At 39.3% G+C, this 52650-nt stretch overlaps 6 protein-coding genes and 1 long non-coding RNA gene across 8 annotated transcripts; 5 read left to right on the top strand and 2 right to left on the bottom strand.

Moving 5' to 3' along the window:
• Positions 1–9059: 9059 nt before the first annotated feature.
• On the top strand, positions 9060–11986 carry LOC133740760 (monooxygenase 3-like). The gene is made up of 6 exons (XM_062168713.1): positions 9060–9329; positions 9415–9561; positions 10021–10089; positions 10354–10519; positions 10774–11002; positions 11296–11986. Exons 1-6 carry the CDS (start codon positions 9256–9258, stop codon positions 11850–11852), a joined length of 1242 nt encoding a protein of 413 aa, XP_062024697.1. The 5' UTR covers positions 9060–9255; the 3' UTR covers positions 11853–11986.
• Positions 11987–13683: 1697 nt separating this feature from the next.
• On the top strand, positions 13684–15547 carry LOC133737605 (monooxygenase 3-like). Its single transcript, XM_062165132.1, has 6 exons — positions 13684–13687; positions 14122–14266; positions 14436–14504; positions 14724–14892; positions 15026–15218; positions 15306–15547. The coding sequence occupies exons 1-6, from the start codon at positions 13684–13686 to the stop codon at positions 15545–15547; spliced, it is 822 nt and encodes a 273-aa protein (XP_062021116.1).
• Positions 15548–21392: 5845 nt separating this feature from the next.
• Positions 21393–29810, top strand: LOC133735535 (monooxygenase 2-like). Its single transcript, XM_062162938.1, has 7 exons — positions 21393–21546; positions 21674–21820; positions 22034–22102; positions 22397–22562; positions 22861–23089; positions 23369–23593; positions 29276–29810. The coding sequence occupies exons 1-7, from the start codon at positions 21473–21475 to the stop codon at positions 29602–29604; spliced, it is 1239 nt and encodes a 412-aa protein (XP_062018922.1). The 5' UTR covers positions 21393–21472; the 3' UTR covers positions 29605–29810.
• On the bottom strand, positions 24696–27463 carry LOC133735536 (uncharacterized). 2 transcript variants are annotated; one of them, XR_009859091.1, is made up of 4 exons: positions 26911–27463; positions 25782–25868; positions 25548–25598; positions 24696–25076 (listed from the first exon to the last, which is right to left on the bottom strand). It is a non-coding gene; the product is annotated as an uncharacterized LOC133735536 (long non-coding RNA). The 2 variants fall into 2 exon arrangements; XR_009859090.1 differs by having other exon boundaries at positions 25548–25868.
• A 10089-nt stretch (positions 29811–39899) lies between the features above and the next one.
• LOC133738633 (probable 26S proteasome non-ATPase regulatory subunit 3) lies at positions 39900–43702 on the top strand. Its single transcript, XM_062166207.1, has 9 exons — positions 39900–40049; positions 40153–40241; positions 40393–40583; positions 40676–40813; positions 40913–41049; positions 41177–41231; positions 41312–41422; positions 42314–42553; positions 42903–43702. Exons 2-9 carry the CDS (start codon positions 40163–40165, stop codon positions 43413–43415), a joined length of 1464 nt encoding a protein of 487 aa, XP_062022191.1. The 5' UTR covers positions 39900–40049; positions 40153–40162; the 3' UTR covers positions 43416–43702.
• Positions 43703–44143: 441 nt separating this feature from the next.
• On the bottom strand, positions 44144–46402 carry LOC133738825 (uncharacterized). The gene is made up of 5 exons (XM_062166479.1): positions 46255–46402; positions 46060–46156; positions 45723–45801; positions 45553–45634; positions 44144–44558 (listed from the first exon to the last, which is right to left on the bottom strand). The coding sequence occupies exons 1-5, from the start codon at positions 46396–46398 to the stop codon at positions 44418–44420; spliced, it is 543 nt and encodes a 180-aa protein (XP_062022463.1). The 5' UTR covers positions 46399–46402; the 3' UTR covers positions 44144–44417.
• Positions 46403–46655: 253 nt separating this feature from the next.
• LOC133737604 (uncharacterized mitochondrial protein AtMg00810-like) lies at positions 46656–47785 on the top strand. Its single transcript, XM_062165131.1, has 2 exons — positions 46656–46664; positions 46751–47785. The coding sequence occupies exons 1-2, from the start codon at positions 46656–46658 to the stop codon at positions 47783–47785; spliced, it is 1044 nt and encodes a 347-aa protein (XP_062021115.1).
• The last annotated feature ends 4865 nt before the right edge of the window (positions 47786–52650 follow it).

The raw sequence follows: 52650 nt of genomic DNA, 5'->3' as shown, positions 1-52650 counted from the left end.
TTCCAAGTCGGTTCCGGCAAAAAAAGTAACAACACCGAACCGGAAAAATATTGTCGGTTCCGGTTCCAACAAAAATGTCCAAAAATAGAACCGATCCCAGCCCTAGGCTAAATTATTACCTGATTATTACATAAACATTATGCCATAAGCATTTGCCCAATTTATTTATATGAAATGCTAGAAGCATTAATGGGATTTGAACCCATTTCCTTAGGTACATAACCGCTGCATTAATTTATTTATGTTACGATTTAATAACATATATTGAATTTGGTTATGTTATAATTGTGAATATTAATAGAGGCTGAGTCAGAAACTCAAATCAAGCCCAAAGTCACAACAACAAATTCGAGTCAGAAGCTCAGGCCCAAGTTGCAAGGCCAGAACAGAAGCTCACCACATGTTGCCATGACAAAAGTTATGAATCTTCTCAAACTAGGCTCATCCAGTTGGATGCGATGTCTAGGCAAGGTTCAAATGAGGACGTGTACTTAAGTGAGCCTCGCTCCACCTAAACCTCATCCTTCCTTACCTGGTCGTATTCAATTGGAGTTACCTAAAGAGTTGAGTAATAACTTCTTACTTGGCAGACCAGCCTGAGCCCAGCAGGCCCACTCTCTCTGTGCAGGACCTAGCAGCCCAGCAGGCCTCACATACTCTTTAACTAGTGCATGAAAGCCTAGGTCACGAGCTCGCAGACTAAGCCCCGTAGGCTTCACTATCAAGCCCACTCCTTTGGTCCAGCAGAATCAAATAAAAGGAAAAATGATTTGATATTGTAAATAGATTCACCATATTTAATATGTGTAATTAATTGCAAGAAGCATTTATTAACATAATTGTGTGATAATTAATATGTTATATTACTAGCATGCAATTAATATCTCAATTGATTTGTGATTTCCATTTATCCAATTTGTGAGATATTATTTTAATTTTCCCTATTCAATATTATTGTGTTACTTGTCTAAATTTTCGCACTAGAATATATGTGTAGAAAATGCAAGTACCCAATGAACTAGAAGTTCATAAATGAACCAGCAGTTCATACATAAATCGAACTTGTAGTTTCGATAATGTCATTTAAGAAACTTGAAGTTTCCTTCATAAATTCACCACACATGATAAAACCAGTAGATTTTACATGTTTAATCTGATTTGTCATACCATGTTATAAGAACTCGAAGTTCCCATTTGTTGCTCATGGATTTTTACAAAAAGCACTTACCACGATTATTTGTTCTTTAATTAATATCAAATTTTAGCAATTGAAAGTTTATGGAAGAAATTATCTAAAGTTGACATGTTTTCTTGCCTAAAGCAAAACATGATTAGCAAGATATTGAACAAGCCCATCTACCCAAAACAATACAAGGAGAGGCACTTTACTAATTCTCAGAATTGATCACTATCTTGTTGCTCACTGAAATGAACAACAACCTCCTGTTGAGGAATGATCAAGCCAAGCCCATCGGTACCTGAGCAGCACTTTTGCTTGAAGCAAATGATTTTGCTCATCGCCCAAAACATGATTAGCAAGATATTGAACAAGCCCATTTGCCCAAAACAATACAAGGAGATGCACTTTTACTAATTCTCAGAATTGATCACTATCTTGTTGCTCACTAAAATGAACAACAACCTCCTGTTGAGGAATGATCAAGCCAAGCCCATCGGTACCCGAGTAGCACTTTTGCTTGAAGCAAATGATGTTGCTCATCGCAAACCTAATCCCAAAAGGAGAAATTATGGTCGTGGATGGAACAAAAAAAGTATGATCTTTCGAGACAAGGAAAGAGAGGTGGGCCCATAAATGGCCCATATAACCGGCCCAAAACATGGCCCCATGTTATAGTGCCCCTGCCCAACAAGCCAAAGTGGAAAAGAACATTGGTTCGGCCCGCTGCCACCAAAATCAGCATGATCTTTGTTATCGATGTGGAGGAATTAACTGCTGGTCCCGCACCTGTTGTGCGATAGCCGAAGCAGTAGATGAGTATTACGCCAGTCGCGGAACTCGAAATACCAACTTTATTGAAAGGTCATTTTCTATCGATTCCACACTAGAGATCATGGATTTTCAGGCAGTTATTGAACATCCCAAGGATTAGAACTTGAAGACATGGGTATAATTGGCCCCTTGTGCCATATCTATTTCATCTTAATGAATGAAACATCTTCGGATTTTGGTGATTTATGTTTTCAATTATTTTGGATTATGGAAATGTGGTTATGTTCGAATATATTTAATTCAATAAACTCATTTATACATGTGATATCCATTGAATTAAATAAATGAATAGGCATATTCTGTGGGGAAGTTTGTTATCTGGTTAAAAGTGCTATTACGCACACCATACTCCCAGATCGGAGATATTTTTCAAACTTATTGTCTATTCATACCTCTGTGACAATCGTATCAGGCCAATCGATCCAACCTGATAGAGGGTTATGGCAAAACCCACTATATGTTGTCCAATGGTACTGAACCTACCATCAATGAGGTCTTATATTCTCCACGTTCCAGAAGAACGTTATTGCGTATTAAGGATATTCGAACCAATGATTACCACGTTGAAACCACTGAGAAAAATGAGTGGAATATCTTTGCATAACCTCCGAGTGTGCGGCTAGAAGCGTACATTGGAGAAATTAAAATCTGTTAGCTAGAAGCTAACTAATTCAAGCAATTACTTGCTATGGCATGACCGTTTGGGACACCCAGGTCAAAGTATGATGCACTGTATCCTCAACTCATCACATGTGCATCCCCTTCTGAATAAGGGTCTTGTATATAATGACACACTATGTCATACTCATTAAGAATATTTAATACTAGACCATCATATGCAAAGACTAGTACATACACCACCATTTTTCTGCACATAATGCAATGGAAATTTGTGGACATATATATCCAACCACCATGTGGACCAGTTAATGGTTTTAGTTGATGTATCGACAAAGTGATCACATGTTACACTATTGTCCACAAGAAAAACGCTGCTTTTGCTAAACTCTCACCCAGATCATGAAATTGAGGGTTCACCACTCGGATTATCCCATAAAGTCTATAAGACTTGATAATACCGGAGAGTTTACATCGAAATCTTTCGATGATTATTGCATATCCCTTGGGATTGATGCTGAACATATAGTTCCCTATGTTCACACCCAAGATGGTCTCGCAAATAGAATCTTGGTAATGCGCACCAAGCTTCTAGTTTTTGCGTGGGGCTAGGCAATCTTGCATGCAGCTATGTTGGTCCTGTTAAGGCCCACTGCTACCAACCTTACTCCGCGTTACAGCTAGTGACTGGGTACGAACTTGATGTTTCGCACTTACGCGCATTTGGGTATGCAGTCCTTGTGCCAATTGTGCCGTCACAACGTACAAAATTGGGTCCTCAACAAAGGATGGGCATACATGTCGATTATGAGTCCCATCCATTATGTGCTCTTTAGAGCCCTTGACAGGCGATCTCTTTACCGCTTAATTTGCGGATTGTCACTTTGATGAGACAGTCTGCCCGCCGTTAGGGGGAGATAAGAACGTCACCGTTCCTGATGAACGACTTGAATTAACATGGAATGTCCCCACAATGTCTCATCTTGATCCCCAAACCGCACGAAAATAGTGAAGTGCGGACAATTCTAGATCTATGGAGTATAGAATACAATATGCCAGACACTTTCTTTGATCTAGCTAAAGTGACGAGATCATATATACCTGCTGCAAATGTGCCTGCAAGGATAGAAGTCCCTGTAGGATGTATCGTCCCAGATGGACGAGGTACGACCATGGCGGCTAACCAGTCATATGTCCCTACCCAGAAGTGAGGTAGACCATTAGGTTCGAAGGATTCTTATCCCCGGAAGAGGATAAACTTGGCACAAATGAATCCTTTTGACATCGCAATCTCAAACCGATTCATCTCATGAGATAAATCCGGATTATGGGTCTGTCCTAGAAGAGACGATGTTGGGGGATGCTCCAACATTTGATCCCACTCCCGAGAATAGAGAAATCTCGGTAAATTTAGTGAAATTTGAAATCAGAATGAGATTATCATCGATGATATGTTTATATTTGCGGTGGCCATCAAAACTATAAAGCGATGACCTTGAACCTTGTTTTGTTGATCAATATCAACGAAGAGACGACTGACCAAAAAGGAAATAAGCAATCCAGGTCGAATTAGATTCCTTGATAAAGAGAAAGGTGTTTGGACCTGTTGTCCCTACACCTCCCCATGTTAAACCCGTAGAATTTAAATGGGTATTTGTAAGGAAGTGTAATGAGAAAAATGAGATTGTGATACACAAGGCTCGTCTAGTGGCGCAAGGATTTTCTCAAACGCCCTGTGATTGATTACGAGGAGACGTATTCTCCCGTAATGGACATCATAACGTTCCACTACCTTTTCAGTTTGGTAGTTTCTGAAAAACTGAATATGCAGCTTATGAATGTGGTCACAACTTATCTCTATGGGAATCATAATACAGAGATATACATGAAAATTCCTGAAGGACTTATGATACCCGATGCAAATAGTTCTAGACCACGGAACACGCTCTCCATTAGTTTTGAGGCGTTCACTTCATGGATTGAAACAATGTAGACGGAGGTGGTATAACCGTCTAAGTGAATATTTGATCGGGATGGGATATGTGAATAATAAACTATGCTCATGCGTGTTTATCAAGGAAATAAGTTCCGGGTTTGCAATTATGGCGGTCTATGTCAAAGACATGAATTTGATTGATATTCCTGAATAGATCAAGGAAACCGCAAAGCACCTGAAGTCAGAATTTGAGATGAAAGGCCTTGGGAGAACAAATTATTGTCTTGACCTGGAGCTCGAGCACAGTGCAGATGAAAAATTTGGTCCATCAACCAAATTACATCCAGAAGATGGTAAGACTCTTTAATGAGGATAAAAGCAAGCACACCCATGGTCGTCCGAAGTCTAGAAAGAACCGTATTGTCCTGCAGATGTTAACGAAGAGATATTGGCGCCAGAAGTCCCATATCTAAGTGCAATAAGTGCATTATTGTACTTGGCTCAATGCCCTAGACAGGACATCTCATTCGATGTGAACTTGTTAGCTAGATATAGCTCTGCTCCAACACGCTTCCACTAGAATGGCATAAAAGACATTTTTTGCTACCTTAGAGGTACGGCAGACATGGGCTTATTCTATCCCTACACATCATGGAATAGATCAAACCCCCTTGATCCTCGGAATGATGCTCGCCTTGTTGGATATGCTTATACAAACTATCTATCAGACCCGCACAAGGCCCGTTCCCAAACTGGTTATGTCTTTACCATTGGGCATACTGCAATTTCTTGGAGGTCTACGAAATAGACACTTGTTGCTACCTCTTTGAATCATGCTAAGATACTAGCTCTTCACGAAGCAATATGTGAATGTACATGGCTAAGAGCCATTACAAAGTATGTTCGAAGCACATGTGGACTGTATTCCACCACTGATGAACCGACCATTATCTACGAGGATAATGTTGCTTACATAAAGCAGATAAAGACGAGTTTCATCAAAGGAGACAACACCAAACATATTGCACCGAAGTTCTCCTTCAATCAGCAACAACAAAAGCATCAGAATATTGAAGTTAAGCAGATTTGATCTGAAGACAATCGTGCAGACCTCTTCACCAAGTCACTACCAAAGTCTACATTGCACAAGCATGTCCAAGGTATTGGTCTACGTAAATTATCTGAATTACCTAACATGTAATTTTCAGGCGGAGTATCTCGAAGCATACCCATTTGACCATCGTGTACTCTTTTTGTCCTTCGTCCAGGGTTATTTTGTCCCACTGGGTTTTGTTACCTGGCAAGGTTTTGACGAGGCACATCTTTAGCATGGTCACCCCACTTACTGCATCTAGAAGATGCTTTGATTCGACATATATATGCATTTGCTCATCTTTTCCCTTTGACCACGGGTTTCTCCCACTGGGTTTACCAGGCAATGTTTTGGTGTAGCAACTCTAATGCATCCCTCTCATAGACATACTACCTACTTATAGTGCTGATAAGAAGACTTCACCTATCTCTAAAGTTGTGATACTGCTACTCCACACTCAAGCATGTTGTGCTCTTTTTCTCCTTCGACCAAGGTTGTTTTTTTTTCCCACATGGTTTTTATTACTTGGCAAGGTTTTTGACGAGGCAACTTAGAAGCGCACAGCCTAGGCAACACTATTGACATGGAATATCCAAGGGGGAGTGTTGTACATATTTGTGGATAATCATGTAAATAGATGTTGAATAATAGGTGCTTATCCCTATAGATTGGTGATTGATAGGTTGTAATTGTAGGAGTGATTGAATTGTAATTGAGCATTACCTTTTTGTGTACACCATGTAGTCCTATATAAGGCTCCTCATGGTCATGAGATGAATAACGACACACATTCTATTCCCTATGTCTAAACTCTCTCTCTCTCTCTCTCAAACTCTCTTACCTTTTATTTTACAACAGTTAGTTGTATCTGCTATAGAGGTGAAAGCTCTTTCTCTTAATTGGAGCCTTTACTGAGTATATAAGACGCATGTTCAGAACCTTGCCTTCTTGCGAGTTTCAATCTAATCTTACTAGAGGTGGTACTGAGTAATGGACACTGTCCTGATTTAGATGGCTTCATTTTAGGCCGCGAATTTGAAGCTTAGTGTTGGAAACATCGAATAGATTGAGCAGTATTGGATTTGGATTGACAACATGACTAATGCCGGGAAAGCCTTAGATGCCATTGATGTTGCTGATGCACTTCGGCTTAATGGATAATTACTACTCTGGCATATCACCCTTTTCTTTCTTTTTCTTTTTGCATATTTCACACCTACTCTAGCTTATCTAGCTTAGCACTTGCTAGTGTTATGAATTTTTGTTTACTGTATAATGTTATGTGGTCAGAATGTCAATCCAAGTTATTCCGACTTTTGAATGCAGGATTATCAGTTACTCAACAATTTTTGGGCTTCCAGATTTTGAGATGTTACTCAGGGCCAGAGAAGAAAAGCAAGTTTAACATTAGACTAGCTAGTCCAAGTTCATCTGTAGCTTGTATTCTTCTAACTTCTCTACTGAGTCTATATAGTTTACAATTGTTTGTACAGAAAATATTCTCAAGGCCCTAATTTACTTTTTTTAATCACGATGAAGGCCCTAATTTAATAAGTAATGCATAATGTTAGACTAGTATTGGAAACCATCCATATTGATTAGCATTCAAACAATCAAGCATGCCAAGCAAAAGACCACATGCTTCAGCTTCAAGCACTTCCCCATTGCTAATGAAAGCACCAGAATAGACTCGAATTGCACCACCAGCTCCAATTTTGCCACTTTGTAAACTCTTGGCTCCATCAACATTAAGTTTATACCATCCAGGGCAAGGTTTGGACCATTAGAAAGGAATGAGGAAACTTTCTCAACATACTAGAACCCTGAGCATTATACCAAGTTGTGGAACTGTCATTAGTTATGATCTTACTTACTTGGCTGGGCAGGGTATTGGAAATTTTCATAAAAAATGGAACAATTCTTCCACTTCCACAAATTACCAGCAAGTAAAGAGAAAAATAGTGATCCATTGCAAGCCATCATAACAGCTCTCTTTACTATATGCATTTGCACAGAACCATCTATTGAGAATCGGTCAATACGTGAAGTCGAAAACACAAATAAACACAGCACACCAAGAGAAACAACCACAAAGATACGAGCACAAGAACACAAATTTAAGGTGGTTCAGCAAAACTTTTGCCTACGTCCACCGGGCAGAAAAAACGATCTTCCACTATATTTATAATGGGTACAACCAGAAAGAATAAGAAAACAAGGACTCTCTCTTCTCTTCCTATCTCTCCCTTCTTTGCCCTCTCTCACTCTCTAACTCCGAGAATGGAATACACTTTGCTCTCTGTCTTTGTGATGCAAAACCTAGAGCAGAACCCCTCTTATATAACCATAAGGATATCAACTTTCTTCACCAATTAGGAAACCTATTCCTATTAGTGGTAGGCAATTATGCCTTCTCCTTCTCTGTAATCAACAAGGATTACAGGTAATCCTACATCAATAAGGATTTTCCTTCCTCATTGGAACTCCATTCATCAGTAGGAATCCAAAACCTACTGGGTAAACAATTCTCATACTCTAAGACAATTGTCTTAGGAAATACTCATGGGCTGGAACCCAACACCATCCACTTTAATCTAAATTAGTGGTCCTATAGATAGAGGTAGAGCACATGATCTGCTTCCAAGTAGATAAAGCTCGGGGACAATCATTCAAAAGATGTAGAAATGTCTCATTCTATTGCATGCAAGTAGGACAAAGAGCATTAGAAGTGAGTCTTCTCTTAACCCTTTCCATGTTTGTGTGAATGTTTGTGAGAGAATTAGCTCCCATGAGAAATAAGCCAGGTAAAAGTTTTGAGCTTTGGTGGAATATGTAATTTCCATAGCACCTTCCCCAGATCAGCTTGTCACTCCCACCACCAAACAATATCCTCAGACTCAGACAAGATGCTCAGCAGTAAAAAAGAAAAACTTGTGAAAGTATGTTAAATAGCCACATAAAACGCATTTGAAAATTCTATTGGGGATGCTCTAAAAATAGAGTACAACGCATAGCAAATGTCGGATTTCTACCTTAGAGTTGCTGGCATGGGCAATAACAAGTACGTGTTGGACTCTGACTAGAGATTAGGTAGGCAATTTTATGTCAAGCGTTGGGTTCTTAGCTTTTACTATTCAGATTACTACACTCCAACTGATAACTCGTGAAGATTTAAATGAGTAGGAAAAGTAATCGGAGTTGGTGTTTAGGAATTTCTAGTAGCTAGGAATCCCACAAGAATCCACTTCCACAAAAAAAGGCTGATGAGGTAAGAATGGCTAGTTGCTACTAAGTACAAAGCAGTTGGTGGCATTATGCCCAATTTGGGATTGCCCCCTCCAGTGTCCAAAGCAGACAGCTTATCTATTTTGAGTATAAGTATGAATTAAGAAAAGAAAGTTCACTCAAACACTTGGTGTCTGCTATCCAACCTCTCCATAGTAGTTTCTCCATCATCCTCATCAAGTCATTGTCATCTTATTGTCATCACAAGATAATGAATTCCTAGTTCTTGGATATATATCCTAGTATTAATTGTGCTTCACTGCTTCGCATTCCACTAACAAGAGTAAAAACTTCAGAGAATAATAAGAAACCATGGAAGTAGTAGAAGATGTTGTGATTGTGGGAGCTGGAATTTCTGGCCTTACAACCTCCTTGGGACTTCACAGGTACACATAGTCAAGCACACACAGGGTGAAATGCTGATACATGTTGATATATTATTGTGTAAGAAAAGTTGCAATTTTGGTGCAGGCTGGGCATTAGAAGCTTAGTGCTGGAATCATTTGATAGTTTGAGGATAACAGGGTTTGGATTGTCATTATGGACAAATGCATGGAGGGCTTTAGATGCCATTGGTATTGGCGATTGTCTTCGGCCGCAACATGTGACTCTTCTCGGGTAAGCTTGACTGATCATATTATGCTGTCAAAGTTTAAAAATGAGCTAGTTATCAGATGAATCATTGTTTCTATTTGTGATCTTGAGCAACAAAATTGGGAATGAGTTATACGCTTTTGTTAGATATACTTGTAAAATTACTGAGACGCACTTTTTCTTTTTTGGGAAAAGTATCTGGTTACGTTAATTGTTCATAGGCCTTGATATATAATTTTACAGCTGGAAAACCTGTAATAAATCCATATGCATCAATGACCTCCCCAACAAAGAATTGAGATCGAGTTTCTGTGTTCTACTAAAGTATAAAACTACGAACATTTCCCTCTGATACTCTAGCTAGTACTCTTACCAATATTTTTACTAGACAATAGAGTGAATAGACAGTGACTTATAATTTGTGAGATTTGTTTTCACTCAATTTTCAGGCATGCATTAAACTGATTGCATAGTTTTGAACAGGAGTGTGCTTTTCTCAAGAATTTCGGGGCTTCAGATGTCTGAGAGGTCATACAGGGACAAAGGAAAACAGTAAGTCGACCAGTAGTCTAAGAGCCTCACTATGTAGCTGATATTCCTCTATTAGTGTGTATACTATATACTGCATCTCATTATGCTTACTTTTCAACCCCAAATATATCTCTTTCGACCTTTAGTGGTCCCTAGTACTGTGAATGGATTGTTCGCTAGATTGTATCAATTTGTTTCTGTATGATTGATTTTGTTCGTATCCATTGTTGTAAACATTCAATTCACCTCAGATGATATAGAGTGTGAACACTACATGATTTGCAGAGGAGACCAAGAAGTTCGATGTGTGAAAAGGAATTTGTTGTTGGAAGCCCTTGCAAGTGAACTCCCCAGCGGTACCATTAGGTTCTCATCGAAGGTTGTTTCCATTGAGGAATCAGGGTACCTTAAGCTTGTGCACCTTGCAGATGGAACCATCCTCAAAGCCAAGGTACACAAGTTAGTATTTCCTTATACCACTATTTTTCCATTATTAGAAGTTAAAATGACTAGTGTCATAGACACATTGTGCTCAAATCCCAACTCTATTGTCCTGTCCCCTTCCCAATGTGACATCTGCTATTGAGGTTCTCGCATTTGACCATTGTAGTTTTGCATTCCAATCATAGCAGAGAACCAGAATCATATATGCATTTTGTGACTGAAACATCCACCACTTATAATGTGAACACTGTGATTGAATAGGTTTTGGTTGGGTGTGATGGAGTGAACTCAGTGGTGGCAAAATGGCTGGGCTTCAAGAAGCCAGTCTTTTCAGAGAGATCCGTGGTTAGAGGTTGTGCTAACTTCAAGAGCAGTCATGGTTTTGAACCCATTACCATGCAGCACTTTGGCAATGGTGTTAGATCTGGTGCTGCTCCTTGTGATGATAAAAGTGTTTATTGGTTCTTTGGCTGGTCTCCCTCCAGCCAAGGTAAGCATTTTACACCAGTTTTGGGGCATCTTTGCTTCAATGTCATATCCTGGTGATTTTAGTATAGTAACCTTAGAGGCCTTTTCTTCCATGCTTTGAAAATGGTGTTTTGCTCTCAATGTCATAACAGATGGCAAACGACAATGATAAATTGTTGGAAATTGTTTTTGACAGTATTTTACTTAGGCAACTCGAAAATGTGCCTTTTTAATTCAATTCAGAAACCTTTATGAATATGAACCCTAAAGTAGTATATGCTGGTCTCATTTCTTGTCTATACTTCATGTCTACAGAGAAAGAGCTAGAGAAGAACCCTGCTCAGTTGAAAAAATATATCTTACCCAAGCTCGGAAAGGTACAAGATGAAATAAGGGCTGTTATAGAAAACACTGAATTGGATGCTTTTGTATCCTCTCCAGTGAGATATAGGCACCCTTGGGAACTGCTTTGGGGAAATATTAGCAAAGGTGGTGTATGTGTTGCTGGAGACGCACTCCACCCCATGACCCCAGACATCGGCCAAGGTGGTTGTGCTGCATTAGAAGACGGTGTTGTATTAGCAAGATGTCTCGGTGAGGCTTTGTTGAAGAACTGGAGGCAAGAAATTAGAGATAAAGATGAAGAACGAAAAGAGGAATGTAAGAGGATTGAAATGGGGTTGAGGAATTATGCCAGTGAGAGGAAATGGAGAAGCATTGATCTGATTATTACATCTTATGTGTTTTATTTAATACAGGAGATTGATGGAAAAATAATTTCTTTCTTGAGGAACAAGTTTTTTTCTCCAATCCTACCCGGGTTGCTGTTGAAGAAGGCTGATTTTGATTGTGGGAAGCTGAAAAGCCCTTAAATGCAATGATACAGAGAACGTATCTAGTAATTTGTAATTTGTAACTACCAAGGATAAGCTATTGGAGTGTTATGTCAAAACCAAAACTTGTATTATCTCCTATTAAGTGGAAGTTAATTAAGAGTTTACGAATATTAAAGGGAAAATGCTCATTTACCCAATTTTAGCTTAAAATGTGCCCACTTGCCCGACTAAGAGTTTTTAAACCCCATTTACCCAAAACACTCTAAGGGATTATTTCCCCTTTACCCAATTAATTCTTTTTATTAATTTTTGGGACTTTTTTGCCCTCTCCTTCAATCTCTCTACTCTCAGTTTCTCTCTCTCTCTCTCTCTCCCCCTCACCGATTTCTCTCTCCTCCCCCCTCACCGATTTCTCTATCTCTCTCTCTCTCTCTCTCTCTCTCTCTCTCTCTCTCTCTCTCTCTCTCTCTCTCTCTCTCTCTCTCTCTCTCTCTCTCTCTCTCTCTCTCTCTCTCTCTCTCTCTCCAGAAGACGTCGGATCTCTCTCTCCCTCCCTCCATCGCTCCGGCAGGTCGCCCACGACGCCTGCTCTAGCCATCGCCGCGCCGAAACTCGTCGTCGTGCTCTCCGCTGCCAGGCTCGACGCCAAGCCGACGGTCCTCGTCGCTGAGAAGCTCGGCGAGGCCGGGGTTGACCTTCTGAAGGAATCGACGACGGACTGAAAATGGCTATCTGCTATTGTGCAGTCATAACCATAAAAGTTGTAACATTAGTGCCCCCCAGTAGACTTTGTATTGGGGGCCAATGATGACTGCTTTATTTATTGACGGACTGAAAACTGCTATTCCAAAGTAAATGTAGTGTTAAATTGCAGTAGTTGATAAATGAAAAAAATTGTGTTGTTTGTGTCAGTCTAGTGGGGGGCAGTAGACAGAATATTGACCCTCATAATGTGGGTTTTTAGACATTATCTGTTGTTTTGAGTGTGAATAACTTGTATAATCTGCGAAACATAGGAAGCGGTGTAATGTTTGATGGTCTATTGGGGGGCAGTAGACACATTAGTGCCACCCAATAATGTCTTTCTTAGGAGACAGTAATCATCTCTTGTTGATTTGTTTGTGATAAAGTGCAATACACTGTGAATCCTTGAAACTGGTGCAAGTTTTAATGGTTTAGTGGGGGGCAGTAGACACATTACTACCCCCAAATAATGTCTTCATACGAAGTCAGAACCCTTCACTTAACTGGTGCAAGTTTTAATGGTTTAGTGGGGGGCAGTAGACACATTACTGCCCCCAAATAATGTCTTCATACGAAGTCAGAACCCTTCACAAAACTGGGGCAAGTTTTAATGGTTTAGTGGGGGGGCAGTAATAATGGTTTAGTGGGGGGCAGTAGACACATTACTGCCCCCAAATAATGTCTTCGTGTTAAGTTTAGGGTTTAGGGGCAGCGTTAGGGGCAGTAGACACATTGCCGATGAACTGCGACGAGGACGTTGGAGTGGCTGGATCGCCGATCAATCGAACGGCGACGAGAACGTTGGATCGCCGACTGGAGCTTCATCGTCGTGTTCAGATTTGGACTGCATCTCCGGCGCGGCGATCAGAGAGAGAGAGACAGACCGGAGGTGGAGATCATGGGGAGAGAGAGAGAGAGAGAGAGAGAGAGAGAGAGAGAGAGAGAGAGAGAGAGAGAGAGAGAGAGAGAGAGTGGAGGTGGAGATCGGGGGGAGAGAGAGACTGATAAGAGATGGATGAGTTTTAATTTAATTAACAGGGGCTAAAATGTCAATAGATGTAAGATTGGGTAAATGGGGTTAAAAAACTCTTGGTGGAGTAAGTGGGCATTTTTTGGGCTAAAAATGGGTAACTGGTCACAGCCCCAATATTAAAACTCATTGGCAATGGTTCACCACTTAAAAGTTAAAACAGGTGTAGTTGCCGACCTCATTTGCTTAATCTCTGCTATAGAAGCAGTTCCTATTCTTACATGAAGCCTTTAATTGACATATAAGCCACATGTTCACAAGCTTTGTCTTGCTACAGGGTAAGGGATAATGTCCTAATACCCAAAGATGGCGGGTTTTAAGTAGAAAAAGAAGAGGAAAAAAAAAAACATAGCTGTTTTGCTAATAATGGAAAGCATTGGTTGCATTATTGAACAGTATTATTGCAGTCACCTAACAGGAAACCTGGGCTGCTATTGAAGAGTGGCTCTTCTCGCTTGGCAGTAGTGTGCTTGTCATCCTTATCTGTGATTATTCTGAACAAAACTAGTTGAGATTAAATTTTTGGATCAGGCTGGGGATTTGAAGTAGTGTTGGAATCATGGGATAGTTTGAGGACTACAGGGTTTGTTTTGAATACACGGACAAATGCCTGGAAAGCCTTAGAAGCCATTGGTGTTGCTGATGCTCTTCGGCTAATAAATTACAGATTTCGTGGGTAATTAACTAATTAATTACAACTCTGGAATATATCACCATTTTTTTTTCCTTTTTCACATCTCACACTTACACTAGCTTAGCTTAGCACTAGCACTTGCTACCGTCAATGAAATGTTGTTTTACTTGTTGAAATGCCATTCTGAGTCATTCAGAAGTTTTGAATACAGGAGTGTTGCTTACTCAACCATTTCTGGGCTTCCAGTTTTTGGAATTTCATTTAAGGCCAAAGGAAAAGAGTAGGTTTTATCACTAGCTGGACTAGTTTAAGTTCATCTGTAGTTTGTATTGTTCTTGCTTCTCTACTGAGTCTATAATATTTTATAATTTTAGTACAGAAACTATTTCTTGTGGTTAATTTAGTAATGCCTATTGTTAAGCTGGTATTGGAAGCATCCATATTGTTTGCTAGATTACCATTCAATCAATCAAGACTGTAAACATTACATGATTTGCAGAGGAGACCATGAAGCTCGTTGTGTGCAAAGGAGGCTGTTGTTGGAATCCCTTGCAAATGAACTTCCTAGTGGCACAACCAGGTTCTCATCAAAAGTTGTTTCAATCGAAGAATCAGGCTACTTTAAGCTTCTGCATCTTGCTGATGGAACCATCCTTAAAGTTAAGAGAGTCCACCACAAGACCAATAGGTACTGAGTTGAGATGATCAGGATGTTTGTGTTATTACATTATATGTGCATGGCTATGATTTCCAATGTGGGATTCCATTACCATATCAAGTATCAATTCTGTGATTCAATAGGTCTTGGTTGGGTGTGATGGAGTCAACTCTGTGGTTGGAAAATGGCTAAACTTCAAGCAGCTATCTTTTACAGGAAAATCCACTATTAGAGGTCAGGCAAACTTCAAGAGCAATCATGGGTTTGATCCCAAATCCATGCGGTTCTTCGAGCATGGTGTTAGATCTGGTGTCATCCCTTGTGATAAAAAAAGATGTTTATCGGTACTTCACATGAACAGGTAACATAACACCAGTTCCAACTTAAGATTTTTTCTTTTTTAGGTCTGACTTCTAACTTAAGATAGATCCTTAAATTTGTTGTTTACTGCTCATGTCTTAGAGAAAGGTTTGGAAGAGAATCCAGCTCAATTGAGGCAATTTGTGTTGAGCAAGCTAGGAAAGATTCCTGATGCAGTAAGGGCTACTATAGAAAACACTGAACTGGATGCTTTTATATTGTCTCCCTTGAGATATAAACCTCCTTGGGAGGTTCTTTGGGGACAGCTAATGTGGTTGGTTTTGTTGGAAAGTGAGCTAAATTAGCATCTTGTATAGCTGTCAACATTCACTCTGTATCATCACATTGATTCCATATTATTAGACATTAATAGGGCTAGAATAGCTTCCTTTTTGTATCACTAGAATCAAGCTGTAGTATTGTATATATGTGCTACAGATCAATATACAAATCATCTCTCCAGTAAATCTGTCTTTGTAGTTTTACATGGTATCAGAGCAGGACTCACGCTCCTGACTCTTCTCTAGCCTTCCTAGCAACCAATTCACAAAAGCCATAATCACCATGGCTGGTGATGATGTCCCATTACCACCACCCAATTCCAGCAAGTCAAATAATCCAACATCTGATATCTCAAATCCATTCTTCACTCACCATTCAGACCATCCCGGATTGGTCTTAGTCTCCAAACCATTGAATGGAGACAATTACACAGGTTGGAAGAGGGCTATGACAATGGCTCTCAATTCTAAGAACAAGCTCGGTTTTGTGAATGGTTCAATCAAAGTTCCGTCACCCGAAGCTGACCCAGAAGGATATGCGAGCTGGTCAAGATGCAATGACATGGTCCATTCATGGATCGTTAACACAGTCAGTTCTGAAATTGCTGACAGTATCATCTACTATCCAACAGCTCATGAGGTATGGGAAGATCTAAGTGAGCGTTTTTCACAAGGCAATGCACCTCGCATATTTGAAATTCAGCGAGACATTGCTTCACTCCGGCAAGAACAACAATCAGTTTCTGCATACTACACGAAATTAAAGAGTTTATGGGATGAATTGGCATCCCATTCAGAAGCATCACAAGGAGCACAGGCAGATCAACAAAAGCTCATGCAATTCTTGATGGGATTAAATGAGACTTACAGTGCAACCCGCGGTCAAATCCTCTTGATGAATCCCCTTCCAAGTGTCAGACAAGCATATGCTGCCGTTGCCCAAGAAGAAAAGCAACGATTTATTGCAGCAGCGGATTCCATTTCAAGTGCCGCTGCCATGGCTGTTCGAAGTGGCGGCCGGCCGAACCAGATCGGCAGCAAAGGCGGTCGTGGTGACCGATTTCAGACCGGTCGAGATGCAGAACGCGGCTTCACCGCGCGTTTTGGTTCAGGTCGAGGAAGGGGAAGGCCGCACTGTTCCTATTGTGGTGATCCAGGACATTGGGTCCAAACATGTTTTCACTTGATTGGTTTTCCTCCAGGTCATCCCAAAGCAAAGCAAGGATTGGGAAATTTCCCCAAGAACCACACTGCCACACCAATCGCGCCCTCTCCTTTTGCTAACCACGTTAGTGCGACATGCATCGTAGAAGAGGAGAATGGACCAGCCGTTACTTTATCTGAGGCCCAATTCAAACAGTTTTTAGCTGCTCTCCAACAAGCCCAAAAGCCCAATCCAAATACTGACTCGAGTTCCAAAGCAAACGCAGTAACGCAGCCAGGTTTGTCTAGAGTCAATTCCCGCAATTGGATAATTGATAGCGGGGCGACAGATCATATTACTTCGTGCTCTAAATTGTTGAATAAAAATAAAACTTGTGCATTACCGCCTGTTTTGCTACCTAGTGGAGAAAAAGTGCATATTGAAGCCACAGGTTCTTTGCCTCTGAGTACCGAATATTATATACATAATGTGCTGTTTGTGCCAAAGTTCAAAGTTGATTTAATGTCGGTTAGCCGCTTGACAAGAGGTCTGAATTGTTCAGTAACGTTCTATCCTTATTGGTGTGTTTTGCAGGATCTGGCTACGAAGAGGACGATTGGTTTGGGTAAAGAACGTGATGGGCTATACTATTTGGTGGCACTAGCGACGGAACGAACCAGACCTTCCATTACCACTCCTTCCAACTCATCTTCCTCCACAATTTTGGGGGGAGTGTGTTCTCACTGCCGTCCACATAATCAATCGATTGCCCTCACCCATACTTTCTTACAAAACTCCTTTTGAGCTTCTTTACTCAAAACCCCCTTCTTTTTCTCATCTTCGGGTTTTTGGATGCTTAGCTTATGCCACAAATGTGCATCCTACTCATAAATTTGACACCCGAGCAATTCCTTCCATTTTCATTGGTTACCCGGTGGGCCAAAAGGCCTTCAAATTGTTTAACTTATCGACTAAAAAAAATTTTACCAGTCGAGATGTTAAATTTCATGAAGATGTGTTTCCTTATGCCTCCACTCAGCCCACTCTTCCTTCTGCTCCATTGGCCCATGACCCAGGCCCAATTCCACTTCTCACTAATTCCATAGACACCGATCTTGTCTCCCAGGTCACTCCCACGCGTCCTTCTTCTTCTCCGCCTACCAGTCCTGCCATAGACGCCGATCTTGGCGCTTCCTCTTTATCGCCTCCGCCTCCGCCTCCTCCCGTCCGGCCAGCAGCCCCACCACCCTTTCGTCAATATTCCAGGCGACCCAGGCCACCAGCCCCCCCACCCCTTGTCCCACCTCCTTCGTCCTTCTCCACCCCTGTTCCTACCCCTCTGTCCTCTCCGGTGCCAGGCTGGTCTCCATCCCCACCATCTTCTCCATCTCCTCCTCCCTCACCTCCACCCGAAGCTATTTCCCACCCGCCTTCTCCCGGCCCTCCACCGCTCCGTCGCTCCACACGCTCCATTGCGCCACCTGCTCGGTTCGCCGATATTGACTTCTCCAAGCCTCAGTCTAATGCTTGCGCTTACCAATCGCCCTCCTTCAAGCCAGGTCCTACCAAAGGTACGCGGTATCCATTGGCTAATTATGTCTCTTATCATCGCTACACTCCTGCCTACTCCTCTTTTGTTGCTCAGCTCAGTGCCGTCCATGAACCGACCTCTTATTCTGAGGCGGCTATTGTTCCGGAATGGAGGGATGCCATGCGATCCGAATTGGAGGCTTTGCAGGCCAACGGTACCTGGACCCTTACCACGCTGCCCCCTGGGAAGATCCCCATTGGTTGTAGGTGGGTTTACAAGGTCAAGCTCCAGTCTGATGGTTCGGTTGAACGTTACAAGGCCAGGTTGGTGGCCAAATGCTTCACGCAATTGGCCGGTATTGACTACCAGGACACCTTCTCTCCTACTGCTAAAATTGTTACTGTCCGTTGTCTCCTTGCCTTAGCTGCGTCTCGTGGTTGGTCTTTTTCTCAACTCGATGTCAACAATGCCTTTCTCCATGGCAACCTGGATGAAGAAATTTATATGTCTCCACCGCTTGGGCTCCGAAGACAGGGGGAGGAGCATTTGGTTTGTCGTTTGCATAAATCCTTGTACGGTCTGAAACAGGCTTCAAGGCAGTGGTTTTCTAGATTTTCAGAAGTTATTCGGTCTGCTGGTTTTGTGCAATCCAAAGCAGACTACTCTCTTTTTACCAGAAGGCAAGGCAAGTCTTTTACAGTCTTATTGATATATGTTGATGATATATTAATTACTGGCAATGATCCTGTGAGTATAGCTGATGTCAAGAAATTTTTGCATAAAACATTCCGTTTGAAAGATCTTGGCAGCTTAAAGTATTTTCGTGGCATTGAGGTTTCAGCATCCAAGAAAGGGATATTTATTTGTCAGCGCAAGTATGCCTTAGAAATTATAAAAGATGCAGGGTTATTGGGTGCTGCTCCTGTTGACACACCCATGGAACGTGGATTAAAGTTGTCAGATAAGACTGAGTTACTCAAAGATCCAGAGAAGTATAGGCGTTTGGTTGGAAGATTGATTTATCTCACAGTGTCAAGGCCAGACATTACATATCCTGTTCATATATTAAGCAGGTTTATGCATCAGCCTCGAAAAGCTCATTGGGAGACAGCTTTGCGAGTGGTACGCTACCTCAAGTCAGCTCTTGGTCAAGGCTTGTTCTTTTCCTCAAATAGTGATCTTCGGCTACGAGCCTTTTCTGACTCAGATTGGGCAGGATGTCCACTTACAAGAAGGTCTACTACAGGGTATTGTGTGTTCCTAGGGCCTTCTTTAATCTCATGGAAGTCAAAACGTCAGAAAACAGTCTCTCTTTCTTCAGCTGAAGCAGAGTATCGTGCTATGACAGGAGCTTGCTGTGAATTAACTTGGCTACGTTATTTGCTTCAAGACTTGGGGATTTTACACCAGGAAACGGCATTGCTCTATTGTGACAACAAGGCTGCTTTACATATAGCAGCAAATCCAGTGTTTCATGAACGTACAAGGCATATAGAAATGGATTGTCACTATATCAGGGATAAGATTCAAGATGGTGCAGTGGAGACACGATTTGTGAGTTCTAAAAATCAACTGGCTGATGTTCTAACTAAAGCTCTTGGCAAGGAGGACTTTGAGCTTATGATTCGCAAGTTGGGTGTGCAGGATATCCACTCTCCAACTTGAGGGGGAGTGTTGGAAAGTGAGCTAAATTAGCATCTTGTATAGCTGTCAACATTCACTCTGTATCATCACATTGATTCCATATTATTAGACATTAATAGGGCTAGAATAGCTTCCTTTTTGTATCACTAGAATCAAGCTGTAGTATTGTATATATGTGCTACAGATCAATATACAAATCATCTCTCCAGTAAATCTGTCTTTGTAGTTTTACAGGTTTTATGCAGGGGAGCTAAGGAAAGTTGATGACCTTGTTGAACAGATTTCTGGGGCCTTTAATCCCCAAGTTGCTGTTGAAATAGGCTGATTTTGATTGTGGGAAGCTCAGCACCACTTGCATTACTTTCTATTGGTATCTTAGATATGCAATGATTCATGCTTTAAAATTCTGGAATTCTTGATTTTGTAAGCCCCTTAGACTCCATTCTCCACCAAATTTCAAAGTAATCTTAAATTCCAATAAGTTTTTATAACTTTCATAGTATGAATATTACTGTTTGAGGACAGGATTCTGAATTCTTGTGTAGTCTGTGTGCAGTGCTATAGTTAGCAGAATTGTTGTGATGTTGTGTACAGAAATGAGATTTATGAAATGCTTGTTTTACCACCAAGTGGAGTGGTAGATTGTGCTAGTGTGGCGATATGGGGTATTGTGCATGTAGTTGTGGTTTGATCTAGATATGTTTTACTTCAAGGATTTAAGACTGTTCTAGAAACTACAAAGAATCACTTAAAGTGCGAGTGCGACCATTGTTGGTGGTTGAATTTCATTAAATTTTGACAAGTTGTATACAACTACATGTCTATCTCTCTTATCACGAGTTTCACGACCATGATTGGTCAAGATAAAATTTTTCTTTTCTTTTATGTATGGAATTGGTTGTGCTTGGACTCCACCAAGAGTTCTTATTTTCTGTCATTAGTATCAAACATAATTCAAACCAGTCTAGGCCAAACATGCATGATTTAGTAGATCCTCTAACTTGATATGTATGAATGTTGATAGTTGAACCACCAGGGATGGGCGTGTCCGGAAAGATCAATAGTAAACCGCATAACAACTAAAATTATTGAACAAACTCTTTTCTGAAGTAAAGTAATGAAAAGAAAAGACCAAGTTAACTTGGCATCTTCTGTAAAGTTTGCCAATCAAGAAAATGATTATGCATTCACGCCAAAGAGGAAAATGACTTTGTTTATTGTATACCTATGAGTCCTACAAATACTTAGTACTCAAACATGTCTGCTATTGCTAACAAATAAAAATAAAATAATAAATGGCTTCTTCTAATACAAAGTATCTGGTAACATAATGAAGGTTTAATTAAGCTTAAACTGATCAATTAAGTTTAACTTAACCACTAGAGAAGAATAATAAATTAAGGGCGGCATAATTCAGATGAACATTGGTTGTTGCTCTAGTAGTCACCTATGAGTGTTAATGTAGTATGCTCGTCATCCCAGTCGTCATCATAATTGTTTGTATCTACACTATCCAATTGCCGTCATCTCGTGATTGTTGTTAGATATAATTATATATCTAGCTTTGTTCTGTGATCGGTTTCCACAGAAAAGTGAAAACCCAAACAAGCCTCAGCTTATTCAAGTTTCAATGGAAGTAGTAGAAGAAATTGTGATTGTTGGAGCTGGAATTGCTGGCCTTACAACTTCCTTAGGACTTCACAGGTTCTCTCTCTCACTCACTAACTCACACTTACATAGAAACACAGAGTGTCTTGTTCATGAATGTGCACATGCTAGCTAGTTCTGTTCATACTTACGGAAGGCTAAATTAATTGAAGTTTTGGTGCAGGCTGGGAATTCGGAGCTTAGTGTTGGAAACATCAGAGAGTTTGAGGACGACTGGATTTGCATTCTCAACATGGACAAATGCCTGGAAGGCCTTGGATGCCATTGGAATTGGGGAATCTCTTCGGAGACAACACGAGACACTTCATAGGTAATTTAACATATTATGTTGTCAAATTGTTAATTTGAGAAGCTTATACTACTTTCTTCAGTGTGTGGTTGATAGTGGACAATGTGACATAATCAAGTATTGCTATCATATCTTTGAATGTTTATCTCTTTCTGCAATATATTTTTGGCTAGTTTTCTATTTTCCTAGTAGTTGCAGTTGATCTATATGACATACGTGGTTTTCTGAATCCAGGAATGTTACTTACTCAACAGTTTCTGGGCTTCCAGTGTTTGAGATGTCACTGAAGGACAAGGGAAAACAGTAAGTGTCCCACTAGACTAGTCTAACACTCTTAAGTCTTAACTACCTTCTTCACTGACTTACTGTATTCTTCAGGTTGCGGCATCTCACTTTTATATAAACTTTGCAACCCCCAACTGACCTATATAGAAAATCATTAGTAACAAATCAATCATTATAGTTTCTAATCAAGTATTCAGTAATGCCTAATATTAGACTAGTACGTCTGGAAATCATATTGTTTGCTTGCATTGACATTCAATTAATCAAGTACGCTCAATCAGATAACCCGACTGTACACTACATGATGTGCAGAGGAGACCATGAAGTTCGTTGCGTGCAGAGGAAGTTGTTGTTGGAAGCCCTTGCAAATGAACTTCCTAGTGGCACAATCAGGTTCTCCTCCAAGGTGGTTTCCATTGAGGAATCAGGCTACTTTAAGCTGCTGCATCTTGCTGATGGAACCATCCTCAAGGCCAAGGTCAGTCTTGTATTAACTAATTACATTTCATTTGCATCATAAGCAACTAAAACTAATTTTAATACCTATTCAATTTCTATCATTCAAAGAGTACGTAGTATCTAGCTAGCTACGTACAACTATTAAAACATGTCTCTCTTTCAGTATTTGGTATACTCCTCCAATTAGGTCTATGCCCCTCCTGCTTTGGTGTACCTCTTTTTTCTTTTTCATTAAAAAGGGTACAAAGGAACAGCTCACCTTTAAATGCAGTTAAGATTTTGATCCAATGCTTATCAACATTAATGTGCTTGATTAGGTCTTGGTTGGGTGTGATGGAGTGAACTCTGTGGTGGCGAAATGGCTGGGCTTCAAGCCACCGGCCTTTACAGGGAGACATGGTATAAGAGGTCGTGCGAACTACAAGAACAGTCATGGGTTTGATCCCAACTTCATGCAGTTCTTTGGCAATGGTGTTAGATCTGGTGCCATCCCTTGTGACGATAAAACAGTTTATTGGTTCTTCACTTGGACTCCAACCAACCAAGGTGAGCTTTTCACACCAATTTTGGGGCATTTTGTAGTCTAGTAAGTAATATACATAGTTATGCTGAAAAAAAAGGGAAAAAACAAAAACAAAACAAAACAAAAAAAGTAGCACATGCAACCATATACCTTTCTTTCCAAATGCTTCAGCATTGGTTCTCAGCGTTCAATCACAAGAAAAATAGCACAGTGAAAAATTGTATACTAATGTCTTACTCGATAAAGTATGCTTGTTCACTTTCAACCCCAAATGTCACTTATGTTCTTTTCATTTCTTGTAGAGAAAGAGCTAGAGAAGAACCCAGCTGAGATGAAGCAATTTATGTTGAGCAAGCTGGGAAATATACCTGATGAAATAAAAGCTGTAATTAAAAACACTGAATTGGATGCTTTTGTTTCCTCTCCTTTGAGATTTAGGCATCCATGGGAGCTTCTTTGGGGAAATATTAGCAAAGGCAATGTTTGTGTAGCTGGAGATGCGCTCCATCCTATGACCCCGGACCTTGGCCAACACTATGCCAAAAAATGCTTCAGACGACAGACCATATCTGTCGTCTGATGAAGTAAAAATCTGTTGTCTAAGTGGCTGCCGTCTCTAAGCCATTCAGACGACAGATATTCTCCGTCGTTTATAAGCTACTCAGACGACAGATTCAGTTTAAGTTCTGTCGTCTGAAGTACCTAATATTGAAGAATCGGAGTCTATCTGTCGTCTGAAACACTATACCACTACATATTAATGTTGTTGGAAATTCACTTGATCAACAGATTCAAAAAATAACTGTCGATGTAGTTAATGTAAGATGACGGAGTTTTTGTTGTTTCTGTCGTTTGATTGAACCAATATTAAGCTTAGTTGATGCTTCTGTCGTCTGATTTGAAGAACAATGACAGTTATATGTTGACTGATTTCGTATGCAACAACATTTATACCATGAGTTATGTTGTTTGAGATTTGTTTGGACTACAGATAATTTTGATTCTTGTGGTTAGATTTGGTTTCCAACTACAGTTTTAGTTTTTTTATGTTGTTTGAATGTCACTTAGAGTATAGTCTTACTCAAATTTCTGTTGTCTGAAGTAGTATTCAATCTCATTTTTCTGTTGTTTGTTTGCACTTTCAACCATTGTTTTAGTTATGTTCTGTTGTTTGAAGTTGGTAGAAACAACATATCAACACCTACTTCTGTTGTCTGAGAGCTATTTGACCTCTACTTTTCTGTTGTTTGAACGTGCTAGAAACAACATATCAACACCTACTTCTGTTGTTTGAGAGCTATTTGAACTCTACTTTTCTGTTGTTTGAACGTGATAGAAACAACATATCAACACCTACTTCTGTTGTCTGAGAGCTATTTGAACTCTACTTTTCTGTTGTTTGAACGTGATAGAAACAACATATCAATCACCTACTTCTGTTGTTTGAGAGCTCTTTGAACTCTACTTTTCTGTTGTTTGAACTTGATAGAAACAACAGATGATCATTTGTTTATGTTGTTTCTATTTTCTTGATACAACATAAACCTGCATATATATGTTGCCTTTCAACCATTTCAACATCAGTCATTTACAATCATCAAAACCATAAAATTGGACTAAAATCTGCATTGAAAATGATGGCTACGTTTCATTGCATCAACATCATCCAAAATACAATCCATAGTTCCAACTCTAAACCTAGCCAACAGTTACATAATGATCAAGAGAACCAAAAAACCATCTTATCGATCTCGATCATTTACCTAATATTGCACTAAGTCAAAAACCTATAAGGTAAAGAAAGAGTAGCTAGGCAAAGCAACTGCATGCATAATTTAGGTTCATCAACACTTTCCATCAGTTATATATAAATGCACAAAAGCAGTTCCTGATGCTACTCATCTACCTTAAACAGAACCAAAGTTAGAACTTCATAACATGATTTGCCCATTCAGCTCGAACCACATCAATATCCTTATGTGTGTAAGCAAGATTTGATTTCCTTTCCCACTGAAACAAGCAAATGCAGCAAGTTATTATGATGCAATCAGATTTCATATTATAGGCATATTTCAGATTTGGACATAATAAGGTTCATTAAATTTGAGAAGCAAATGCAGCAAGTCCATTATAACCAAGGCAAATAATCAAATTTCTATTTGGATATGCGTATCAAAGGGAGAGCCAACCAGAAATTTAAAACCATAGACCTTCAACCATGACCATTTTTTTACCATAATTCTGAAACTTGATACCCAATTTGTTAATTCCACTAGTGGAGATATATATATACAGACACTTAGAGCATGGGTCCCACAACTAAAAAGCAATCTGATGTATTTATTGTATATATACAATACACCCACCAATGTGAAAAATAGTGACAGACAATATTTCAAATTAAAAAAAAATTCTAATTAATATACAATAACAGTAATTCTAATCAAACCACTTAATGAGAAAAGAAAATTCTGCAAAGACCTTTAATTCTAGGCATGATGTCTGCGTTCTCCTCTACTCCTCAATGGACAACTACATCACATAAAATGAAAACAATATAAAGAATGTTACACAGCTCACAAACTTTAAAACAAATGATATCCTTTGAACCATCTCAGTAAACCTTTCTGAACCCCTAAATGGTTTGATATATGACATACAAAGAAGTCAGCAAAGTCTGTAGAATATATGACATAAACCACTTAAGAACCTTACTTTGCAAAGATTGTACTGCCTGTTTAACAGCTCAAACCCATTAAACCATCAAATTTAGCTCATGATAAACCTCTTTTCCTAGAAATGCTGCAAAGACAAACCTACACATTGTCAGAGAATAGAGACTACTAAAACAAACTATAGTGGGGGAAGCAATAAGTCATTTCACATTTTAAATATAGTTCTTGGTACAAATTTACTGAGAGTAAGACCTTGTGATAAACGATCGACCCATCAAAGGCAATTAATACATGCAAGTTCCAGTTAGCATAGAGAAACAATTAATACAGTTTATACACAGACGTCTAATGAATAAAAAGCTATTTCTGTGGTATGTCAATTGCCGTTAAAAAATTTTATGTACAGTTCTCATACATTGAGAAATTTTATGAATGATGAATACCATATACAGATATACTGTATTTGTCTACTTTTGGGGAAGCAAATAAATATAACTAAATCTTTTCTGTTCACAACTCTCATAAAAGATATCTTTGATTCATCCCCGGATTCTCTATTCTTTGATTAAAACAAAGGATTATCCTATTTTGCGATGATACAATTCAACTGAAGAAACATTCAAACAACTACACAGGATGAGAAACAAATGATAAATAAAACAGTGAAAGGATATAATTCAAACTTATAGAGACTTAAAAGTTATGGAGACCAAAACATTTGCCGAGAATAAGTAAATGAGTCATTTTGAAACACACGTGCATTATATCAGCAAACCTTTGTGATTTCTGCAAGTTTAAAACACTATCCAGATTACATAGTTCAGTGTCTCCAAGTCTGCCAAGTTACAATTGTGTGTGTGAATAGTATATGTGTATATAAATAAAGGGCCAGAGAAAACCATAGCATAAGCTCATGCACATAAAAAAAATAAAAAATAAAAAAAAGAGCAAACTCAACCATCAAATAACAACATATATTTTACAGAAACAGAGACGAAATAAGTGATAAGCACAACCTAGAGAATAAAAACAACATTACAAAAACATAAAAGAGGAAAGAGCGAATGTTAGCTGCTGAAAGTGAGACTCAACTTCTAACAACACAGTTCTACCAATTTGGATCAGCTGAAGACCTTAAATTATAGAAATTGAAAGCAACAGGCTTCTACCTGTGTCCATATTGTAAAATGGGTTCAGCATCTTCATCAACCCTACTTGAGCCCATAACATTATCAGCCTCTATCACCTGAAATCATGTCAAGAGTTAAAAAGGAGCATGAAAACAGTAATCTCATTGCTCATTTTATCCCAAACTATTACATACTAATTCCCTAACTATAACATCCCCAACATACTAAACAAACTAACACCCAAGCTAAATCTGAGCAAGCGCTCTCTTATTAGCTCCACCCCTTTCCAGACTTTCTTTAAAGCATAAGCATTGCCAAACTTGTGCTATATAACCCAATTGCATAAATTAGCAGAAATCAAAGAACAAAAGCTAAAGTAACCCAATTGAATTCGAATATGAAACTTTAGTGTAGAATCCAATCCAAATCACCAAACCCATAAACTAAACGAGGAGAATCAACAAAATTTACTTAGAGGAGAGTTGTTCTTTCGACTTGAACAGCGGTGCAAACCTGAAAACTCTTCTCTGCAAATGGGATGACCCTAGTCCGTATCCCCACATAGTTAATGAAAATTAGAAAGTGATCGATTGGGTAATTGCGTTAAGTAGTGATGGTGAATAAATGAATATATGGATAATGTTACCTTAAGAGATTGCTGCTCTCTTCAACACTTGAGAGATGGAGAAACAATAGGGCAGAGAGAGGGAGGGAGAGAGTCCACGGTTAACACCGCAAAGGAAAGAAAAAGAAAGATAATCTTTAATGGGGCAATAGAACTTTCTAACATTGGTGACATTTCAACAGTATATTGACCCCACGGTGAGCAGGATTTTCTTTTCGGTACACACGTTTGGGAGGATTAGTGAGATAAAACTTGGTTGCTGTCACCATTAACCAAAACGTGGGGGTAAAATGGTATCCAAAGTATGCAATTTACAACACAAAATCATTAACAAAATCACAATCTGGACAATTAACCAACAACACATAACTCTAAATATGGATTTCCCAATTACCTTTTCTATTCAGTTTGCTGTTCAAAACCAATTTGAGTTCTTCAATTCGTCCTTAACATGAGATCCAATAACCCGACCAAACTGACTTTGTCTTCCATTGAGGAGTGCAGCAGAGTGCTTGTTAATTTTCAAAATCTGCAGCAGAACAGCAGTCATCAAAACAGAAACAAGATTAACAACTAATCAAAAGTTAAAAACTCATCAAACTAGTATAATCTTCTCTGCTCACATATAAGTATGATCCATGTTAAGAGTAAGACAGACATTACATTCCAGGTTTCTCACTTACAAAAAATGGACTAAAGTTGCTGTCTTGGAACCAAACAAAGGAAAAGAAATTACAGAACTATAACTAGATATACAGAACACAAACGAAAGTATCTGATCGACAACACAGTAAGGACAATTTTAATGGCCTTGTACTGGACTCCCAATTTTAGAACGAAGAGCTGCTTCACGCAAACACAGTAAGGACAAAACTTGTTGCTGCGAAACAAAATCTCATTGTCAAATTTCCAAATTGGTTCAAAACGATCGACAATTCTATATATATAGACACACAGAAGAAGATGAAGAGGTAGAGAGAACCTGAAGATGACTACCGGATTGGACGAGACGAGCTCCTTCACCTTGCCCAACGCCATTTCGAAAACGACGACGCTTTCGATTTCGAAACCCTAAATCCCCAAATCGCTCCCGATTCTATGATATCTGTTGGGTGTAGATCCGGACTCGCAGTCGGAAGCATGTGGTGCTGACTTTCGATATCGTTGGATGACGCAGCCTGGGTCAACTAATTGGAGGCCGAAGAGTCCATTGGTAGTGGCGATGTCGCCGGATGATGCTCGGAGGTAGAAGATGGAGAATTGAGAAACCAGATCTACTTTCTCTCTCTTCGTACTGTCTTCTCTCATCTCTACGCTTCAATTTCTATTTCCTTGAAGAACTTGACTTGACCCGGCTTTGGTTGTTGGTTTGTAGACCGATATGAGAGACCAACGAGGGTGGAAGAACATCGAAGAAGAGGTGCTGCTAGGTTTGGGAGATGGAAAATGAGTTTTCTGATTTTTTTTCACCAAGTGTGGGAAAGCACGGGGCCGGGTCTAGGTCTATTAAAAGATAGATAAGTTTTAGTTCAGCCAAAAATTGGTTTTTGTCCACACAAGAAGAAATAATTTCTTCATTTACTCAGACAACAGAATTCTGTTGTTTGAGTTTTCTAAATTACAACAAACTTGAAAAAATTGATTTAGTATTGATTTTGACACTATTTAGACAACAGAAATAGTTAAAACTGTCGTCTGAAGACGTTCAAAAAAATCAGACAACAGAAAAAACCTCTTCTGTCGTCTGAGGAGTATGGTCTGAAGCATTTTTTGGCATAGTGCAAGGAGGCTGCTCCGCAATAGAAGACGGTGTTGTGTTGGCAAGATGTCTTGGTGAGGCCTTGCTGAAAAACTCAAGGCAAGAAATGAAAGGTAAAAGTGAACAAGGAAATGAGGAATATAAGAAAATTGAGATGGGGTTGAATAAGTTTGCCAATGAGAGGAGATGGAGAGGCTTTGACCTGATTAGTACAGGTTATATGGTTGCTTTAATGCAAGGGAGTGAAGGTAAAATGATGTCTACCTTGAACAAATATTTGGCTCCAATTCTAGCTAGGTGGCTGCTACAGAAGGCTGATTTTGATTGTGGAAAGCTCAGCAGCATCTGATAGAGGACATTATTAAGTGGCAATGACCTATGAAAGTTTACTCGAGGCATGGCAAAGAGGGTAATATAAATCCCATCTCCCAATCCTTATTTGGGATCTTAGGTAAATGGGTATTGTACGTAGTTTGGTTAAGTGGTAGTGACTTTAGTGAAGTACGATGAGTTTTTCCGGTATGGGTTTGATAATTAATAAAGAGTATTTCTAAATGTATCCAGGATACAGGGCCAGAGCCACCTTAGAACGAGGCGGACTTGAGACCTACCTGAGTTTTTTATTTTATTTTTTTTGTTTCAGTTTCTCAATTTTAAAATTGCCTACTTGGCGCAGTGGCCAAGCATACATGTGTTTTACAATTTTTTTTTTATTTGAGAAAATATGTGAACTCTTTTATAGATTAGTGAAATTACACATTACGACCCACTCAGTAGGGTTGTCAAAAATATTTGTTACCTAAGCAATCAACATTTTTAGCAAGCAATGAAGCACATCCAAAATTACCCTACACTTATTCAAAGTGCACATATATATACTGATGGTACTTTTGGTGACATATCTCAAACTTGAGAAGTTTCGAATTCCTTTCCAAAAAGAGAAGGAATTCTACCAAAATAAAAATAAAAAACTAAGATAAAAGCCCAAGCCCAAACTCCAGCCCATGAACTTGGGGAAAACCCTAGTCCAACAGGCCCATGTAGAAACCACCTACTCCAGGCCAAAGCAGCCTCTAGCACAGCCACCATCATCATTGTCGACCTCCCCAACATGACCACCACCACTGCAAGGCAGCCCCCAGACATGAGCCACACTCATTGTGTTGGCGGTCCCACTTGCTGAGTTTCTTGTTGTGCTCGTATGGTCACTGACTAGTCAAAGAGAATGCGCGTCCGGACACGTGGACGAACACAATCTCCCAAAACTGACAGCTAACATGGACCCCAGCGCACCCTAACACCTATATAAAGGGGGTCTCACCCCACGCTCGAGGTAACTTCATTTGCTCCATTTCTACTCACCTCAAATTAGCTTCCGCTTTGCCCATTCCTGACTTAGGCATCGGAGGAGTGAAGTCCGGAACACTCCAGACTTTCTCTTGACAATTCTTCTTTGTTAACAGATCTCAACGGAAGGATTCCGAAGCAGAGGCAATCTTAAGCTACACTCATTCATTCTTAACCCATCCGGATTCATGCACTAACACATTGCAGCCACAAGACTGCCGCCACCAGAAGCACGATTGCCACCACGCCAACCATCATAACACAACTCCGTGCACCAGGAGGAACCTACGCTACCATCAAAATCGAGGTTGTCATGACACCGCCAACAGTAGTCGAGGCCCCCACTATTGACGTTGGATCCAAACGCACCCACAACCCGATCAAGATCTAGGCTAATAGTTCTTTGAAGAGGCATGTCTCTTCAATCTTTCGAGAGGTAAGGTCGTTGTCTTCCCCTTGCCTGTTTTGATGTACTCTTTTTACTTTTTCATTCAATAAATTATCCTCGTTTTGTCAAATAGGAGTCCCCAAGCCTGACATCAGCAACTGACCCAACGCTAACACCATCCTATAAGGGAAGAGGAGATGTGGTGACGCAGTGACCTGATTACTTATAAGTTAGGGGTTAAGCCCGTATGCCCAAAAACTCATGGTATTTTGCCCATTTGATCCAACATCTATGTATTTTGCCCAATTACACAACTCTTAGGGGAAAAGACTCATAAGGGTAGTCTTTTCTAAAGTAGTGCCTAGTATATCCTATGCTGACTTTTGGGTTCAAAATTCACTTTTTCTTAGAAAACCCTGTTCCAACTTTTGAGAAAAACAAAACTAGCCTTCAACATGCCTAAGTTTTTCACCTAACGGCTCCTGCCTAACGGTTACTTTAACAGGCGGAATCACTGCTGCTTGTTTCTATCCAAAGCTGTGGCCAAGTTTTACTAAGCTAAAGGAAATCTGAGCCTAAAGAGAGTATATGATAATGGCAGATCACAATTAGTAAAACAACAGATAACGGATAACTTTGTTGAAATAAAAATTTGATGAAGTGGGTGAACACACTGAAATTATTTATATAAACATAATCACATGCTAAGAATTCAGAGCCTCATTCTCAGGTAAACAGCTAAAAAGCTGTTTAGCTATCCATGAGACTGAGTTACAGTACTTACTTGTAATGAAAGCACACTTCACACTAGACAGGAAAGAAAGATCACACTGCTACTTCTTGAGAGAAGACTCTTCTGCTCAAGTTCTTAAGCTATCTTACAGGTTGTGGAAGTTTTTTGATGTGTGGGGTTTTTTCGATGCCTTTACAAATGAAAAACAAGCTCCTTATATAGAGAGCGGATTCCAAACTTAAATTCAAAAACATAAAATATACAGTTCAACTCCGTGATTTCCTGCTTTCCTGAGTGCTCCTGTTGGTGGAGGTCGGACAAGGAAAAGGCAGGTTCCCTTTTGGGTGAAATGTTTTTCACCTTTCCTTTTTTGAAAAGCAAAAGTAGCTTTTGGGAAGAGTCCAAAAGTACTTTCGGTGTTTTCTACACCTGCTGCATGTTCTCGTCTGTTTCAGAATTATGGCCTAAGACAAAGGAGTTGTTGTCAGCTTGGGCCATTCTATCCGTTGTGGCATTATCTTCAACGTCTGTATCGACATACATCTTGTAGTGGTTGTCATTTTCAAGACGTTCTATCCACTGCATGCATGCCATCGTTGAGTCTATCTCTTTTCTGGTGAGAGATAGAAACAGGTCACTGCTGACTACGTCAGGATGATCATAGGCAGTGATAATAGTTTTTTCTCCTGCTGCCAGGAAGGTATTGTTGATATCTTCAGAGATGATCTTCTTCATATATTCCAGGGCCATGGCTTTCATCCATGGGATGCTTGAATTTGGTTGTCCGTTGTACCCAACACAGGCAGGTTGTAGATATTTTCTTTGAATAATTCTCACATAATGATAAGGAGAAATGTATTCAACCTCGCCGTTTGCCTTTCTAATCCATTCTGGAGGAGTGGATCTGAACTTCAATCGAAGTGTACAGTCATTTTTTCTGATATTTTTGACTGTGTTGACAATGATGGGCGGCAAACCTTTTAGATCATCATTTGTTTTGCTCCATAGATTATGGACAAAACCATTTTCAACAAGCCAAAGCTTGTGTTCTTGAGGATGTTCATTCTGAACATTAACCAAGTATCTTCCAACGTATGCTCCTGAGACAATGAAGAGGGTTGGAGGAACAAGGTCTTCTGAATTGTGTCTTCCTATCAGATTGTGGAAATCATGCCAATCTGATTCAGTGAGTGCCATGATAGGGATCCTAGCACTTTCTGGATGTTCAAGGAAGTTAATTTTTTCTTTCTTATCAGCACTCTGCTGTAATTCTTCGAACTGTGGTCTTGCATTCTCGTATAGTTCTTCAGCTAATGCAAAGAGAGCTGGAAACATGAGACCACTGCTTCTTTCCTGAAAGGCAAATAAAAGATTATCCAGAATTGCCTTCTGGTGGTAAGCTAATCTCCTGCCAGTTCTGAACACAGGAGTATCGAACGTTCGAAGTTCATAATTGAAAACATTTATTACTCCAGTTGGAGTAGGTTTGCTTTTTGGCAAAGCAACAGCCTTCAACGGTCTTGATGAGCCTTTACCGTCTGCCGTTTGAGACGGGCTAGTCAATCCTTTACCCTGGGATTGATCAGTTGTGGCTAAGCCTTTTGAACTTAGCAGGAACCTCTTGAGGATTTGTTCTTTGGGATCCTCATCGGTTTCATGTTCTTTCCCAGCTCTTCTGCTTCTGGGATTGCGACCTTCGTCGTCGTCATCATTTCTTTTACTGAACATGGCTAATTCCCTTGTTAAGGCGTCTGGAAGATAGTTCTTGTTTCCTGCAATTAATTCAACAACAACATAATCATATTGGTTAAGGAATAATTGCCAGTTAGCTAGTCTTCCTCTATCAGCAGCTTTATCAAGTTTGAAATTTTTGAAATTCTTTACTCTGGCACAATCGGTGCGGACAGTAAAGGGTTTTCCAAGGAAAGCTGGAGAATTTAAAATTGTTTTTTTGACAGCCAGAATTTCTTTTTCCCCTGTGGGATAATTCAGTTCTGCAGGGCTGAACTTGCCACTACAAAATTTACAGATCTTTTCAATGTTAGTTCCAGGCGCTTTCGCCAGAACAACACCGGACCAGTAATTATCACTCGCATCTATCTGGAGGATAATCTCATCATTCTCTTCTGGTTGTTGAAGAGGAGGGAGGTTTTTGCAGAGATTTTTTATCTGCTTCACAGTTTTTTCATCATCTTCTGTGAAGTTCCATTTTCTTTTGGAACTTGTTTTAGGTGATAACATTGCTGTTAACCCTGAGATCTTGGGGATGAAATCTCTCCATAATTTATGACACCAAGGAATCTCTCTAGACTTTTGGCATCAGGAATTCTATCTGGGAATTTCCAGATTTTCTCAAGGATGTGAGGTTGGAGTTTTATCACTCCATTTTTGATATTTATTCCCAGGAAATCAACTTCATCAAGGATAAAGAAGATTTTCTTTTCTCCTAGGATAATTCCATGCTGAACTATCAGCTTTACAACCTCATAGAGGTGTTTCATGTGTTCTTCTCTGTTTTTGGAGAAGACAAGGATGTCATCTATGTAGACGACGCAAAACTCCGCGACATGCTTGAAGATGTTGTCCATCTTTCTTTGGAAGATTGAGGGAGCTTGCTTGAGACCAAAAGGCATTACCAACCATTCGTAATGTCCTTGTGGTGTTCCGAATGCAGTGAGAGGCACACTCTCAGGATGCATCTTGACCTGCCAGAAACCCGACTTTGCATCGAATTTCGAAAAGACTTTCGCTCCTCTGAGCTGGTTGATCAGTACTCTTACTTGAGCAATTTGATAACCGTCTTTGACAGTCTTTTTGTTGACATCTCTGTAGTCAATCACCATTCTAGCTTTTCCTCTTAGCGTTTCTGCATGGTTTCTCACGTAGAATGCTGGAGCATGATGAGGGCTAGTGGAAGGTTGAATTAATCTCTTGTTCAGGAGATCTTCAATATCTTTTCTGAATTCTTTTTGGTCTTCCTCTTTGTATTGAGGAATGGCTTTGACATGACAGATAGCATTCATGTCATGCAATCTTAATTCACAGACCACTGGGTCTTTTTCCCAAAACTTTTGAGGATCTACGTCGATGTTCTGCTCGAGTAGTTTCTTGATTTTCTCAAGAGTGGGAATTTTCTGAGACTCAAGCTTATTCTGAAAGTGCTTGAGGTTATGCTCGTGGATGAAACTAGCTTCTTCTTCTTCACTAGTTTCTGCTTCTTCTTCTTCTTCTTCAGAAGTTTCTTCAACAAGTAATTCTTCTTGTTGTTTGATTTGGAGTATGGGTTTAAATTTGGGTTTGTAGGTAAGATCACCACTATTCTGTTGCGATCTCTGATATTGGGTAGTGAAGTTTGGTCCTACCACACTTTTGGCTTGAGTAAGCCTATCTGCCCAGAACACCCGTTCTCCTTTTCTGAAGCCTATTGCTTCTTCATCCTGAATAAATCGTTGTTGGAGAATGAAATCATTACCCAACAAGAAATCTGCGCCTTGGCCTTCAGATTGCCAGACGTTATGGATGATAAATGTTCCTCCACCAATGGTGATATGAACATTTTTTGCTACTTTATTCATGGTGAGATGGCTTCCATCAAAAGTAACACCAGTAGCTGTTTTCTTTTCTTCTTTCCAGAGTTTTTCTGGAATTGCAAATCTTTTTGCAACTGTAAATCCTGATCCATTATCTACAAAGGCATGTAGATGATATTTTTTATGATCAGGGAATTTTAGGCCAATCTCTATGTAGTTGCTGTATCTACTTGTAGAGACGACTTTCGATTGCTGAAGCTCATTTTCTTGAGCTTGTTCATTTGGAATGAATGGTTTACATTCTTCTGGAACATTGTTCTGAGTGGGAGATTTATCAAAACTAGAAGGTTTTGTATCATCCCAGTCTGTAGGAATTATTTCTTTGCTATCTGGATTACTGAACCATGACGGAGGGTCATATCGGACTTTATAGTCAAACTTGCCAGAAGGTTGGCCAAGTAGATCCCATGTTTCAGTAATTGTTATAGCTGCTTCTTGCTTTTCTAAGAGATGAACAGTTTCTGGTGGTTTCACCAGTTCTATATTTTCTGGTATTTCAACCAGTTCAAAGTTGTCATCGATTTTTTCTTCGATGATGTCTTCATTTTTCGAGGAAGATGGTTCCATGATTTCCTGGAACAAAGTTTCTACTTCTTTCTCTTTTTTCTCAGAGAAATATTCTTCATATTCTTGTTCAACCAGTTGGCTGACAAGTCCATTCTTGGTTTTTCTTCTTGCTTCAGCTATGAAGCATTCTTTGTGATAAGTCTTTTTTGACTCTTCACAAAACATAGGGAGACCATTCTTTTCGTGACATAAGCAGTAGTCGCAAACGAATGTACCAGGGTTCACCTGATAAGAAGACATTAAGGATTCTGTCTTGCTTTCTTCCCAGTTTTTGATTCTTAAAACATTCATTTGTCTGGATTCGAAGTACTCTACTTCAGAATCTGTCTCCGACTCAGATGAATCTTCTTCTTCAGACCAGGCAGAGTAAACTGACCTGTCGTCTTCTTCATCATCAGAATAGGCTATTTCGTAGCCTTTCATATTTGCTGATTCTACTATATGCTCATATTCTTCAAAGAGAGCCTTAGTAGATCTTTTACCCTTTTCCGGGCATTCATTGGCATAGTGCCCTTCAGCTTTACATAACCAACATCTGCAAGCTTTCTTGCTTGGTTGCTTATGTTGATGAGTATTCTTCTTTTTCTTGAAGAATTTCTTTTCAGGATTTTTCTCCTGTTGTTTCTTGTAATTGGAACTTTTCTTGAATTTCCAATTCTTCTTCTGATTACTCCTTTTGAATTTTTTAGAGTAATATTTTCCTTTCTTCTTTCTGTAGAACTTGGATTCATGACATCCCCAGTTGGTTGGCATATCCAGTATTCCGTAACAGAAATTTTCAACTCCTTTGAGTTGTTTCTTGGCCATCTTAGCTCTAAGATTGGCTTTGCATTGCTCTTTTAGTAATTGCCGGATTCTGTCGGCAATTCCTCCAACTGAAAATCTTTCAATTGGTTTTTCTGCTATGCTTTCTCGCACAGCTGTTCTCCATGGTTCAGGGAGTTTCCTGTGCAACAGGTTGACTAGATCAGTGCTTTCTAGTTCCCCAATTGTACAGTAATATTCTTGAAATTCATTCAAGTATTCTTCAAAATATCTCATGTCACAAATTTTGAGAGCATAGATATTTGATTTGGCTGTTTCTCTGGCCTTTTCACTCATATTTGCAGAATCTCCACAGAACTGATCGTACAGGGGTACTGCAAAATCATACGGAGATTTTGAAGCTTTGATATCTTCAAGCCATTCTTTTCCTTTGGCCGTTTCTTTGAAAGAGAAATAATATTTCTTTGCTACTCCTGTGAGAGTAGTTTCAAAGTACATCTGAAGATCAGGAGCTTCAAATTTTCCAAAGGTGAGAGCAGATGCCATCATCAGGCTGTCTACCCATTGGTCAAGAGTTTTTCTCTTGTCTAGAGTTTTATCCAGATCTAACCAGATACCAAAATTGGTAATTGGTACTCTAGGTATCTTGTCCTCTGGGACAAATCTTTGAGAATTTCTTTCTCCATTTCTGCCCGTAGGGGCCTTCTGTATAGGGAGTTTTACCTTTCCCTTTTCTCTGGTGATGGAAGTTTTGGAGCTTTCTCCTTCTTCCATTTCAACATCCTGGTAGGGAAGGAGTTTTCTTTCCTTTCCTGGATTGAAATTTTTCATTTCTTCGATTAGTTTTTCTAATCGTTCTGGATTTTCACAATTCTCAGCTTCTTCATACAGATCATAGAGCTTTTGTGCTCTAAGCTTGTTGACTGGTCTGTTTAGATCAGCTTCAAGGTCTTCTTCAGTAATTGGATCTTCAATAGTGGATTTTGTGCCACTAGTACTAGCTTCTCTAGTGCTGTAGCTTCTTCTGAGAAGATTTTTGTTTATCCTGATATTCTCAGGACAGACATCACTTTTTCTGTGATTGTCAAAATTTAGACTGATTTCTCCAGTCTTTCTGCTTTCATAAATTTTGGCTTTTGCACTTTCTGCTGGTAGCTTCGGACCAGATAATTTCCATTCAATAGGAAACGTTACTTCATTCCAAGTAACCTTGTGGATCTGTTGTGAATGGTTCTTCTGACTGGTGAGGAATCCAGTAGTAAGACCAGGGATGTTTGATATCCTTGTCTTTGGCTCTACTGTAGTACTCATCAGTTTATAGTATATCCTGTATACTATTGCCAATTCTTGCATATCTTTTTTCATAGATATGCCATCTGTCTTGACTCTCAGTCTGAGACAGTGAGCTGCATCTTTCAAGCTGGTAGAGAAGTTGGGGAAGCAGTTGAAATATGCTACTTGGTTGCACAGAGATGCTTCAAGGGTTCCCAAGAGACTAGCTTGAAAATCTTCCAGTCTATTGTCTTGTAAGACACATAGAACTGAACAGTTTATGCCTTCACGAGCTAGAAGCTTTATGCCTACTTGGACTGCTCCAATATGCATAAATTGATATTTTTTTGATCTGGCTCTGGCGACTTCATCTGGAGTGATCATTAGTAGATCTGTTTCTCCTGTTGTAGAGGGGGTTGTAAATTCCAGCAATTTGAAATGATGGCTGTCCATCAGGTCAAAGGTTCCCCTTTTGTATATTTGTTTGAAATCTAGCTTTGGAATTGAGGCGTTTTTTACCTCATGCTCGATTTCATTGTATTCAAATTCTTCAGAATTTAGGAGTTGTACTCCTTTCTTTTTTCCGAAGATGCTCATCATATTGACATTTCGAGTTTCTTTCGGGTTTTCATACCGAATACTAGTAGAACTAGTTGAGGGATCCAGAAAAATCAAGTTTGGAACAGGATTCTCTGGTCTTTCTAATGGTTTGAATCCATTAGCTTTCTTTTTTACTGTAGGCACTTTCTTGTCCTTCAGTATAGTTTTCATAGAATCCAGCGTTTTTTGCTGTTCAGTGATTTTTTTACTAACACTTGTTAGCTTTTCTTCTTCCGTTTTTGGAAGATCTTTGATATAATCCAGTTTGTTTTCCAGTTTTTCTAACTGGTGGATTATAACAGGAATTTTTTCTAGATGTTCTTGATATCTAGATATTTCTTGCTGCAGGATCTGATATTTTTCATCAGAAGATTTTAATAGAGAATTCAGTCTCTCTATTATTAAATCAGACATTGTCCCCATTGGGGATTCCCCTGCTGAGCTATTTTACAAGCTCTGATACCAGTGATTTGCGGATCTAACCAATGCTCAGGTAGTCAAGAGGTTTTTGTTCATCTCCAAGTACATATAAAAGATTATCAATATCTTCTTCTAATTTATAGATCCTGGTTTGGAGTCTATAAATAATATCCCAATAGTTGGGAGTTTCTCTGTTAAGACGTTCTCTATAGTCTTTCAATTTTTTCAACTTTTCTCTTTCTTTTTTTAATTCTTTGCTAGTGCTTTTACAAATAGCATTTAATTCAAGTCTGTCAACGATCGAAATTATGAATAGTAAAACTAACTGTTTACCTTCGAGATCGAGGATGAAATTTAGCTGCAATTATAATTTAGACAAATAAATTCAAGATGGGCCCACCACGTTTCATCAAAGGAAAATAATAGTAAAAGCAAAAATTGGAATAAGAGAGAGGGGTACTTATGGGATAAACGTATAAGTGAAAGGAATAGTTGGAAGAAAAAGAGAAAACTTTTGTGTGAATGGGGTTTAAAATAAGTTGGTGGAGTGTATGGGGTGGTATTTGGTATTTTCTGGGTAAGTGGTCATTATCCCTATAAGTTATATGGTTGGTTTAATAAAAGAAAGTGAAGAAACAGAATGCTATTATCGTTGAACAAATTTTTGACTCCAACCCTAATTGAGTGACTGTTACAAAATGATGATTCGCCAATGTGAAGTTTAAACTTGTTTTCGACACAATATGATAGCTAATGCTTTAGCTATGAGTTATCTCTTTATAAGATTTAGTCCAGATTTTTTGTTTTTTGGTCTGATAGATTAGTCTAGATGATCTGGATCTTCAGGATTATATAATAATTTTTTTTCGTAGCACGGTAAGTCACCGAAGAAAATTAACCGGATAATTATTTACCCATCACATATGTAAAGCTTTTTACTTTGTTAAAAAAGAAAAGGTAAATGTATTGCCTTTTAGAAGAACAACACACCATATTTTAGGCTTTTCGTCTCACTCACTCTACCTCTTCTTCTCGCTCTTTATCTCCCTCTTCGACTTGCAGAGGAGGCTAAACCCTAATCGACTCCGATCACTGCGGCCTCTAAATTCCAGGTAAATCCGTCTTATCAAATCCAATTCCAATCGCTTCGGATTCATCTTCCTTCAGTACCTAATCCAATTTCTTGCTTCTGTTCAATCTCGGCGAACAAAACAGTTGCTACAAGATGACTCAAGACGTGGAGATGAAAGAGGTCCCGGCCCCTTCCAATTCAGTCTCTTCTACTACTCCCACAACTCTCCACCGTAAGTTCTCGCCGATTAAAACCCTAATTTTTCCGCATTGTTTTGGAGTTTGACTGAGTTAGGCGGGTGCTTTGTGAATTGGGCGTTTCGGTTGGTTTCAGATTTGTTGGATTTGAGTTTGGATTTTGAATCTGTACTGGTTTTTTGATAGATTTGAAGGAGATTGCTTCGCTTCTTGAGACCGCTGCGTACTCCAAGGAGGTCCGGCGAGTTGTCCGCGCCGTTAGGCTGACGATGGCGAAGAGGCGGAAGCTGAGTGTCTCTGTGCTCTCGGCGTTTCTCAGTTTCGCCTTCTCGCCGGGATCTGAGGCTCACACCCGGTTGTCCTCCTACCTTCCGAAGGTGATTTTCAATCAGTGATTTCGGATTTGAAGTTGTATTTTCAGTATTGATTATGTTTGGAGGTCTGTGATTGTGAAACATTGGTTACCCAGGACGATGAGCATGACATGGATGTTGATACTGCAACTTCCGCAACTCAAGTTCCCAAGAAACATGCCTCGCCTGAGCTAGAGATTTACTGCTACTTGCTGGTGCTGATTTTTCTGATTGATCAGAAAAAATACAGTGAGGTGAGTGAATATAGTCATCGTTACGTGTGGGTCTTGGTAGTTTAAAAACAAACTGGGAGCATTTGTGTTTGTAATAACATTTGGGTTGTGGTCTTGTAGGCTAAAGCTTGTGCCACAGCAGGCATTGCTCGACTAAAGAACATGAATAGGAGAACTATTGATGTTCTGGCATCAAGGCTCTACTTCTATTACTCTCTTAGCTATGAATACACCGGTGATCTTGCAGAAATTAGAGGGTGAGTTGTATCTTATGATTCTTTTGATGTACACATGTCTCGATGTTAAGAACAAGGTCCAAGTCAGTGGTTTTTTTCAGTTAACTTATGCATTTGATGACTAGCTTATTCACTGTTACGATATCAGGAACCTTCTTAATCTTCATCGAATTGCAACTTTGCGCCGTGATGAGCTGGGCCAGGTATATCTGAGGCCAAAATTATTGTAATATCAATAGTAAATGTATGTTTTACAGTTTCTTATATGTACAATGTGATGCAGGAGACACTTCTGAACCTACTGCTTCGCAATTACCTGTCATATAACCTATATGATCAGGCAGAGAAACTGAGGTCCAAGGCTCCTCGATTTGAGGCTCACTCAAACCAGCAGGTAATTCTCAGTATTTGACTTCTTTACTATCATCCCGGTACTTATGGTCATCACCTTATGAATGTGGACATAGTTTGTGCCTTTGTTGGTTAGCTAATTTCTGTGTTTGCATATGTATAACAGTCTTAAACCCTATTCTGTAACAAGTGAGATGATATTGCATAGGTATGAGACATGCCATGAGATGTCTGCTGTTTCTTGAGATGATTTTATTGCTTCTTTGTTCACCTCTGTAACTCTGTTGCAGTTGTAACCTTCTGTGTAGTTAATGTAATATTTTCAGCTTCTTATACATACATGCATACATATATAGATATAAAGTTGCATTGTGGTTACACGCCAACATATATAATGACATGCATGTCTATAGTTTTAATGTAATATTTCAGTTTCTTAAGCACACAAATGCACACATGCACATGCATATGTGAAGACGTATTGTGCTTTTTCTTTGTTCAACTGTCAGTCGCGTGCTTACATTAATGAAATTCATCTCTATTAGGTTCTTAGGTTAAAATTTCTATTCTCTTTGGAATCAATTACACTGTAGGATGTTCCAGTCTATATTTCAGATATTTCTTCGTCTCTTTCTTTTTTTGTTGATGAAATTTAGTAGAAGTAAGAGAAAATTATACTATTTTGTCCTTGTCTCATTTCTTTCTTGGTATTTCTAAAACGTACATCCCTGTTTCAAACTGGATGGTCGGATGGTCTCTCTGTAAGTAATTGGATTTACCACCAGGCTGTCTCATAGGCACAACACTGTATGAGCTTGATCATAAACAGGAAAAACATCTCTTTCCTCAGTGATTGTCACCTTTTTGGAATTATGAGATGCATGGGCTGACTTAGTAAGATGCATGAATTGATGTCTGATTATTGCTCTTGCAGTTTTGTCGGTATCTCTTTTATCTGGGAAAGATCAGAACCATTCAGTTGGAGTATACTGATGCAAAGGAGTCCCTTCTTCAAGCTGCTAGGAAAGCCCCTGTAGCTGCCCTTGGCTTTCGAATTCAATGTAACAAGTGGGCAGTTATCGTACGCTTGTTGCTTGGAGAAATCCCTGAGAGGACTGTGTTTATGCAAAAAGGAATGGAGAAGGCTTTGAGGCCATACTTTGAACTAACAAATGTGAGTCTTCCATTTTCGATCTTTATCCCTTTACTCAAGTGCCTAGTACGAAGTTAGGACAAGTTTGACAAATGATGGTTTTTTTAATGCCTATTTCTGATTTTAAAGCAAAATTTCAGTCACTTAACTTTGTGGATGTTTTCTTATCTACTTTTGAGAATCATCTGGTCATTTTCTACTGAAATAGTTGATATAGTAATGTAGTAATAGTTGATATAGTAATGTAGTATATAATACTAAGGATGATGTTGGGATTCAATCCTTCATTCCTGAAATTTGGCCTCTTAGGTATCAACTTATTAAGTAGCCTTCCTACTGGTGGTTTTATTTAGAAAATTTTGTTTTGCAGGCTGTGAGGATTGGTGACTTGGAACTATTCAGAACTATAGCTGACAAGTTCTCGAATGTGTTTAGCTCAGACGGAACCCACAATTTGATTGTGAGGCTGCGACATAATGTTATAAGAACAGGGTTGCGTAACATTAGCATCTCGTATTCTCGAATTTCTCTGGCTGATGTTGCCAAAAAGCTGAGATTGGACTCCCCCAACCCTGTTGCTGATGCTGAAAGTATTGTGGCCAAGGCAATCCGAGATGGTGCAATTGATGCCACTCTGGATCATGCAAATGGATATATGGTGTCAAAGGAAACTGGAGATATCTACTCTACAAATGAGCCCCAAGCTGCATTTGATACAAGGATTGCTTTCTGCCTCAATTTGCACAATGATGCAGTGCGAGCACTAAGGTTTCCACCAAATTCTCACAAGGAGAAAGAAAGTGCTGAGAAAAGGAGGGAGAGACAGCAGCAGGAGCAAGAGCTTGCAAAGCATATAGCTGAGGAGGATGATGACGAATTTTGAATCAATTAAAATTGGAGAAGACATCCGGATGTTACATTGCAACGCCCAGCCAGAAAATTTTCAGATTAATGGGTGTCTCATTGACCTATTTGCATTGCATGTTACAGTGGACTGCCCAGCTCGAATATTTTCAGTTTTATGGTGTCTGCTTTACTTGTGATAGTATGTGATTCCATTTGTGTTGTAGGATTATTCTGTTAAAGCCGCCAGAGTTGTCACTCTTTCAATCATATTTTGAGGCTGCTTGTTCTTTCTTTCCCCTAATTATGACAGAAAAAAATTGAATATTTTTCAGTGACTTGGCCAAAGTCCAAACAATGAACTTGTTACTGGTTACCCTAGTAGCACCGTCATTCCCTTGTCTAGTTCATTTTAGGTTAATAACAGAAAATAAAACTTAACAGACCAGCATATTGTATGATTGATTCAGTCATGCCAAGAATTCTCTGGCAATCAGTGGGATGCTTTTATTTTTGATCATTAGCTCAAGGGGAATAAGTTTGCTGTTTTCAAAAATATGTTTCTTTTCCCCCCTGTTTGTGGATGATAGTTTTTGCATGGTTATGGATAAGCATTCAAATTCATAAGTGTGTAACGTAAAACTCGAATTCACAACTCAGAAGCCATAATCAGAGGAACAACCATAATCACAGCAAGACATCTCTAAGCATTCTGATTTGCAAACTTGCTACTGGTTGGAGACACAAAATCTAGTGTTACCTTATACACAGAGCAAAGAAAAACAACTCCCTTGAATAATCAGAATTCATATCATGTCCTGCTCATATCTTTACACTATTAGAGAAGCATGATCTCTTGGATTGGATGAAAAAAATCAGAAAAATTGATTTCATCTACAACTGAAGTGATACAAAATCTGTTTATGTTGAGATACAAAGTAGACGAGCTTAAGCAGTTCCACCAAGTAGGGTGTGGCAAGAGAATGAGTTCCTTGATAAAAAGTAATTCGGGAAAGTTTTGTTTATAGTCCAGAGGAATCATTCACCCAGTTGAACTGAACCCGAATGACTTGACAATGGTGCTCACCTTTTCAGCAAAGGTTTTTGAGGTTATCTTTTTCCCTGGCTCATGGAATGGGTTTGAAATTGCATCCACATACCCAGCATGGAATCGCCTGAAAAACTATACCATGAATCAACAAGTCAGGAAGGGCATAATTAGCTTATACAGAAAAGATTCTGAGCTTTGTTGCATAGAGAGATTATAGTGACTAAAGATGAAATGAGTAGCACTAAAGATAAAAGGACAAGTGAACACCTATACTATTAAAGTGGAAGATCAGGGAAGCAAACCTGATCCACAAACAAAAAGGTGATCCAATGAAATAACATCACTTTATCAAAAAAGAAGAAGAAATCACAGGAAAGCAAACATACTATCGGTAAACCCATGTAACTGGTAACATTTGCATTTCTAGTGAAGCCACAAAAGGACATCTCACAACTCATTCAAAGGTGACAAAGAAATAAGGTGGATCAAGAGGACTTTTGATCCCTTAAAACCAAAATACAGTTGAGACAGTTATCAGTTTTTAATGTACATAAACTCCGAGTCACAGCTACCGATGACATCCTCTCACTTGAGGAAGCAAATCTGAACAAAATAACCAAGTTCCCCTGGGTGCCCATAAAAGTCAGGTAATGAAAGAGGTTGCAAACTTGACTAGGCTACCATGCCTTGTAGTTGCCTCCTCAACTGAACTGGTTTAGCTCTATTCAAATAATCTAATAGCCAACCCTTGTGTACCTACTTGAATGTAAAAGCTATGCACTCTAATGCTAAGCATGATAGTACCAAATTCCTTCTCACATCACCAGATAAAAAAAGAGAACATGGAATCTATAATATCTATTCAACATTCAGATAACAAGAACACCCTACTGTGCAAAACGTAAAAATAATCCTACTCAGTTACACCCAACGACTTGCAGGAGTTCCACTGTTTCCTATAAACCTTAGGTCATTTCCCAGAAAAATGAAATCTTAATATAAGAACGAATTTGATGATCAACTCAGAGTTACGTAATCTTTCATCATCATTAATGCCGCATCAGTTTACATTTTCACACACTGAATTCTTTAGTAACAATAGCATCAAATCAAGAGCTATACTCACATTTCTGACATCTGCATCTTTAACATCGAGATCAGTAGTCACCAAGATAAACTTCACCTTCGTGTTTGTCAAATAGCCATACCTGCACACAATATCACCACCACATAAGAACAACACAATGCAATACCCTCGTGACAACCATACACAAGAGAAGCGGCAAAACCACTCACACTTTGTAATTTTCGGTTGGATAAAGCAGACCCAAGAATGTCTCATTCAGTGTCGGTCCGGACTTCTTCGGATTGTTCACTACAAAACCCCCACACACATTCAAATATGATCCAAATGTATCCTCATCCAATATGATACAAGTGTTCTGTTCACTCCCAGCTCCAACAATACCCAATTAAGACCAAATGAACAGAACCCAGAATTGAATTTGTAATTCCAAGTATAAATTCTCCAAAAAAAAAATATAAAAAAATTGGGCTACAAGTGAAACCTTGCTGGAGCAGCAATGGATGTGGCATATGAAAAAGTAAGAGAGACCCAGATCCGTAAATTTACCTCGCTCGTCGACGACGTCGAGGGAGCAGTGGACGATGTGGTGGAGCTTGAGGGCGTCATCGGCATCAGTGAAGCTCTGGATGTAAAGAGGGTTGTTCTGCTCTCCCCGATCAAAATTTTCACACAAACAAATACGTTAGTGTTTTCTTTTGGTTCATTTCGATGATCTTTGTTAGGGTAGGGTTGAGGGCGCACCTGATGCCCGACGACGGCGACGCAGACGATCATCTTCTCCGGCTCAGGCTCGGGCTCAGTTTCTGTTTGCTTGCTCAAGTGGCGTGCCCAGCTACGACGTCGTTGAGTCTTATTACCGTTAATGGCCCATTGGGGTAGACCCATGTAAATCTACCCTTACTTTATATCACAAATTGTCACTCAACTTTTATTTATTCGACACTTTGGAAACTTACCTTTTAAATATATCATTTTAGTCACTCAATTTTAACTCTGTTATTCACTTTAGTCACTTCTTTAATTTTTTTCATTAAAAAAAAATTATTTGCCACAATATTAATGATATTTTTCGTCCAACTAATTGTGAAAAATTGAGAAATATGTATTAGAATGATTGGGAGAAGTGATCAAAGTGAGATAAAATGCCCATTGTTGATCATTTACCAATAAGTCATTGTATGGTCTCAAGCAAGCTTCCCGAAATTGGTTCTCCAAATTTTCCAATGTTATTCAAAAGGCTGGTTACAGGCAATCCAAGGCTGATTATTCATTATTTACACGTGTGGTTGGTAATTCTTTGACTGCTGTGCTCATTTATGTTGACGATATTGTGCTCACTGGAAATGATCCCAAAGCCATTGAATTATTAAAGCCATTTCTTCATAAGGAATTTCGCATAAAGGATCTTGGCAATCTTAAATATTTCTTGGGCATTGAAGTCTCACGGTCCAAGAAAGGAATTTTCGTTTCTCAACGAAAATATGCATTAGATATTCTACTTGATGCAGGTCTTACAGGAGCACGTCCATGTCATTTTCCTATGGAACAAAATTTAAAGCTTACACCTACAAATGGGGAAATTCTTAAAGAGGCCACACGTTATCGGAGATTGATTGGGAAACTCAATTATCTCACTGTGACAAGACCAGATATTGTGTATTCTGTTCGGATTCTTAGCCAATTCATGAATCAGCCAAGGAAACCTCATATGGAAGCTGCCATGAGAGTATTGCATTTTATTAAGGGAAATCCGGGTAGAGGCATTTTCTTTCCATCAGAAAATGATTTGGCTTTAAAAGCTTATTGTGACTTAGATTGGGCAAGTTGTCCAACAACAAGAAAGTCAACAACTGGATATTCTGTTTTCCTTGGTAATTCATTGGTTTCTTGGAAATCTAAGAAGCAAAGTAATGTGGCGTGTTCATCAGCAGAAGCCGAGTACCATGCTATGGCTATAACTTGTCGAGAATTAACTTGGTTGAGGTACATTTTACAAGATTTTCAGATTATTCTTGATAAACCTGCTTCTTTGTATTGTGACAACCAAGCTGCATTACATATTGCCGCCAACCCGGTTTTTCATGAAAGAACAAAACATATAGAGATTGATTGTCATGTGGTTCGAGAGAAGCTACAAGCAGGATTGATTTCTACTAGATATGTTCCTTATTCTCTACAAATCGCAGACATTTTCACAAAGGCATTGGGAAGAGATAGTTTTGAATCTTTAGTTTCCAAGTTGGGACTTCATGACATTCACTCTCCAACTTGAGGGGGAGTGTTGAGAATCTCTCATGATATGGAAAGATTTAGGTGTAAATGCTAATTGTTTCCCTTCACATTTTGTCAATCGTTGTAATTTATTTTTGTGATAATACTTAGGATCTAGATTATTCCATACCATAGAAGGTAGATTGTTATCATATATATCTTGTAATATTCTGAATTGTAATTATCATCAATATACCAATTATCATTTTTACATGGTATCAGAGCAAAACGCTCTTGGACCTAAATTTCAAAATATTTTCAACTAGTGTTGGAATTTCTTTGAGAAGCTTTTAACTTCTCCTATTGTTTATCATGGCTGCCACTCATTCTACCATCCATAAACTTCAAGCAATTGCTCCCAATCTTACCGTTGAACAATGCCTACAAATTATGGCACTGGTAAAGAGTAAGGGTGTTTTTTCATCTCAAGCAAATGGAACAGGTTTACCACATTCCTCTTCTTTTCTTAATCATTGGATCATAGATACCAGGGCAACAGACCATATTACATCCATTCCTAATTCTTTATCAAATCTTGTTCCTACACCTTCGTTTCCTCCTGTGAAATTACCTAACGGTGAACATGCTCCCATTCATTCAATTGGGGATTTTTCTTTTAATTCTAATCTTCGTCTAAATGACGTGCTTTGTGCTCCAAGTTTTTAGGTTAATCTTCTCTCAGTAAGCAAGCTTACAAAATCTCTTAAATGTTTCATCACCTTTTTTCTTGACATGTGTCTTTTGCAGGACTTAGTTACGAAGAAGATAATCGGCTTGGGTAGGGAGCATAACGGTCTCTATTACCTCACTCCAAATTTAGCCACTAAACCTTCACATATTTCTTCTGCCAATCATGCAGTCATTTCTTCCACCTTGTGGCATCGACGTCTTGGTCATCCTTCTCCAAATCGCTTGCAATTGCTAGCCAAAACAATTCCTGGTGTTTCTTGCAGTGCAGATAAAGTATGTGATGTCTGTCCATTAACCAAACAAACACGTCTCTCATTCAATTTGAGTACTATTTCCACAACAAAACCATTTGCTCTCATTCATTGTGATATTTGGGGTCCTCACAAAATTGCATCTCATTCCGGTGAAAGGTATTTCTTGACAATTGTGGATGACTTTAGCAGATGTACCTGGTTGTATCTTATGCATGCCAAATCTGAAACTCAAAATCTTCTGAAATCTTTTCTTGCCTTTACTGAGACACAATTCAATCAAAAGGTACAACACATTCGTTCTGATAATGGAAGTGAATTTTTATCCATGCGTTCATTTTTTCAAGCTAACTGCATCATTCATCAGCACTCTTGCGTTTACACACCCCAACAAAATGGAGTTGTGGAACGATGGTGACCTTCATGAAGAGGTTTATATGCTTCCTCCACCTGGATTCAGTCGACAGGGGGAGAATCTGGTATGTCGACTAAATAAGTCATTGTATGGTCTCAAGCAAGCTTCCTGAAATTGGTTCTCCAAATTTTCCAATGTTATTCAAAAGGCTGGTTACAGGCAATCCAAGGCTGATTATTCATTATTTACACGTGTGGTTGGTAATTCTTTGACTGCTGTGCTCATTTATGTTGACGATATTGTGCTCACTGGAAATGATCCCAAAGCCATTGAATTATTAAAGCCATTTCTTCATAAGGAATTTCGCATAAAGGATCTTGGCAATCTTAAATATTTCTTGGGCATTGAAGTCTCACGGTCCAAGAAAGGAATTTTCGTTTCTCAACGAAAATATGCATTAGATATTCTACTTGATGCAGGTCTTATAGGAGCACGTCCATGTCATTTTCCTATGGGACAAAATTTAAAGTTTACACCTACAAATGGGGAATTCTTAGAAATCCCACACGTTATCGGAGATTGATTGGGAAACTCATTTATCTCACTGTGACAAGACCAGATATTGTGTATTCTGTTCGGATTCTTAGCAGATTCATGAATCAGCCAAGGAAACCTCATATGGAAGCTGCCATGAGAGTATTGCATTTTATTAAGGGAAATCCGGGTAGAGGCATTTTCTTTCCATCAGAAAATGATTTGGCTTTAAAAGCTTATTGTGACTCAGATTGGGCAAGTTGTCCAACAACAAGAAAGTCAACAACTGGATATTCTGTTTTCCTTGGTAATTCATTGATTTCTTGGAAATCTAAGAAGCAAGGTAATGTGGCGTGTTCATCAGCAGAAGCCGAGTATCGTGCTATGGCTATGACTTGTCGAGAATTAACTTGGAATTGAGGTACATTTTACAAGATTTTCAGATTATTCTTGATAAACCTTCTTCTTTGTATTGTGACAACCAAGCTGCATTACATATTGCCGCCAACCCAGTTTTTCATGAAAGAACAAAGCATATAGAGATTGATTGTCATGTGGTTTGAGAGAAGCTACAAGCCGGATTGATTTCTACTAGATATGTTCCTTCTTCTCTACAAATAGCAGACATTTTCACAAAGGCATTGGGAAGAGATAGTTTTGAATCTTTAGTTTCCAAGTTAGAACTTCATGACATTCACTCTCCAACTTGAGGGGGAGTGTTGAGAATCTCTCATGATATGGAAAGATTTAGGTGTAAATGCTAATTGTTTCCCTTCACATTTTGTCAATCGTTGTAATTTATTTTTTGTGATAATACTTAGGATCTAGATTATTCCATACCATAGAAGGTAGATTGTTATCCTATATATCTTGTAATATTCTGAATTGTAATGATCATCAATATACCAATTATCATTTTTTACAAAGCCGCTATTGCCACCTACTGCACCTGCAGCCTTGCAGCCCTCTCGGCCTAGCCTCCTCCTGCGTCTTCGCTGCCCCTGTTGCCTTCTCGGACCACCACACATCACCGCTGCCCCTGCAGCCTTTCCGGTCATCCAAACAGCCACCAAACCGGCCATCAAAACCGGACCAGCAGCAGCAGCTTTCGGCCTACATTCCTGCAACCTTCGGCAGCAACTAAAACCCAATGCTGCCATCACCGCCGAGCTATGCAAAGTCCCCTCCATCAATCAACAATCGTCCAAGCTTCTAAAAGTTCAAGAATTCAAGAATCAAGGTTTCAAGCTTCGAATTAACAAGTAAGTATTTACATTAAAGTTCCCTCTTTCGAAACTTAATTTCCTCTTTCTTTTCTTCGAGGACTTGCAACCTCCCTTCTTCTACATCCCACCTTTCTTATAATGTGGGTTCGATTCTTGAGAAAGTGGAATTGTGGGGATTCAGGCTATTAACGAACTAAGAGCGTTTGTAAGACTTTGGACTAAGAGCGTCCGCAAGCATCGATTTATGACCATATAAACATCATTATTTCGGTCTAATCCAATCATTCTTGGAAACCGATTTCTTGGTAGCATAGCTTGGAAATCTTATTATTTAGTTGTCGTGGAAGTTTTTAACTCTGAAACTAATATATTTCTTCTTCTTATTTCAGGATGTCGAAGCCGAAGCTTGACTTTCCTATACTTGACTCAACTGGCTCAGAATATCATAGTTGGGTCACGGATGTTGAGAACCACCTCACTTCGAAAGGGATCCTACCCGTAATTCAAGCACCAAACCCTGCGCTTATTTTTGAGCGTACGGCTCCAAATAATGTCACCGCTCTCATCTTGATGAGACGCCACATGGATAAATCACTCCGATTGGAGTACATGGCAATCAAGGATGCTAGAGAATTATGGGTTGCGCTAGAAGAGCGTTTTGGCAATGTCAAGGACTCCCTCCTCCCCGACTTGAAAGTTCAATGGAGCAATCTACGATTCGCCGACTTCAAGTCCGTAGCTGAATTTAATTTAGAAGCTCTACACCTCAAAACCATGTTGGGGTTTTGTGGACAACCCGTCACAGAGTAAGAGCTAATTGAGAAAACTCTCTCCACCTTCCCCATCTCAGCAATTTTGGTATCAAAGAAATATTGGAACAAGTACAATACTGGATGGATCACGAGGTTTCATCAGCTAATTAATGTTATGTCTGTAGCTGAAAAACATGATAATATCCTCGTGAAGAATTATAATTCAAGGCCTGTCAGAACTAAGAGCGTTCAAGAGGCAAATTATAATAATGCACCCAAAAGAGGGCGGAGCGGAACCCTAAAAATAAGGGACACAACGGACGTTTTGGTCAATACAACCGCCCTACAAAGGAAGGAAACCGTCAAAATGAAGGACAAACACGTGGCAATACATGGCAAAGTGGGAGAAGTGGCCGTGGGGCTCCAGGACGTGGTGGAGCCGCCCAAGGCCGTGGGAATGGCGCCAACTCCTCTAGGGGACACCACCCAAGTGAAAAAATGCACCTCAATTAAAGGGAGGCAATCACAATGACGTATGTCGTCGATGTGGATCAAGTGAGCATTGGTTCAAGCAATGCAATGCAAGCAATCAATTAGCTGCGCGTTACAAGGCATATAGAGACTTTAGAGAGCATGCAGCCTATCTTGCCGAAGAAGAAGAAGAAGATGGTGATGATGCCAACGTCAATCTCACCATAGCGGACTTCAAATCTGACAAGGAATTGCACAAGGATGCTGCAGATTTTGATTAGTATAGTCCTTTATTTTTCCAAGAATTATGTAATGGCAATATGCCTTAGTCAATAAATGACATTTGTATTAACTCTTTCTCATGTGGCGCATCCAATGAAGTATGATGTCTAGGAAACTAATTGAGATTAGTGGTACTTAAGAGAGCCTCGCTCCACCGACATCTCTCTCTACTTCCCTGGTCATATTTGATTGGAGTTACCAAACGGATAGAGTGACTACAATCTGTCTAAATTTGATTTCTTATTTTGGATTAGACTTTGGAAACTTTGATGTAATCATTGGCTATTTTATTAATAAAGTATCGA

This window comes from Rosa rugosa, chromosome 3, assembly GCF_958449725.1.
Source record: "Rosa rugosa chromosome 3, drRosRugo1.1, whole genome shotgun sequence".
Classification (NCBI taxonomy): domain Eukaryota; kingdom Viridiplantae; phylum Streptophyta; class Magnoliopsida; order Rosales; family Rosaceae; genus Rosa; species Rosa rugosa.
Note: the sequence above shows the minus strand (reverse complement) of the source record. Positions and strands in the feature narration are given on the sequence as shown.

What these genes read in the sequence shown, in the direction of transcription:
- LOC133740760 (XM_062168713.1), top strand. Translation starts at nt 9,256, where the DNA reads ATGGAAGTAGTAGAAGATGTTGTGATTGTGGGAGCTGGAATTTCTGGC. An exon ending in ACCTCCTTGGGACTTCACAG is followed by an intron (nt 9,330 to 9,414) that starts GTACACATAGTC and finishes ATTTTGGTGCAG; the next exon opens with GCTGGGCATTAGAAGCTTAG. An exon ending in TACAGGGACAAAGGAAAACA is followed by an intron (nt 10,090 to 10,353) that starts GTAAGTCGACCA and finishes CATGATTTGCAG; the next exon opens with AGGAGACCAAGAAGTTCGAT.
- LOC133738825 (XM_062166479.1), bottom strand. Translation starts at nt 46,398, where the DNA reads ATGGGTCTACCCCAATGGGCCATTAACGGTAATAAGACTCAACGACGT. An exon ending in TCGCCGTCGTCGGGCATCAG is followed by an intron (nt 46,157 to 46,254) that starts GTGCGCCCTCAA and finishes CGGGGAGAGCAG; the next exon opens with AACAACCCTCTTTACATCCA. An exon ending in CGACGTCGTCGACGAGCGAG is followed by an intron (nt 45,802 to 46,059) that starts GTAAATTTACGG and finishes GGGGTTTTGTAG; the next exon opens with TGAACAATCCGAAGAAGTCC.
- LOC133738633 (XM_062166207.1), top strand. Translation starts at nt 40,163, where the DNA reads ATGACTCAAGACGTGGAGATGAAAGAGGTCCCGGCCCCTTCCAATTCA. An exon ending in TGTCCTCCTACCTTCCGAAG is followed by an intron (nt 40,584 to 40,675) that starts GTGATTTTCAAT and finishes TTGGTTACCCAG; the next exon opens with GACGATGAGCATGACATGGA. An exon ending in CATACTTTGAACTAACAAAT is followed by an intron (nt 42,554 to 42,902) that starts GTGAGTCTTCCA and finishes TTTGTTTTGCAG; the next exon opens with GCTGTGAGGATTGGTGACTT.
- LOC133735535 (XM_062162938.1), top strand. Translation starts at nt 21,473, where the DNA reads ATGGAAGTAGTAGAAGAAATTGTGATTGTTGGAGCTGGAATTGCTGGC. An exon ending in ACTTCCTTAGGACTTCACAG is followed by an intron (nt 21,547 to 21,673) that starts GTTCTCTCTCTC and finishes GTTTTGGTGCAG; the next exon opens with GCTGGGAATTCGGAGCTTAG. An exon ending in TCCTATGACCCCGGACCTTG is followed by an intron (nt 23,594 to 29,275) that starts GCCAACACTATG and finishes TTTTTGGCATAG; the next exon opens with TGCAAGGAGGCTGCTCCGCA.
- LOC133737605 (XM_062165132.1), top strand. An exon ending in TTTAAGGCCAAAGGAAAAGA is followed by an intron (nt 14,505 to 14,723) that starts GTAGGTTTTATC and finishes CATGATTTGCAG; the next exon opens with AGGAGACCATGAAGCTCGTT. An exon ending in CCATCCTTAAAGTTAAGAGA is followed by an intron (nt 14,893 to 15,025) that starts GTCCACCACAAG and finishes GTGATTCAATAG; the next exon opens with GTCTTGGTTGGGTGTGATGG.